We start from the raw sequence: 72089 nt of genomic DNA, 5'->3' as shown, positions 1-72089 counted from the left end.
CTAATCATCAATTAGTATGCAATCGATAGTATCGATAACATAATATTTCTTGGCTTCCAATTGCCTATTGCCATTGTGGCGATCACACAACTCGCGTCTCTGGCATATTTTATAAATTGCGATGACTTTTGCTATTTGGCACGCATATTAATATATGGTATATTGCCCAAGTGCCGCGCAACGCCCGTTAGCATCGTGTGCATGAGGAGGATCACGAGCGCTGGGAACGACAACGAATGGCGGCAACAATAATAATAATAAAATGATTAATCGATGCTACATGACTGCATATACAAAGCAGGTGGGTGGTGGGCGGGGCGGGATGTGGGGTATGTGAGCACGTTGGCAAGGGAGGAAGTGAGCAAGTGAGCTGGCGGGGGTGGCAGTAATTCCCTATGCTGTGTCGTCATTCAGCGTCATTACCAGCCACTCCACTTCATTCCATACCTATTCTTACAACTCCCATCTCCATCATCATCATCATCAGCATCATCATTGTGAACATTCAACATCGTCATTATCATCGGGCACGCGGCTGCCGTGCAAATGTTTATTGTGGGAATTCGTTTGCTGCTACAGCGACGTGTCGCCTCCACAGCTCCTCTTCAGCCCCCCCCTCCCCCTCCTCTTCCTCTCATTGCTCATCTCCCCATCTCTGGCATCCCCCCACAGCTTCAATTCTGCTTGACGGCAAATTAAATTTATGAATTCTTTCGCTGGTGCGTGACCAGAGATTTACTATAATCAGGCATCGGGAATCAGCGAACACGCTCAGGAGACTAATTAGTCGAGTGTATCCAGTGCCAGCTAGTGCCACGCCCCCACCTTCCTGGCATTCCACTCACACTGTTCGCCCGCCTCTTCTATTCGTGCAATTACAAATACAAATTATAATTATAATTTCTCGTGGCGCATTGATTTCTTTGCCATGTTCATTGATTGCCATGAATTATACAACATGGGGTCAACTAAATTGACGGAATCTATTCTAGTTGGGGTATGCACGACTGACAGATGCCCTCTACGCCAGCACAGAGTACATTCAGTGTCTATGGAGACTCCTTGTACTGAGGGAGCAACTGTTCACATAGTTGGAGTTGGAAATGGAGTCAATCGATTTTTATCGATATGTCAAAGATATCGATACTTCAATTTATTATGAAGATATGTACACATATGTAAGTAACACTCTATATGGCTTATATTTGTATACATATGCCAACATATATCTACTTATCGAATTCGATATTTATCGATATGAAATAAATAATTGAAATGATACAGCTCCACTTGGCTTTTGACCATTAATTAATTGGACTCATTTATATATACCTTTATATATGTATACAAATGAAATTTGATCGATATCAAAAAAATTAGAGTGGATATCGATAACTGCATTAGCTGTCATCGCCTGTTTATCGCCACAATACTGTCATAAATCGCACCCATATATGTCTATATAAATAGAGAAAGATATTCATATGGCTACTTATATATGATTATCAACATCGATATTTATCGATATGAACTAAATGATTAAAATGATTTTAGACAAACAGCTCCACTTGGATTTTCTTATATATTATTTACATGTACTTTATTTTGGATATTTATGGAAATCGAATTTGATCGATATCAAGTTAGTTGGGAAAACTATCGATAACAGCATTTATCTATATGAAGTGAATGGTTTTGGATGAATTGCGTTAGGTATAAATTATAATATATTTGGCATAACATAAAGCTAGCTTATAGCTACTCAAATGACTTGCGTACCTTCTCTTTATATAGGGTATTCAGATGTAATAGCTAGCCATTTGCCACCGCTGGCCGCCAGGTGGCGCCGGCCATCGTCAGCAACGTCTGCGTTGACAGCATTTTCAATATTTATTGAAATCGCATGCATTATTTAAAGCGATTTACCCCTCCATTTTTGACCGCAATAACCGAAAAACGTTTGTTGACTGCTGCCACGCCCACAATTCGGTACGAATTTTGTGTGTGTGTGGGCGGCGTCGCTGGGCAATGCGCGCTTAAATAAATAAATTGAACAATTATGCGTGGTTGCGGTTCTTTTTGGCTTTGATGGAGTCCGCACTCAGTCCCCAGACATAATCCTATTACCATTCACTGTAACTCCGTTTGCGGTCGCATTGTTTGTTCTGCTTCTGCCAGCCATGTATGGATACCCTGTAATCTTGCAGCTGCTCACAGCTGTGACGTCAGCTGTACTCGACTGATTATGCGATTTGTTTCACATTTCTTTCTTTCAGTGTACGCACGCTACAGGGTATCTATCAGTCGAGCTCGCTTAAAAGCTGTTTTACTTGCTTTGAATATTTTCTTTACTATAATCAAATTCCTTTACATACATTTGTGATTTTCTGTTAATTGCCATAGCTTTATTACAGGGTATCTGCCAGTCGAGCTTAGTCAAAATGTATTTCATTTGTTCCAAGCTATTAGAAAATGCGTCTTTTCTATACATAAATGATTGTCTGTAATTTTCTAAAGCCTGTTACAGGGTATCTGCCAGTCGAGCCTAATCAATAAGTGTTAATAGGCCTTAAATTTTGGCTTTCTTATTAATAAATTGGATAGTTTTATATATATGCATATGATTGTCATGATTTCTCAAAAATTAAGTAATAATACAGGGTATCTGTATGTCGAGCATAATCAAAAAGTATTTTAACTATATTACATTTTAAAATTATTATTAAAAAATGTATATTTTTTATAAAAAATTCTTCCGAGCTGTTGACCATATTTGATTACAGGGTGTCTATTAGTCGTTCAGTTGCTCAAAATTGTGTATTTTCTGTTTAAATACCTCGAGCAGCTGCAAAAAATTATACAATTGATTGGAAATTCGCAGGTGTACTCGCTAGATGGGCGCAGCTTAACGCGAGGGCGTGGCGTTAGGCAAATGAGGAAGAAGATGAAGCAGATGCAGCGCCAGCAGCAGCAGCAGCAGCAGCAGCTTGTTGTTGCCATAGCTGCGGTTATCTTTGTGCCTCTGCGTCGGGCACTTGTCAATTGCACTTGGATAGCGATTGCGATTGCGGCGTACAAAATGCCGCCGCAAGATGCTGCAGAGACAAAAGGCAGAAAGAGAGGGCGATTAGAAGGGGTCTGTGTGAGTGAGAGAGAGGTGGAGAGCGGGAGAGGGGGGAGTAGGGGAGTGACTAGCTAGCTGGCTGAGTAGCTGGCCTTTAATAATGCAACCGCTCTCAAATATGGCCAAGTCTTCAATGTGCGTTGAGTGCGGCAGCTGCCCCGCAGAATGATTATTATTAGCAAAGGGAGTGGGGGCGGTTGTGGGTGTGGCTATGCGGCTGCGTAGGGGTCTAGTTGTGGTTGGGCGTGGCACCTTCGGGGCCAGTCGCTGTTATTATTATGTGCCAACATGGTCGTCAACGTGATGGCACAGCAAGGCGACGATATCAGCATATGTTACAGCAAGCGGGTGTGCGGGTGTGCGAGTGTGTGTGTGTGAGTGTGTGTGTGTGGCTGGCATCTAGCTGCCGTGCATTGTTCGATTAATGACTTAACGACGTGCGCTGAATAATTTTGATTTAGTGTCATCTCATTTGGTCATCTCATTTGCTCTCGCTCTCGCTCACTCATTCCCTCTCTCACTCTCACTCTGTCTCCGTGTGTGTGTGGACGTTCCAGCTAATTGTATTCATTTACTAAACACACGCACACACACACACATACACTATAAAACTAGAAGCATGTGCTCCAACTTAAGCTTTTAATTAATATGCGCATTAAAGCATTTAATATATAGACTTGGATATAACTATACAAATATATATATAAAAATCTGTAGATAAAATATAAGTCATTTAGGTTTAAGTAAAATTAAAATTAATAATTGAAGTCGAAGCGAAGAGCCAAACTTTTTTTTGCTAAAATTTAATTGAAAAATTTAACAAAAAAAAAAAAAATAAGGAAAAAAATTTATTTTTATAAAAAAAATTTAAAAAAACTAAAAAAATGTTTAAAAAAATTAAAAAATATAAATAAAATATATATTTACTTATGCATACACCTAATAATACATAATACATATTTTTAAATAAATAAATAAATAATACATAAATTTAAATAATTTTATTGCTTGCAAACGTAGAGCAGCTAAAAGAGAGCTCTACTGCGCTGGTAGAGCGACCAAACTCTATCAAATATTCAATATGCCGCGGCACAGCTGCTTCTTCTAAGAAGCTCTGCTAGTGCACTCAGACACAGCAGCCAGCTGTGCCTGTCTCTGCTCTGTAACCTTTCTCTCTCTCTCGCTCTCTCTCTCTATCTCTGCTTGCTTCATTTACATTACTATATCAGTAAATATTATCAAATTAATTGCTAATTAACTAATTGAACTAAAGTCGTAAATTCCAGCAGCGTCAATAGTAATACCCTTGATGAGCTCTGCATCATTTCCATTAACTCTATTTAAGCTTCAGTGAAGGTAATGAGCAGGATCAGAAATCGTCTTATGGCTGCCCAAGTGGTTTCGGCTCAGTCATGCTGTTGAAGGCTCATAATGACAGTTGAGAAGCTTGAGCAGGATCTTGGGCCTGCAGAGGAGCAGGGGAAAATATAGTATGAAGCAGGCGAAGTGGGCATAGTCGACTGATTTTTATATATCTACCTACTTGTTTGAGATACAGCACTTTATATTTGCACTCAGTAATCAACTGAGATGGAAAACTTTATGGCATTAATTTGAAATTCTTATCTAGCTGATGTATATAGCTTTGACATATAATTATGAGCTGCTCAGGTTACAAGAGCTAGAAACTCTATAATATAAATAATAATATATAATATATAATAATAATATAAATTTTCTATAGATATATTCTATACATTTTTGTATTGATCTGAGCCACTCTCTACCTTCCTCTGCCTCTTTCCTTTGCCTGTTATCTCTCGGCTAGTTGCTGCTCACATTGGCATTGCAAAGAGCTTATATATATTTGTTTATATGAACGTATTATTTCTTTGTTCAGCATTGTAAACACTTGGTTTCCCTTCACTGGCCCAAAATAGAAAACCTAAGCCAATTAACCAGTTGCATGGGCTGCCACACTTGTCCAGTTAGTTAGCTGAGCAGCGCCGACTTCATCTTGGACTACTCCTGCTGGCGCGGCGCGCCTTCTCCATTTCCGCTTCCTGTCTGCCCAGCTCCTCGCCAGGGGCAGATCATGTTTAATTAGCTCTAATGAATATTTAGCCGTCACGGCCCTGGCACGTTTTTCCCGTTGCTGGCCAATGCAATTTTCCCACACGCTTTTCTATTAGTTTGCTGGCCAACTGAATTGGCCCTCTCACAGACAGAGGGACGGACGTAGAGCCGGAGAGACCGGCAGACAGGCAGACAGGCAGACAGACATAGCGACAGACGCTCATATGGTCTTTGGCTCGTTATTTGTAATTTGTTGTAAGTTTTTGTTTCAGTTTTTATTGTTGTTAGCCAGTTGCCGGTTAGCAGTAGCCTTGTCCCCATTCCATTCCCCATTCCCCATTTCCTTTGCCATTATCTCCAGCACATTCCTTGTGCTTAGCATACACTGCCCAGTGGAGGGTATTGTTATTTTGCTGACGATTTCAAGAAATGGAGAGAAAGAGGAGAGAGAGAGAAAGAGAGAGAGAGAGAGAAAGAGAGAGAGAGAGAGAGAGAGAGAGAAAGAAAGAGAGAGAGAGAGGTAGTGGTAGAAAGGTAGAAAGGCAGAGATACAGAGAAGGGGACAAAAGAGAGACAGAGAAAATTGAGAGAGTGAGAGAGATAAAGGGAGAATGAGATAAAGAAGATGATAAAGAAAGAATAAGAGAGATGCAGAAACATTATAAAGACAGTATATAGAGTGAGAGAGAGAGAGATGCCAATAGAAAGAAGAAAGTTACAAAGATAAAAGTGAGATAAAGAAAATGAGACACAGATAGAGAACTGAGTCCAAGCTCAGAGAGTGTAGCAGGAAGCAGACAGAGAGAGAGAGATAGAGGGAGAGATATATAGAGAGAGATAGAAAGAGGGAGAGTTAGATAAAGACAGAGGTAATTTGACTTTTACAACACTGAAAGGAATAAATTGTTCTGAGTAAATCCCTTCAATATTTGCGCACTTAACAACACTCAGCAGTAGTACAGTAGTCATTCGCTATGCTGGCTAGTGTGTTCAGTCTTCGCTCAGCTGCTCTGTTCCTTCAGTATTTTTCTATTCGCTGCGGCTGCTGCTGATTTTGGTTCCGTTTTCAGTTTCAGTTTCAGTTTCGGTGCAGGTTTTTGGGCTTTTTCTATTTTTGTTTTTGTTTTTTTTTTTTTTTTTTTTTTTTTTTTTTTTTGGGGCTTTTATCGACATTGAAATGTGGCCCCAAAACAGTTTCAGCTCATAAAAATACAATTTGCTGCTGCTTATTTTTTACGATGCACATGAGGGCGATGCCTGTTGGCCCTAGCTAAGGCTACACACGCTCTCCCCCTCTCCCCCTCTCTGCCTCTCTCTCTCTCTGTCTCTCTGTGTGTGTGGCCAAAACTATTTTCGAGCTTGAAATGACGCGCACACATGCTCCTAGCTGCGTCCAATGTCCAGCGTCCAATGGCAATTGGGTTGCCACCAAGTTATGTGTCTGCCTCTGCCCTACTCTGTCTCCCTCTCTCTGTCTCACTGACCACGTTGCACGTTTTGCTGGGAGGTGGGCGTGTCATTGGCAGCTGCTGCCTGCTTCAGTTGCAGGCATTTAAACGTTTAAGGGATTTGTTTATGCTGCTGCCCCATTTTGGGTCAAACGGTTCGAGCAGCAACCCCAACCCTTAACCAACCTCCCACCAAACCCATCCCTTGCTCCTCTTGGAGCTGCAAATTGGCAAGTTGCTTAAACATAAAAACAATGTGGCCAACTGAACGGCCCATGTATTCATAATCCTGCCTAATAATCCACAACAACTATCCTCACGCCCCCTCCCCCCCCTCGCCCACTCCTGTCTGAAATTCCAATCCACAAAATAAAATGAAATGAAATAAAATAGGCAAAAATGTTTTTAGCTAAATAGATAAAATGAGCACACAGCTGCAGACACACATTGCGTCTGCCTCTATATATGTGTGTGTGTGTGTGTGTGCGTGTGTGTGTGTGTCACTGTTTCGATTTTCTTAAATAAAATCAAACTATGTGGAAGAATTTATAGAACGAATAAATGCTTTTCATACAAACCTCTATGGGACTTCATTTAGTGTCTCAACTTCAGTTGGAATTCTTCGAAAATATCTTTAAGGTGTTTGATTCAAAAGGAACAAGCAGTAAAATTTGAGACTTCATTACTGAATGGCATTCGACTGTAATTTGAGCATCAATCGGGGGTCAATCAATCAGTTAGAAACGTTGTCAGTTCTTAGTCAATCATTTAGTAAATCTGTCAGTCAATCAGCCAATCAATCAATCAATCAGTCAGTCAATCAGTCAGTTTATCAGTCTGTCAGTCAGGTAGTCAGTCAATCAGCCAATCAGTCAGTCAATCAGTGCTGGAATTACCCAATCAATCAGTCAGTCAATCAGTCAGTCTGTCAATCAGTCAGTTTATCAGTCTGTCAGTCAGGTAGGTAGTCAATCAGCCAATCAGTCAGTCAATCGGTCATTGAATTACCCAATCAATCAGTCAGTCAATCAGTCAGCTTATCAGTCTGTCAGTCAGGTAGTCAATCACTCAGCCAATCAGTCAGTCAAACACTGAGTGAATCAGTGAGTCAATTAATGAGTCAATCAGTCAGTCAATCAGTAAATCAGCCAATCACCCAATCATGATTGGGCAGTCAATCAGTCTGTCAGTCAGTCAGTAAATCAGGCAATCAATCAGTTGGTCAATCAAACAATCCCAAGCAATCAGACAATTGGTCAGTCAATCAGTTTCCCAGTCAGTCAATCAGTCTGTCAATCACTCAATTTGACTGACAATTAATCAATCATCCAGTTAATTAAGACTTATTAATCTAGTTAAAATCGCTAATGAAATGTTTAACCTTTTGAATTCCGAGTAGTTCCGGCTCGCTTTTTCAGATTTTGGAGATATCAATGAAGCCAGCAGCACTTGGCTATATTTATTTAAAAATTGTTATAAAAATGAAGCAAGCTTAAAGTTAATAATCAGCTAAAATGCCAAAGCTCCACAGACTCACATGTCATATGCGGAATTGGAACTAGTTGCAATGGTTCGCAGTGTTGTAAAGCGCTTAAAGACAACTCATATCAGAAGGTTTTAGATGTGCACGAATGAATGTGAATGAATGTTTGTGTGTGCGTGGGTGTGTGTGCATGTACTCATGCATATGCATATTTGCAACAGTGGGCGAGTCAGCCGCCCCCAAAAAAACTAGAGAGTGAGAGATGGGGAGGGGGAGTGAGTGGGGCGTGGATAAAGCCGAAGCCATTGCACTTATTGTATAATTATGCAATTTAATGAATACTAAAAAGCTGCAAAATACAGAGAAGGAAAATTAAGAGGGGCACGTGGGGGGCGTGGGCGGGTGCCAGTGCGCCAAAGAAACTGCAAAGAAAAGCGTGTGTATAAAATTAAGAAAATAAAGCGAATGAGGAGGAAAACAAGAGTACAAAAAAAGTAAAATAACATGTAATGTGTTTTCTGTCTGTGTCTGTGTGTGTGTGTGTGTTCGTGCAGCCGCCATGTTGATTATTACAGTTATTATTGTGGACCGCCAGTTGCAGTTAGCAACAGTTACAGTTGCAGTTGCAGCTGCAGTCGCCCGGAGACCACAATTTGCGCCTGCAAAAAGTGCTCCTAAAGTAAGGGCGCAGGTCACTGCCAGAGATAACGCTGCGGTATATATTTAAAACAAAACGTTGTTGCCTGCGCTATTCACTGTGGTTGCAAAATGTGAAAGTTTTTTTTTTTTTTTTTTTTTTTTTTTTTTTGGAAAACTATTTGCAGTTCGTGAATGGGTGCTAGAGAGCACTGTCTATGGGCCGTAGAGGTTAAAGTCCATGTAGGTCTATCAATCAAGCTATTATCGAACGTTGCACAGCCTCAATGGTTCTATCGATAGTCTAGCTATCGATAGCTTATCGATACACGAAAAGTTCATAGTTACGTATTATTTATGTTTATGGATAGTCATATATATTGTATTTAATCTATCAATAATGATCGATAGTCAAATAGCACAGATTTCATGTTGATATCGATAAATGTTTTTTTTGTTGTACAGTCGATAACTATAATAGATCGTGCTAAGTAACTATTAAAAGATGGCAACAACATCAATAGTAGTCGATACATTGCATTTTAAGCTCATCGATAAATACTATCGACATAAGCAACATGCTTTGAAAGAAAGCTGCTCGCAGTGCTATTGTCCCACATTATTTTTATAGAATTCTATTGCAGGCATTCTATACAGGCATTTAAGCTTATAAATTATGTTATCGATAACAACTTTAATTTAGCTTATTGATCAGATTAATCATATGATCGGTAAATACGGTCTATCGATATTGTAATAGAATGTATATTTGCATCGATAGATACTTGCGAGCTAAACAATCGATTGTACACATAGTGTTATCGATAGCATGCTCCAGTCTGTACTACCTTGCGTGCAGATTGTCGATATCTTTGAAATCTCCGCTTGGCTTGACGGAATGCAGTGTGTGCGAGCTGTACCTTAACTCTACGAGCTACCTGGCAACTGGCTGCGTTTTTAATTTTCTTGTTATGCTTTACTCTCTCCTTCTCTGTCGCCCTCTCTCTCTCTCTCTCGCTCTCGCTCAGTGTGTCATTTTATGCATGAATTTTTTAATAGCTTAAATATGCGGCAATAAAACTTTAGCACGCTCATCTTATCGCCAACGCTGGCAAGTTGTGCTCAACAACTGCAACCCTCAGACAGCTTCCACCCCGGCCACGCCTCTCGATGTGGGCGGCTGACCCGACGCGTCGCACGTAGCTAATAAAAGCCACACCACGACTCTACGCCAGATGCAGATGAAGATGTGAAGCTTTAGCTATGCCATTCGCCGACAAGGCGTTTCAGCACGTGCCACGCCCATCAGCCCACCTGCCCAGCTGGCTGACTGGGCTGTGTAGGTAGCCAGCATCTTGACTTTTAACTAGCTAACTTGATAAAACTACAAAACTATACAATAAATATGCAAAAAGTGCTGGCAAAAAAAGCAAAAAAATAAGAAGTAGAAGAAGAAAATTAAATAAAAAATAAAAGCCAAAGCACGCTTGAGAGGAAGCAGCACGAGCTGGCGGATGGCGGATGGCGGACGGCGAATGGCGGACGGTTGGGCAGCTGTGCAGCTGTGCAGCTGGGGAACTGGCATTGCTAAAGCTGGGACCTTAGCTGAGCGAGCCCTGCAGCGCATAAGTGTTTGGCTGGCCATTGCATTGCGAATGCCCCACGGGCGGCTGACGACAGGACACGTCAAGGCGTGCCGCTGCCTTCCTCGTCCAGCTGCCGTCGTTGCCTCTGGCTCTGCCACTGCTCAGTCGCGTGCTGCTGCTGCTGCTGCTGCCTTGGATGCTTGTGTGCGCTTTACCTTCGCATGGCAAGGTGTTGCTGCAGTTCCCCAAGCAATTTAAGCCGCACACACACACCCACACACACACGCACACACACGCCTCTTAGTAGCCATTTAGTGCAGCTATAACGTCTGCCCTCTCCCTCGCTATATTATTATGAACTCTATGGAAATAATCAATTTATATATGTATGCAGCCAGCAGTAGATGTTTCTCAATGTCGTCGGGCGGCAGTGACTGCATAATACTCGCTAAAGTTATTAACAAAATCAAATCAGAGTGGATCCAGCCTGATGGCCTGTCCCAGCAGAAGTGATGCTACTGTCGATAGCCATATAGCAGCAGCTGTTGCAGTTATCGATAACATTTGAGTCTTAGCAGACTCCATGGGTTTTGCCATTTTATAAGCCAGCTGAATTGGCTGATGTCTGTCAAGCATAACATTGTTGTAAAGTCATAAGCCTTTTGAATCCTAAGTTCACATTCAGTGGGTGCTCCATGGGAGGTCGGGAAATTGCCATAGCATCCTTGTAGCAGATTTGCTTAATAAGCCCCATAAAAGCTGCTTGCAACATGCAACAAAAACTCCTCGAAAGTTGTGAGCAATTATTTCTTGGCGAATACTCAGTTATTCCGTTTGACTTCATGTATCACACAATAGATTATTGAAAACTCTTAAGCAGCATTTCGTTGCTTCTGTATTTGTTGAGCTGTATTACTCCTGGGTCTGCAAATTAGAGGGAAGACAGTGAGTGCAGTCGCTGCTCAGCTTAGATAGGGCTTACTACTATTGAGACTTGTTTTTTTTTTATGTTCTGAGGCTCTTAGTGCCAAATCCTCTAGATTTTTTATGTCTAAAACTTTTGGAGAGGCTGCGAGAGAGAGAGAGAGAGACAGAGCTCTCTCTGCGTGCGTGTGAATGTGCTTTGGCATAGTTTTGAAGTTTATGTGCTTGTTATTTCATTAGCATAATCAAAAGGTTTGCTATGGAGGCGGGGCAAGTGGCTGTAAGCCAATATGCCCATAAACATACCTACATATATATGTATATATCGCTGTGTATTTAGATGCGACATGTCTTTATTCTATAGTTGGGCTCGTTTCCTTTCTTTACTTTTCAATCAATTCCCATTCGCTTTTAACGTTGTCGCTGCCTTTGTGCCTTTTACTGCCTGTCACGCCCCGGCCCCGCCCACCTTGCCGTCGTCAGGCAAATCTGTGCTGAAAGCCATCAACTGGCAGGCATTGTCAGCGACATAACAAGGACACGCAGCTGTAGCTGTTTACACTTTTTTCTCACTGCCTTCCCAGCCCAGTTCAGCTCAGTCCAGCCTCCCATTTTGAGGAATAAAGAAAAAATCAGCAGCAGCAGCAGCAGCAGCAGCGAAACGAGCATAAGAAAGAAATCAAAATAGAATAAAACTTGTGCGTTTTGCATAAAGTGCGCTTATCCCCTCAGGATATGACTGGCAATGACGCCTCTCAGCTGCACACACACACACATCGGCTCCCCTTTCTAGCTGGCCTCCATCGATGCCACAGTAAAAAGAAGGCAAATAACAAGAAAGAAACTGACGCTGAAGTTTGTTTGAACTGTCTAATTTCGCACAAAACGGCGCAGCTAGCGGCCGCACTCCTCGCCTCATCTCGATAAAGCAGCGTCTTCTATCCCTAGCTCCTTACAGCTAGTGCTCTTAATAGCTGTGCCCCTCTCTCGCTCTCTCTGGCTCACAGCTGTCCCTCATCGGCCCATGACATACATATATCTTCCTCATAGCTCCCACTCTGTTGCACTATGGCTCCCCGATGGCTCCTTCCAGTCGCTTCTATTGCAGTCGCCTGTTTCGCTCTTCAAGTCGGCAATATGTCAAAAGCGCTGCACGGCTTTTCAAGTGCACGTGCCAAAATGAAGCTGGATGTGTGTCAGACGGCATTTCCTGCCACGCCCCCAACTATAGCTGCCCTTGCCATCTGCAGCGCTCACCTGGCTCAGTGCGGTGGGAACGCTTTTTGTGTGCCTGTCGCTCGCTTTGAGTTTGGAACTTTGATTTATGTTAAAGCCCCCCGCCGCTGGCTCCTTCATTAGCATCGTGCTCTCTCTCTCTCTCTCTCTCTCTCGCTCGTGCTGTGCAGCTGCAATCGGAGCTGGCACAAATTGTCTGCATCTGCATAGAACAGCGGATAATTGTGCACTAAAATACGAGCTAGCCATACAAACAAAGCCAAACCACCCACCCACACCCACCCACACACATTGAACTCTAGTATTTCAGGTATTTCGGTTGGCATGGTTAGCTGACCAGCCCGCCAGCATCAACAATAAGTGCAGACAATAGACGCCGCTGCCAATGGTCCGATGTCGAAATATACTCGATAATTAATCAGGAAATTTGATAGATTTACATAATGCACCGCAAGATGGTATCACAATGGCAATTAAGTTTGCCTTTAATGGGCATCATAACAGCTATTTACTTACAATATCATGCATCAAGCCAAAAGCCAAAAGCCAGAAGCCAGATGTAAAGCTAAGCAAAGCCAAGCGCTTAACACGCCCATGGTTTCAGCCTCGCCTGCAACATCGATTGAGTTCTGTTTTACCAGACAAAGGCGGATCAAAAGGCGTTTACACACGTGTTCTATCTGCTGCTATATTAACGTGCGAACAACGGCAAAAAATAAATATTGTCCCGGGCCCGGAGCATGCTCAGTTCATAGATGCCCTGCATGGGCATGATGTTGAGACGAAGGAATTCAATTTCTGGCTTACGTTGAGCTTATATTTTAACTTTTATAGCTTGGGCAGTCTGTGCATCATCAGTCAGTCAGTCACACAGTCAGTCAGTCAGTCAGTCAGTCAGTCAGTCAGTCAGTCAGTCAGTCAGTCAGTCAGTCAGTCAGTCAGTCAGTCAGTCAGTCAGTCAGTCAGTCAGTCAGTCAGTCAGTCAGTCAGTCAGTCAGTCAGTCAGTCAGTCAGTCAGTCAGTCAGTCAGTCAGTCAGTCAGTCAGTCAGTCAGTCAGTCAGTCAGTCAGTCAGTCAGTCAGTCAGTCAGTCAGTCAGTCAGTCAGTCAGTCAGTCAGTCACTCAGTCAGTCAGTCAGTCATTCAACCAATCATCTAGAAGCAATATATCTCCTATCCAGCTCAGTCGCTTATGAGACTTGCTCGCTACATCCCTCATCAATCATTCAATCAGCACCTATAACCATATTATTTATATTGAAAGACACTCTAGACTTCCCATAGATGTGAAAATTGCATTGCATTGAAATCAATCAAATTATTTATAGCTATCAATCATAACCAATCAGTCACTATATAAACTGCATCAATATTCGTTCTATAATAATGTAATTCTGCTGCTAAATGGCATTCATCAATCATCATCAATCAGTCAATCGAGAACTTTTTAAAGTGTAATAATATTCCTTTTACAATCTGTACATGCATTTGAAAGGGCTTAATGTAATGAAGAATCAACTTTTTGACATTCATCAATCATCATCAATCACAAAATTCACTAACAAAATAACTGCAATCATAATAAACATGTATATTGGCATTATTTTAAACACATCAATCGTCATCGATCAATAAAACTTTTTCTAATAAATCTTCGCAAAAGTATTACACACCCATCAATCAACTTCAATCAATCAATCAATCAATCAATCAATTACTAAGCATCTATTTTATTTTTATATTTATATTTTTTCTGGACTTTTTATGGATATTCTATGCTTGTATCGCATGCTTCTCAATCATCATCAATCAAAGCTCTCATTGCACGCTGGCTGTCCAAACCATACTACCCTGTTGCCTGGTTCTCTGCGTATAGAACCTATAGGCATGCTCTCTTTCATTGCAATTGGTGCTCGGTTCGACGTTGTTTCCGTTGATGATGTATCGACAGCTGAAGCTGCACCAGTTAAAACAACAGCGACATCAGCAACAACAATAAAGGCGAATACAAGTGGGCGTGCCAATGGGCAAGCATTAACCAGCTGTCCGTGGAAACAACGCAGCGAAACAGCCAAAAGCGAGCCATCGATTACTATCTGAATGGTTATTACGAGCAACTGCCAGGTAGAGCTTGACACTCTGATAACTGATAACTGATATGTGTAATAAATATGCAATACGTGTGTGTGTGTGTGGGTGTGTGTGAGTATGTGTGTGTGAGACAGAGTGTGTGTGGATTGAAGACGAAATTTAGGCTTCTATTGTCCTGAACAGATCAAAAGGAGGCAGCAAGACGGAAGCAAAATGGAGAGAGAAAGTGGCAAAGAGAGGGACAAAGAGAGAGAGAGAGAGAGAGAGAGAAAGATAGGGAAAAAGAAACAGAGGAAAAGACAGAGCAAGAGTGGGTGAGATATAGAGAGAGAGCCGTAAAGAGAGGAAGAGACATAAAAAAGGGGAGATAGCGATAAAAGAAGTCGAGAAAAAGTGAGAGAAGGAGAGAGCAAGGAGTGCAGATAGTGAGACGTAGCAAGAGGATTAAATATGGACAGTGAGAATGAGACAAATGCAATGAAATATACAGCTGGAGAGAAAGCGAGAGAAACTAAAAGAGATATAGGAATGAGTGAGAGAGAACATAAGGCAGTGAAAGGAAAGAGATAGATAGATAGAGAGAGTGATAGAGAGAGTGAGTATATTCAATGACAGAGAGAAACATACAGCTTGATAGATAGAGCGCGAGAGAAGGAGGATGAAAGGAGAGAAAGGAGCAGTGAATGAGAGAGAAAGACTAAAAGAAAGCAGAGAGAAAGAGACATAGAGTGAGAGAGGATGTATGAAGGAGAGTCTGTACATATGTATGTATGTATGTAAGCTAGGTACATCTGTATGCTATGTATATATGTATGTTATGTACATATATATGCTATGTACATCTGTATGATAGGTTCATATGTATGCTATGTATATATGTATGCTATGTATATATGTATGTATGTTATGTACATATGTATGCTATGTACATATGTATGCTATGTATATATGTATGTTATGTACATATGTATGCTATGTACATCTGTATGATAGGTACATATGTATGCTATGTACATCTGTATGCTATGTACATATGTATGCTATGTACATCTAGTCTACGTACATAGTGTCTGTGTGCATCGCCTCAGTTTTTTGCTTCGTATGAATACATCAAAGTGTAAGTGCAGCTATTCAAATTGAGTGAAATGCAAATGCTACAAAATATTTGTGATTTGTGCGTAAACATTTCAATGAATGCAAATATTACGTATACGTAATGCGTATACGCAATCTTCGGCTGGCTTGTTTAAAGAGCGAGCAGGCAGCAGTGTTTTGGCTCGGTGCTCGTGGTGCAAAAAGCAAATTCGATTGTCGCACACTTGCCTCCGGCTGACACGCACACGCACACTCATTAAATGGACATAATCAGTGGCCCACACGTCGATGTCTTGTATTTACAAGATGCAAATGCAGGCAATTGGACCCGGGCTGAGCTGTGGGCTGTGTTTGTCAATTCAGTGCCCCAACTGCCCCCGACTGCTGCAAGAAAATGCAATTGAACAATGCGCCAATCATGGTTAACAATTGCGACCGCGAGCCGGCCATGAAAATGAAATGAAAATCAGTTTTTGCTCAGCTCCAACTTTAAATTGAATCAAATCAATTTCGCTTCATTGAATGTTTACCATTCGCAGTTGCCCCTGACTCCACACGCCTCCAGCCGACCACGCCTACCTACTTGCCACTGTCCAGAGCTGCTGCTGCTGCTGTTGTTGTTGTCTCTTCTGTGTTATGTTTTTTTTTTTATGGGCCGCAGTCGCCGTCGCAAGCCAAGTCGTAACCCGCCCAGTCGCCACGCCCGCCTCCGCCTCAACCGCCTCCGCAGCCAATTGAACGAATTGTTTGGTGCGCACAGTCACGTCACATATAATAACCCTCAAACATCCCGCTGGAATTCTTCGCTGGCAATTTCAATTTGCAGATCAAAGACGGCTGCAACAAGTTTTTTGGCATTCTGGGGACTTGGCTTCATATCTAATTGGAATTACAGATTAACTATGCTGCTGCTGCTGCTGCTGCTGCCAAACTGCAATATTTAAGCCTCTCAAATATTTAGGACTTTTCCGTGAGAACATTTCAAAGCAAACCTTTTTGAGTTTCTTTTTATTATGAATTATGAGCTCAAAAAGTTGCAAAGATCGATCATCATTTGCGCTGGCTGCTGTCAGACAAACTTTAGAAGTCCACGAGCTTTGGTGTTGTACTAAGTTTATAGCAGACATGGCATATAGCATATGTTAAAGATATCATAGATTTTAGACTAGATTCTATGCAGTTGATATAGTTGTCCACACTCCAAAGATATTTAATTTGCAAGATCAGCCAACACTTGCTCGCTCTATGACGTTTGAAAGTTTCATAAAGTTTCTTTTTGGAATCGAGTTAAAATTTTCAATCCTCAAGCTCCATGCTTATTGAAGAGTTCTGGAAAGTGTGAAACACGCCAAGATCATTCACAATTCGAGTAATTCAAACTTCTTAGGCAGCCGAACCTTAGAGTTAAATTTTGCCCACATTTTAGATATAGTTTCAGCATATATAAAAATTGATAACTGAAGTTTTTGAATGTGAACTGAATTGTGGCAGGCCAAATGAATTAGATACAGCAATATTTGGCAGAGATTTGAACTTTGTAAATTTAAGAGAAATTTTAATTTGGAAATTGAGTTAAAATTTGAGCTTTCATAGAAAATCGAGGAAATAGTATTAAAAATATATATAATATATAAACATCAGTTAAGCACATTATACGACTCCCAGTTGCAGCGTTCGCTTGACCCATTTTTTGAGCAGATTTTCGAAATTGATTTATGCTGATCAAAATGAATTGAATATATGTGGAGGCAGCTCTGCTATGCTCGCTTTTTTTAGCTGGCACAAATTTTTGATTCGTGACAATTATGAGAGTTGCGTCAGTCAAAAGCGACTCGGAACAGCCCGTGATCCGCTCAACTTTTTGCCACACCTTCTACACACACACACACACATACAGTCACGCGCCCTATACTCCTGCTGCTGCGCTCTCTGACAGATATTCAACTGCTGCTGCCGCTGCTGTGAAAAGTTTTTATTGAGCAACTAACTGTGAAATTAAATTGTGAATTAAAAGCTGCCACCATGGCCAACAGCGATTACGAGCAGTGCTAGCCAAAGTGTGGAAGGCAAGGGATGAGAGGGTTGCATGTGGGTGTGTGCGTGTGTGGGTGTGTGTGCCCCTCTATGCACTGGGGACATGTCGTTAATGCCGCGCTGCATTCGTGTCGCTGGGAACGCGACATTGGCATTGCGACGGCGGGAATTGCCAATGCCAAATGGCCATGGACCGTTCGTTTCTTTAATGTTACACAGTGCGACGCAGCTATATATATAAATATATATATTATATATGTATATATAGCCTGAATAGCCCACTCTCCAGCCAAGGTAACTGGCGCAGTTGCTAGTTATGGCTGAGACACACAACCGCAACGCAGCTTCTTTGGCTATTTGCAGTAAATTGAAAAAGTATTAAATCAATAAATAAAAGTTACACACACACACACACACACACACAGCTCTAAAGCTGGGGCAATGTGTAACTTTTGCACCCTGTAGTCATTGCTTAAGTGGGGCATATTGGGGGCAAAAGCAGCCGCTACCGTCTATCAGCTTAAGTATAACCTTTTAGTTAGCTTCATTTGTATCTAAGCTTATGGCTTATAGCAGGCCACAAAGGTATAGAAAGCGAACCGATAACAGAGCTAATCGATAAATATCGATGAACTAGTGTATATACAAATAACATCCACCATTATTTTTATGTGTGTACATGTAAAACGATAACAAAATCGATTAATATCGATTGACAATTGTGAATTTCGAAGCTGTTCAGCCGACATAGAAACACTTTTAGTGTAGCGTGACTCTCTATATAGGGTATCTCTTAGTTTCCTATTCCTATTGGAATATCATATCTTATTGGAATGTCATATACCCTATAAATTTCCATCCACATGGGTAATGAAGCAGAAAAGTTAAAGAAAAGGAAGCACAAACGAAATATATTAAGAGCTATATTCTCTCTCTCTGTTCTCTACAGGGTATTTTTTAGTCATTCATTGTGTCTTAAGTTTTCCGCGTCAGTTCAACTGCTTATTTACTGTACAGAGGACATTTAATGATCCAATCTCTTGCACAGTTCGTAGCCAAGCACGACTTCTACTCTGCACAGGGTATCTACAAGTCGTTCTTTTCTTACATGCTCTGGCTCTTTACTGTGTTTTCTTTTTGGTCTTTTGACCCATGTGCGTGGGCGTCTGTTATAGCCTGCGCTTACGCTGCACATTTACACATAGCCCACAGCCACCCTTCTCCCCCCTTCATCACCTCTCGCCGTGCAACCCATTGGAAGTTGTAGCTGCTGCCATTTGGGGGTTACATGCGGCGCGTGTTAATTACTCGGAACATTTTAAACGGCGGCCACCAGCAGCGAAATTTGTTGTATTGATTTAAAAACTGCAGTCAGCTGCCATTGCCATTGCCACGCCTCCCCTGGGGGCTGGCCGACTCCATTGTACAGGTGCCAGTGGGCAATCAATGCAGCAGCAGCAACAGCGAAGGCTTCAGCTTAAGGTAGAAAAAAATTGCAAACGCAGACAACATCAAAATCAGAACAACAAACGAACGCGACAACAACAAAAGCAACAAGTAAGTAAGCTTCAGTGGGGAGTGCACGACTAGCTGATATGCTGTAATTAGCTGAGAGCGGAACAATGCGCTATATACTGGCTCAGGCATATTCATCGATTAGTTTGTATATGCTTAGCTAGACGAAATGCTAACATTTTGCTGTAATCGATATTTATCGATATTTGTTTAAAAAGTAAATATTTTAAATTTATTACTGAATATGTTTACTTATTAAAAGACGTATATTGATACATGAATAATATGCAAGATTTGAAACCTTTTGGTAAAAATCGATATTTATCGATAATTTTACAATATGAAAGTCTGTTGAGAATTTATAGTTAGAGCTTCCCTAGAGCTAAGAAGTGAGGGAAAATCAATAACTATTGAGAATATATAAAGATCAAATATCGACATTTGTCTAAAATCTATATTAATCGATATAGATATTTATATATACATATATGCTAGATATTGATTGATCTCAGATATTTGAGCAATTGGATTGTTTTCATTTTGTAATTGACTTAATATATAATTGTAGTAAGCGCTAGCTGAAGATCGATACTTATCGATGTTACAGAAGGAGAGCAGATGTTGGTTTGGCAGGCTAGCTGTAAGACCAAAACGAAAGTTTGCGTTATGTGCACTGTGCTATGTAGAAGAAGATAAGATGCATGTCATAGACTTACCCAATGCAGCAGTATTTCATATAGCTGGGAGTTGGATTAGAGTGGGAGGCAGGCATAAGTACTTTCGAGTTGCAATTATTCAAGTATTCCACATCAAATTTGTAATCAATTTTAGATATTTTATGTGGCTCTCAATTTAGCCAGCTTTAACTGATCATCAGTCAGTCAGTCAGTCAGTTAGTGAATCAATCAATCAATCAGCAGATCATTCTTAATAGATAAAGGCTAACAGACTAGAGACCAGCTAGACTTGATGTCGACCCCGGTGAAAAAGAGTTTTATGACCATGTAGCAGCCGGGCAAATGTGGCGTTGGGTCAACTGTGGCCGCTGTGGTTGAGCTGCGGTTACTGGTGGGTCAGCGACAAATTGAATGGCTCGTAAATACGAGAGCCCCGGACAGATTGTGGCGTGCAACAGATATTTTTGTGCCATGTCAGGGATAAGCGAGTGCCCACAGCTAACTCTAATCAGACCCGACTCCAGCTGCTCTATATTAAAAGCGAATGCAAATTTTGTCGGCTCGGAGGCAATTTAATTAGCAGCAAATTCAACAATTTTCCACACACACACACACACACAACCCGCTCGTTATTGTCACGAAAAAAAAAAAGTTGAGAAGAACTTTGGGTCGCCCTCTCGCCTTGCCCTTTGGCCTCTCCCGCTTGCTGTATCTCTGTGGACCTGTGTCAAAGGAACGTCCAACGGTTTTTATTAGAATCGTAAATAGTCTTTACGAGTTGTACGTGCCCAAAATTTGCAATAGGCCAAACAAGTCCGCCTGCCTGCTCGCCAGCTCGCCTCTTCGTCATCTACTTTATTTTATACAACAACAAATTATCGACCACGCCCACTCTCCATCCATTGGCTTTCATATTCATAATCATTATCATAATCATTATCAAAGCAATGTTTATGCTTTTGGCTATTCAAGAGCTATTCGAAAAAAAAACCCTTCAAAACGCACTCAACCGACACTTTAAGGCCATTTCGAGCACTTCGAGTACTTATGAGCGGAGCAAATGAGTCATTCGTATATATTTGAATGAGGAATGAATCAATTCAGTTCTTTGTTGAAGTTGCCTGATTGATTCATAAAAGGAGTCACTTGAATGCTCGTTCGATTCAATAAATGATACAAACATTTGACTACTTTTTTATGATTGACTGTTGCAAACAATGAGTTGTTTTTGATTGATTCTTAAAATGAGTCACTTGAGTACTTGAGTGATACAAAGAATTTTATCTATCTAATGACTCTTAAGTTGTTTACTGTGTACAAGTTAAGTGATTCATTAAATGAGTCATGCGACTATTTTTGAATTGTTGACGTTTGATTCATAAAATGAGTCACTTGATTACTTGATAGATTGCAAAAATGAATCATGCAATACATTTAAATTCTGAGCAGTGCTTGGCTGATTCATGTATTGAGAATTAATATTCATTGATTCATAAAATGATTCATTTGACTACTTAATTGATTCAAAAACGACTATGATTCATTTATTCAAATAACTTTTTCTAGTTTCCTGATTTCATAACTAAGTTGTTCTGATTCATTCATAAAATGAGTCATTCGATTACTTGAATTGTTAACTGATTCACAGTAGTATCTGAAGCAGTATATCTGAAGCAAATGAATCATTTGAGCAGTTTGTAGTAGCTTACTGATACACTGTATATATTTGTGTTGATTGATTCATAGCTTGATCCTTTTGGAATATTTATAACATTTGATTGAAAGTACGATTCAATCGAGTCATCAGCCCTTCAAGTACTCTCTAGTATTTGTTTAATTTATGCAATGAATCATTTAGTGAGTTAAGTAGAAATTTCTCAACTACATTTCAGTTGAACTCCAGGGAATCACAATGTTGTCGCAATTGTCTTGAGACGCTTTCCCAGACAGTTAACTTTGATTCATTACGAAAGTAAATCAGATGAACTTGCTGCTTGACGAGTCACTTAGAGGCAGCGCTTGATGTGGCTCCCAGTCACATAGTGACAGACACACACTCACACACACACACACACAGATATATACAAGAGTGTAAATATTTATTGCATTAAATAACGAAAACAAACAGCGTTTTGACATTTTAATTGAATAAAATCGTTTTGTGGTCTTTTAAGGATTATTTCATGGCCAACAGATGCGTGGCAAACACACACACACACACACACACACACAAGTGCTTAAATGTATGCATGCAGGAGCGTGTGTGTGGCTCGTCCAGCTGTTGTCCAAATGCATTCATGGAATGAATTGAATAGCGTTTGTGTTTGCCCAGCTAGGTGAAAACAGGCGCAGACACAAGCCGGCTGCCCATTTGCTCAAATTTTCGGCCAGACAGGTGAGCAGTGACGGCCAGTGCGCCGTGAGGTGTGGCCACAGACATACCTATATATATAGCTGTATGTCTGTATATGTGTATATATATATATTGTCTGAATGGCAGCTATAAGCATGCATCACATTATGTATAACGGCGCTGAGCTATGTATAGAAAACAAGTTTGAGCCGCGGTTGCACGGCTCGCAGATGCCCTGTAATCTGAGCAGACATAGAGTTACGTGCATCAGGTAAGCTGTACAAAGATTTGGGCACTTTTCGCAAATCGAGAAATTAATGACAAATAGTTTTGCCAACGTGCTTTCTATGCGATTCTCATAAGCAATTGTAGTGTTGTCTCAACTGTGAGGTATATGATATATATATATCCGTTAGAAGGTGTTTATATAGAGTATATATGTTATGTATATAGGGTATATATATATATAAAGCTTATATATAAAAAGATTTGATACAAGGCATTCGCACAGAGCAGCTATGGGGCACTTGTAGTGTCTGAAAATATGGCTTATATGGAGCATTTGCAGGGTATAGCTGCAGGGTATTTAACTTAATATCTCTTGCCGAAAAACAAAGCTCATGGAACTTTCATACAAAGTCGTATACCCTATATATACATATATGTATGTGATTAGGCAATTCTGACTTCCATTGAAGTTACGAGCTTCAAATATTGAGCTCTTGTGCTGGCTCTCCAGAGCGGGTATATTAGCAGCGTAGCCATTTCGATATATGAGGTTAGATGTCTTTAGATGAAAAGTTTAGACTGCAAAGTTGATAAATGTATGATTTGGTTCGGCTTGAGCGCTTTGACTTTTTTTTTACTTTGTCTGTTGGCATTTGCTGGGGCAGTGGCATGGCCTGTTCGCAGCACACGCCCTGATTACAGGGTATAACGGCCATATTTACCTGGGAATGCGAATGTGAATGTGGATGTGATTGTGAATGCATGCCTGGGCGACCAAACTAAACACAGCTCGAGAGCTGCCAGCGAACGGAGCAGCTCGAATGGGCTGAGTTGAGCTGCCACGCCCACTGTTTGCACTGGCCTACATATGGCGTGGGACAGCCGAGAAGAGCGGAGAGCAAAGGGAAACCGCTGCAATTGTGGTGCAGAGTGTGGTGCGCCTTTGTCCTTTGTCCTGCGTCCTTTTGTCAGCTGATTTGCATTTAATTGCAGCGATTTGCCTGCTTTTTATATCTATATATAAAACATATTTATATATACATATATTATTTCCAGTGGGCGTGCCCTCAAAGTAGCCTTTTGTGCTTGATAGATAAGTATATACATATATGCTTATGTTTATATATATATATACATGTATGTGTGTAGTCTGTCGATATGTATGTGTGGCCTTTAGTGCTCGCTATTGAATGTCCTTGTTGGCGTTGTTGTTGTCGCTTAAGCTGCTTTAAATTTATTGGTGTGCACAGTTTAAGCGATTTCGTTTTGTATTTTTCCGCCCGGTCACGCCCTGCCGCCCGAGCGCCCCTTTTCAGCCACTCCCTCGCTCGACTGCCACTGCTACAAAAAGCGAGCAATGTATAAAACTTGCCAATTATGCTATTGTATGCAATGAACTGAACTACTTCAATTCCAGCAACAACAACAGCGACTTTCTCTCTCTCTTGCTCAGCTGCTCTCTCTCTCTCTCTCTGTCTCTCTGTCTCTCTCCCTCCCTCTTTCTATCGTCCATTTAGCTGTCTGCGCGCTTTAAAGCCGTTTTTGCCATTCATCGTGCCGTCCGCAGCGCTAAATGTGGCATTAAATTTGCAGCAATAGAAACAGCAACAGCAAAAGTGAAGCTGCAACACACAATACACACACACACACACTCACACACACACATACTGGAACACCCAGACATTTATAACTGCAACTGGACACTAAAAATATGGTCACAACATGAACTCGCTGCGCAAAACATAGATAAAGTAGAAGTAAAAGAGATGGAGAGAAAGTAAAGCAGCAAAAAGAGAATGAGGAATGCATGGAGCTGTGGAGAGAGCGAGAGAGAGACGTGTATAATAGCCCTTAATGCCGTAACTATGGGCGAGAGAGAGATAACCAGAGAAGGAAGAGCGAGAGAGAGAGAGAAGAAAGGGAAAGGAGAGAGAGAGAGATAGAGAGAGAGAGAGAGAGAAGAGAGAGAGAGAAGAGAGGGAAAGGGAAAGGAGAGAGAAGAGAGAGAGATGAAAGAGAGATGAGAGAGAGATGAGAGAGAGATGAGAGAGATAGAGAGGGAGATGAGAGAGATAGAGAGGGAGAGAGAGGGAGAGATGAAGAGAGAGATAGAAGAGAGAGAGAGAGAGAGAGAGAGAGAGGAGATAGATGCGAGAAAGAGAGAGAGAATAGTGGGAAAGGGAGCGTAGAGAGAGGAAGAGAAGAGAGTGAGAGTAAGAGGTAATAGAGGAAGAGTGGAGACACATAGAGTGTAGTGATAGAGAGTGATGGAGATATGTTTTTATATATACAGAAACTCAAAAGTAATAGCAATAGAGAAAGAACGAGAGAGAGAAAGAGAGAGAGGAGGATTGGGAGCGAAAGCGAAAGAATCAATGCCATTCTCATACAGGTATAAATATATATAGAGAGATAGATAGAGTGAAAGAGATAGGGCAAGGGAGAGCGGAGAGCGGAGAGCGGAGAGCGAGCTTCAGTGTATACTGATAGTTTGTTCACATAAGCAATATAACCACGCGACTGCTGGCTTCATATTAATATTAAATCATCAAGCAAAGTTATGACAAATAAATTGCATACCCTGTAATCGCTGCTAGTGGGTAGGCTGGCATGGCATAGCTGCTTGCCTCCGACTGCCACATATACTTGCATCCCAAACAATATACCCGCTCTGCCCTATGCTGCTTTCAGTGGGTGCTGAAGCAATATCCAATATGTGCACTTAGCCAGCAGTCGAGCATGCTCTAAGCTAACTTGTCTGCTGGGTATTATTGCAGCTGCTGCTGCAGTTGTTGCTGCTGCTGCTGCAGTTGTTGCTGCTGCTGTAGTTGATAGTTGCTGCGGCTGCTTGCGCACTTACCGCTACTTTCGACTAATTTTTAATGTCGCTCATATTTTTCACGAAATGGGCGAAGAATTCCATTGCTGTTGCTGTTGCTGTTGTTGCTGCTGTCGTCTTGTTGGTGCTTTTCATGTTGCTGTTGCCAGTTATATACAAGTTCTGCTGTTGCTGCTTTCTTTGTTGATATTGTTGTTGCTGATGCTACTGTTGCTTGTTGGTACTCTTGCTGCTGCTAGTGTTGCTGTTGCTATTGCCATTGCTGTTGCTGCTTTGGTTTCTGGTGTTGCTGATTCTCTAGGAATTGCTGGTGCTCCAGGTCTTGATACTGTTGCTGTTGCTGCTGCTAGTGTTGCTGTTGCTATTGCCATTGCTGATGCTGCTTTGGTTTCTGGTGTTGCTGATTCTCTAGGAATTGTTGGTGCTCCAGGTCTTGCTACTGTTGCTGTTGCTGTTGCTATTGCTGCTATTGCTGCTGTTGCTGTTACTATTGCTGTTGCTACTTCGGCTTCAATTATTGCTGATTCTCTAGGAATTGCTGGTGCTCCAGGTCTTGCTGCTGCTGCTGCTGCTGCTGCTAGTGTTGCTGCTGTTGCTGTTGCTGCTGCAGCTGCTAGTGCTCTTACTACTGTTGTTGCAGTTGTTATTGCTGTTGCTGCTGCTCTTGCTTCGGCTACTGTTGTTGCTGCCGCTGCTGTTGTTGCAACAGCTGTCATTTCTATTATTGCTGCTGTTACTAGCTTTGCTGTTGTTGCTGTTGCTTGAGCTGCTGCTGCTCTTGCTGCCGCTACTGTCGCTGCTGTTGCTGCAGGTGTTAAAGTAATTGCTTCTGGTCTCAGCTTTCCGCTTGCTCTGACTTACTACTAGATTTCTGACGCCCACCAATTTAGGGGCGTGGCACTCTTGTCAATTGTTGCCGATTGCTTGCCCTGTTGCTGGATGTGTGTGTCGACTTTTATGGCTAAGTGTGTTGTGTGCTGCGAAGTGCTTTGGTTGCTAGTTGCCTGCAGCCTGCAGCCTGCTGCCTGCCGCCACTGCAAATGTGTAGCAAGTGTAGAGTGGGCGTGGCAGCGTCAGTGTCAGGGAGTAGGGTCAAGGGGGCAGGAGCCAGATTAGGTAGTTGCTGCTGCTATGGCGACTTATGCATACAGAGATACTTACATGTATTTCAGACACCCCCACCACCGCCCCCCCCACTTCATCCTCTCTCCTTCTGACTCTCTCTCCCTCCCACTGTGTGCTTTGCTTTCATTTTTGTGTCTTTATTTTGTTGCTGTGTTGCTGCGGTTGACTCGCGATATTTATTATTGTTGCTGAAATTGCTCTGTGTAAGTGTGTGTGTGTGTAAGTGTGTGTGTGTGTATGTCCTCAACGTTAACTGCAGCCAGTGCGCCTTAGCCTTCGGCTCCTGCTGCTGCTGCTGCTGCTGCTGCTGCTGCTGACGCATTTAAAGCTTTTGCGTCATATAAATAAAAAACAAAATGAGAAAAAAGCGCAACATCAAGCAAAAAAAGAATATATAAGAATATATATGTATATATATATATATATATATACTAGTATATATATACATAAAGCAACTAGCAAAGCGGAACAAGCAGCAGCAACAAAAAGCAAAGCAAAAGAGTCTGTTTACAACATGAAAAAGTTTAAATACGCTTACAGCAAGGCTTAGTAAAAGATTGTAGTGAAAAGAGATAGAAAGATGTATATAGAGAGACAGAGAAAGAGTATGAGAAATACTCATATTTCTTCAAATATTTGAAATAATAATAAATATTATATCAGGCAAAAGTGCGTAGCGTAAACAAAAATTGCTTAAAACTTTTAAAGAAATTGCTAAGTTTTCCATACAAAAGTTAAGCCTTAATCGATTCCATATATATATATATATATATATATATATATATATATATATATAAAGTATAAGCTTTTGATAGACTCAATTTTGCTTAAGATAGTTATAAATAAAAAAACTTATTCAACAATATATCTCATAAGAGCTAAGCGACATATCAAGCCGCATAGACTTGACTCTGTCTAGAAGAAGAAAATATCATTCTAGCTAAATGATATGACAACGACCTTAAGTAGCAGAGAAAGATTAGCTTTCATAAAGGAAATTCTAAGTGGGAATCTGACTGCCTTTGGAAGTGTTACTTTGAAGTAAAAAATGTTTTAGGAAGTGGCACAATAGTAAAAAATAAAACTTGATAGCTCCATAGATGCAGCTTAAGCTAAGTAAATTTCCGAGAGATCGTAGTGAAAATGTTGACTAAGACTTCATAAACAAGAAAAATATTTTTCACATAAAAATTCAACTTAAGCTTATATCACGATCGATAGATAGCGATAAGCTTACGTTTTTCCAAAGTTCCAAGTTTTAACTGCATAAACATAATCTTATATAGTAACTCACTAAGCTTAGATTGCTATGCTCCAAAGTTCTCCTTGATAGACAGTTGAGATACGATCGATATCTACTCGAGAGAACAATCTATAAAACTTACCTTTTTTTATATGTCTTTGTGGACTTTACTTTGCCACATAAATCTGTAATATGTTAGCAGAGTCGACCCAGTTGCGCTCTTCATTACAGGGTATATAGAGTATAGATTTTGATAATTTTACTTACGCTCTGTGGACTTCATTTGCTTACACTAATATAATACATAGTGATGTATCTAATATGTTTGACATGCCAACCGGTATACCCCAATTACAGGGTATGCATTGCAGAGCTTTAGCACTCAGACGAACGCTCTATGGACTGCACAGTAAAGCCCTCAATATACAAGTAAATATATGTTATATACCCTTTGGGGGCCAGCGGCTCAGCCGCAGCTGCTCTTCGTTCAGCAGCAAATCGATATACCCCATGCCAGGGTAGACAATGGCCTGACAGGATATCGAAGATGAGGCAATGCCGGCGACAATGCCAGCGGACTGCGACGCCGGAGTGCCCAACTTCTGTTTCTACTTCCACAATGGCTGCTCGGCTTTGAGGCCAGACGTCTGATGATGCGAGCAATGCTTGATTTATTGAGCCACGGCGCGGCACAGCTTAGCTCGGCCCGCGGCATCAGCCACGCCCACTTTTCATGAAACACGAAAAAAAAGTAAACTTTGTTGGTTTTCGCTTTTGAATTTATTATGTTTTTTTTGGCTTTTCTCTTGCTTTCTTTTAGCGCATTTGTTTGTCTTGTTATCGATAGTTTTATTTAGGGGCTTTATTATGTATGCAAGTTCTGGTAGCTATGTATCGTTATCGTTATCGTCGTATTTCATATATATATATATGATATAGACTGTATCAGGCTCCAATCAAACAATTATCTATGAAGCCGCTCAATAACCAATCGGAAAATGATTTACGTCTTCTTCTTCCTCTTCGTTTTTGAAAGACTTAAGAGAATTAAATTCTTTACACATAACTAATAACTGTTAATCTATAATTCTTTAAAGTCATATATATAATATGTTTATCAATTCGAGTCGGTACAGAAGTTGAGATACCCTATAAAATTTTCACGAAATTATTTTAAACATTTTCATTTTGGAAAACATATTTCTTGCAGTTATTGAGCGTTGTCATTAGTTATATGATTTAGACACAGAGTTTTCCTGCTTATAACTAGTTATACATATATGGGTATATCTCATATAGGGTATATATGCATGTCGTATTGATTATGCTATTTTACATTCATGTAGTTTGCAACAATTTTAGGTTAGGCTGCGATTAGTGTAAGTTTTCCAGTTTCGATTTCCTTTAATTTTAGCGACAAAAAAAAACGATGAATGCGATTTTTGTTGTTTTTTTTTTTATATATATTTATATATATTTTGATAATATTCTTGTTTTCTAGTTCCTCTTCTGCTGCTTCTCTTGTTGCTCTTATGATATGTACAGTCCGCAATTGAAAGGAGGCTAAAGAGAGTTTGGTTAGGGAGAGTTTATTCTGATTTTGCTTTGGGTTATGTTAGCTCTTAGTTGAATGCAAATTGATTTTTTATCACATTATTTATTTATATTGGTATAATATGCAGTAATTTTGTATTTCAATACTCGTTCACGACCTGCTGGAAATGGAGTTTGGGCCATGTCCGATTGGCTCTCTCTCTCTCTCTCTCTCTGCCTAACTGTCCGTATCTATCTAACTGTATGACTATCTTCCCGAATTCTTTACTTTGTTGCTCTACGCGTTCATCATAATTATGTCCGTCCTTCCATCTGTCTGTCTGTCCGTTCGTCCCATTTTTCGTCTGTTTTTTTGCCTTCCGTCTGTAGCTCTTCCCGTTTATCCTTCTCTTTGTCTGTCCGTTCTTCCTTACATCTCTCAGCTCCCAGATCTTTATATCCGTCTCATCTCTTTATATCCGTCTTTCTGTCCTTCCGTCGATCAGCTTTTCTTCTATGTGTCCGTAGTTTTACTCGCTCATGCATCTGTTCGTCTATCTGGCTGTCCGTCCGTCTATCTGCTCTCTGTGCGTCTGTCTCCACATCTCCCTCTCTCTGGTCTTTATCGATCCGTCCTTCCTCCTGTTGGCTTGCTTGTTCCTCCGTCTTTACGTCTGTTTGTTTTTCTGTTCATCTGCATATGCTTCATCTCCTCTCACCATCAGCCCATTAGCTCGTGTCTCTCCATTTGTCCGATCTTTGACTGAAAATTCTGTTGTTGATCTGAGCTTCCCATTGGTATGCAGCCTGAACGAGTATTGCGCAGTCGAATTGCCCCGACTGCATTTAGCTTTATTCTTTAGTTTTTAGTATATTTTTCATTCCATTAGTATTTTCTATGCAGCTTTATAAAATAAGTACAAATTGGGGGGTTTTGTTTTTAGGTTAGTTTGCATCTGCTTCAGCTACTGCCTCATCGCTTCATTATTTAAGTTTAGATTGGCTATTTGTTGTAGATACAAAGATACAAGATACAAGATACAATTTCATTGGCTTTAATTGACTAGACTCTGTGTGTGTGTGTGTGTGTGTGTGTGTGTGTGTATTTAACTAACATGTGTGTGTGTGTTTGTGTTTATGCATAATTTTCGTCTAGGGTAATTAAGATATTGTTATTTGTTGACTTTTGTTTTGTATGCTTATAAATTTTGCTCTTTATTAATTGCCCAATAAAATTTATATATATTTATTTCTCTTTCTCTCTCTCTTTCTGCTTGCCTCTCTCTATCTGTCTGTCTCGCTTGCACTGTGTTATTTATGAACTACTAGACTAGGACATAAAAAAAAAATTGCTTCTCTTCAAAAAAAAATCCTACATATACATATATATATATATAGATATATATATATATATCTGGATACATATGCTTAAATACATTTTTAATTGTGTTTTTTTTTTTTGTTTTTGTTTTGTCGATTTTCAGTTTTAGTTTGGAATTTATGATTTACACATTAGATTCAAATTCGTTAGATACAATAATTTACGAGTCAATCGCATCGATTGTGTGCAACAAGAGCTCCATTGCCTCCTGCTGCTGCTGCCTTTGCCTCTGCCTCTGTCTCGGCCTCTGCAGGATTAGCCTGGAGTTTGGCATTTGCTGCATAAACATAAAATAAACATGGATAAAATAAACTCTGATATAAAACTGCAGTGTTTTTTGCATTTGACAAATTTTGTGGCCATACGCTATACCCTGTAGCTGTTTGTGGCAGCGGGGTATGCTTTCGTATGTAGGACAAAATGCTGCAATTTTCTCAATTTACTTGCGAGAAGCTGAAGCTCTAGGATGAATAAGACACGTGAGCTGCTCTCAAAGAACGAAGGATAAAGTAAAGGGTATGCGAGGGAGGCTGTAAGCAGCTAAAGATCCGTATGGTTAAGACAAACGAACTAAGCTGAAAGAACTAATGATAAAGCATAGTAAATGGTAGAGGATCAATAGTTAAGGCACATAAATTATAAGCAAAATATCAATATGAACCGAACCAGTTCGTGAACGGAACCACGCATGAAGCGAAGCCAATGCAGCTCAATAATCAGACCTACTCTTTAAGGAACAAAAGAACCAGCTGCCAAATGAACAAAGTGAACAGGTTCACAAATGCTGTGAGGTTTGGTCTTCAGCTGAAGCCTAGTTCGCTTACAGGGTATTAGGGCGTCGAGCACATATTCAGGCATGCCGGCACCATTTGTGTGGCAAGGAGTTTGTTAACAACAATAAAATGCATCGTTGTCATAGCTTGGAATGTTCATCGTGCAGGCAGATTGATGCGCAGACAGGACAGGATGCCGTCTGGATACAGATGCTGCTGCTGGGGCAAAGCGGGAGCGCGCGAGGCTAGAGAAAGGATATTCGAGTGCACTTGAATGCCTATGCGAGCACACTTCACATAGCTGCACACACAGGCACACTGAGAGATAGAAACATATATGAAGCTGTTGCCATGACATACCGCAGCTCCTTCAGCCGGGACCCCAATCCTCGTGCCTCGCTCTGATTTATGTGCAAGTTGAACACTCCATATAGACGTTCTCTCTCTCGCTCTTGCGCTGTCTCTGTCTCTGTCTTTCAGTTCCGGCAATCTGCTTGAATTGTGCGCTGGCTGTTTGCAGACACCAAACACACTCACGATTTGTTTGTACTTATTTTTGATTCGATTTTACGAGTAGCGATCGCTAAAGGACTCTCGAACTTGGACTTCGCTTTGGACTTGAACGCTTTACCCAGCCGGGGGACTAAGGAGCAACAGCACTTCAACAAAGCTACAACTTTAATTTCACTTCGGCATTAAATGTTTCCCGTAGCCCACTTCAATGCGGCAGCTAGTTCGAGGCATACCTGACCTCCTGTAGACCTCTTGCCTTTAGCTTTAATTATTCGGATTTCGGTTTGTTTTGCCGTTCACATTCCAAAGTGGAAATCATCATTCTGCTGCCTCGCCTGGCCTGCAGCTTAGACATCTTCACATCTCACATTGCTAACTGCTGCCTACGACTCTGAAGTGCCCTCTAGCTGTAAGCTTTAACATTTTGACTTCCCAAGGCCCTTTGCCGTTCATTTTCTGCTCAGGACTTGGGCTGAATCCGACTTGAAATGGCAAACTCCTAGAATTCAGTTCGGCCTGTGTCTTTAAGTCATGCCGCTGGCCTTTAGTTTTCACTCGAAGCGAGCTCTTTGACTGCGAGACTTTCTGGCTTTGCTTTAGCTTAAGCCTTTCCTTAAGATTCAGTTCAAGAGTGTTGAGCTTGATGAAGATGAAAGAGGCGCTTTCTTACATAAAGTTAGGGTTTTCCTAGCTCTCTTCTCTATTCTATGACCCAAAACCTGGTCCATGGCCTATGGATCCTACCTAGGGACATCTGCTGTCAACTTTTCCAGAAACCTTTTGCTACTTTTGACTAGCTGCGACTTAAGTCCCACTAGCTCCTTTCCTTCTGAGCTCTGCTGTATTAACTGCAAATCAGATCTTCAATTGGCTCAAAGTAATTCCTTTCTGCTTCTGTTTTTTATAAGTGTTCTTAGCCCTAAGCAGCTTAAAGCTAAAGTACTTTACTCCGACTTCCAATTAGGCCCTAATTGAGTTTGCTTTAGCTATCAGCTAAGTACTCCCAACAGCTGATCAGAGATCAGAGCTTAACTGAGACTGATGCACTGACTAACTGACTAACTGACTAACTGACTGGCTGACTGCGTGACTGATTGACAGGCGAAGCACTTTAGCTGCTGTCAACTTCTTGGCCTTCTGCTTGGCGCTCAGCGCTCAGCACTCAACTCACAGCTCTCAGCTCATTTGCATGTGTCACATCAGCTTTGGTGACATCACAAAACAACACATGCTAACGCACACACACACACACACACACACGCACAGGCACACGCATGTGTGTGTGGCAGGCAGTTGTCTCTGCCTCGTAGCCTTTGGCATAGGCGATTTTTCAATTAGTTGGCTGCTGCTGCCGCTGGCAACAAATTTGCTGGGCTTTGGCCAACAGCTCGCTCTCTCTCTGCCCCTCTCCCTCTCTCTCTCTCTGCTCTATGTCGGCAGCTGTTTTAGCCTTCAGCGCAAATCCTACATAATTAAAATACTTAAAGGCTTTAAGCAGAGCAACAAAGTTTTTCACTTTTAAATTGTTGCAAGCCAAGAGTAAAAAGCCAGCCTAAAGGACGAGCACATGTGTAGAAATGTTTTATGTGCGTGTGTGTGCGTGTGTGTGTGCGTGTTAGTGTGTATGGGTGTGAGTGTGTGCCTGCCACCCTCGCCTCTCCGCCCAGCCCCCTGCCGGGTCAGGGTTAGGGTGCGTGTGTGTGTGCTCTGAAACTCACATCCACACTAAGCTCACTTAAGTATTTTTGCGTGCTGGCTTTTTGCACTTCCAGCCTGAGGCACAGTGGGACAACAAATTGGAAATGTGAAATTTAAACTAGTTTTAAATAGATTTTTTACAGACTTTTAGCAGAAATCGATTAGTGTTATTGATGTATGGTTAACATTAATTGCTCTTGCCGATAAATGTTTGCGTGAAATAATGCTTATCGATAAATGCTTAATATCGATAGTCGTTATCGATAGAAACATGCATATGTAGTAGTGACTACAGTGGTTAAAATATGCTAGCCAGTGATTTCCATTCTCGATAAATTGACATATCGATTACTGTTATCGATATATAGTTATCATAACATGATATACAATGAATGTAGCGTTTGTCAGCATGGTCAATACATGTATTATTATACACATATATTGAATTGCTTGCTATCGATATTCTTGCTGCTTGTTATCGATATACATATATAAGTTTGATTTCATTACTAGCTAGCAGATTTATGATAATGGATGCACAAATGCACAAATAAAGTATTGTTAGTTGTTATCGATATGCATATATATATATATATCGATAACTTTCGAGTTAAGGGATATCGATATGCCGTATTTTATGCACAGAAGTAGTGAACACTTTCTATCAATAAGATTTACGAATTGTTGCTCCACTGTGCGACCTGCTGAACTCCTGACAGCCTCCACGCGCTGTCGATGTCAGTTTCAATCTCAGTTTTTAGTTAAGCAAAGAGTGTGTGGGTGCTTTGTTGTGCCAGTGTGTGTGTGTGTGGGCGCATCTTTTAAAATGTTAATGATTCGAGCTTAATTGTGGGCGGCTCGAGTGTGTGAGGAGGGGGCGTTGCTGTGGCAGCAGCTGCCCGCATATAACTCATACGCAATGTTGGCCACAGCTTTCGCTTGTGGCTCGTCGATTTGGCCACGTTAATTGACAGGCGGCCCACATAGATTTTCATAATTTTTGTTATGAGACAAACACATACACACACACACACACACACACACTAAGCATGTATGTGTGAGGTCAGCTAGCCGCATATTTAATTACTTTTGTAGTTTTGGCCCCCTTTGGCACAGCTGTTTGTGGCAAGGGTCGCAAGGGCTCGAACCTATGGCTGCCTCTTTTGACCTCGACCTAACGATTTTGCTTTGTCATTTTGGCCGTTTAATTATGTGCATGGAAATTTATGTGCGACTCCTTGACTTTAAATGAAGTGTAAGCACTTCGAGGCGCCCGAAAATAAAAAGCAAAAATAGCATCGAAACCCGCACCGATTCGCATAGGCACAAATTCACATCTAGAGGACATTTGCCGCCAGCTGTTTGGACCCTCAGCCACGCCCCCGCCGTCCCACTTCTGGCCGTACGCCCACAGTTATTTATGGGCGGCGCGCGCCTGATAATTCGGCGAGGCCCAACCCAGCCCAAAGGCTCGCCAGCCTGATTAAATTTTGTATTAGCTCAATAAATTTGCAATGCCAAATGGCAGACAGAGGACAAAAAAAAAAGAGAGAAAAAAGAAAGTGCGGGGTCTGGGGCCAGAAAAGGCAAATAAATGCGCAACGACACGCAAATGGACAACGCTTAGTCCTTTCGCTTAGTCCTTTTCCTCTTTGTCCGTTGTCATATTTGAGGCAGAGATTGCCGGAGCTAATTGATGGCACTTGTTAATTGCCGAGCGAGCTGCCACGGCGCTGATGACAATGAGCAATGAGCTATGAGCAATGAACAATGAACAATGAGCACCTGAGAACTTGACAGGCGCGACACTGCTCCTACCTTTGCCTAATGAAGCGTCGCTGCGGCAATTGGCGACACTTGAAACGTTTGCTCCTTCGTCCTCTCTGTGTCCCTGTGTCCACTTTGACTTCTCGCCTCTTCAGCTTTCTCTAGTTAACAGCATTTCGTTATTTTCCTCTGGCCTTCTATGACTGCTCTTGTTACTCTTTTCTTTAGTTACTGTTCCTTCAGCTCCATCGACTTCTCGTCTCTGTAGCAGCCAAGAGAAGAGAAGTCGAAGGAGGCATCTCCTTTGGAGAAGAGAAGTCGAAGGAGACATCTAGTTTGAAGAAGAGTAGTCGAAGGAGACATCTAGTTTGGAGAAGAGTAGTCGAAGGAGACATCTCCTTTGGCTTATCTTCTCTTAAAGTCTCCCTTGGCTTCTATACCCTTCATCTGCATCGACTTCTCTTGTCTTCTACTTATCAGTCAAGAGAAGAGAAGTCACAGGAGATATCATTTCACTTACTTTCCCTTAATCTCCTGGGACTTCTCTTCCCTTAACCTCCACTGACTTCTCTTATCTTCCCGCCTGCTTGTCTACGCTTCATCTACTTCGCTTCCTGTCATCTTCTTCGATGTATCTTCTCTTTACCTATACCTATTTTCCCTTTATCTTAATCTACTTCTCATCTTATCTTATCTTCTTCTTCTTGACTGCTTCTCCCTTTATCTCCATCTACTTAAACTTGATCTAATTCTCTTCCTTCATCTTCTATGACTTCTCCTACTTCACCTCAGTCAGCTCCATTGCCTCGTGATGTTTTCGATTTCGATTTAGTTGCGTTGCATTTTTCAATTGACTTTAATTTTTGGTGCTGGGTTTCCTTAGTGTGATTTATTTTCCTTGCACTTTAAATACCTTGTAGTCTGTGCTGCAGAAGAGTATGCTTGACTAGCTCAGCAACTATCTCCATTTAGCATTTTATGGGCTATACAAAAGATTTGCAAAGAATTGCATTTCTTTTAACAGCTTACCCTAGAAAATCTACCAAACAGTTTTACAGGGTATTTTTTAGTCATGCTTGTGCTTTGCAAATCTTTTTAACTTGTCTAATTTAATTACTTTCGTGAGCATTCTCCATTTTTAGCGACTTCTTGTAATGCATTTGCAATGTGTTCGTAATACCCTGGATTAAGAGTGCGCAAAGGGTATATTAGACATATGACAAAACTCTAGAGCTCAATTCGGGAATCAGCTTTTAGAGATTTTCTCATTGTTTTCATGTTTAAGGGTATCTTATGGTCGCGATTAGTCAGCAACAAGATTTTTGCAGGGTATTTACAGTCAAAAAAACAGGGTATCTGCTAGTTAGTCGGTTGCTAAAATCTTTACAGGGTAGCTGCGTGTCCAGCAGACAATTGAATTTGTTGAAGAAACCCATGAAGTGGCATTTCCATGCAACTTGTCAACTTCTCCGCATAATTTACAGGGTATTTTTGAATCATGCTGGGTAATTGTGGCACATATTATCGAAAAATTACATAGAATGGATAAATTATTCATATCTTACAGCAAATGCAGCTGCTGCTGACTTCAAAGGGTATCAACTAGTCGATCATTTCGAGAACGCATTAAATTTGGGTTTTGTCGCGATTTTCTGTGAAACTTTATCGATGCTATAAAAAGGGGCATGACGAACTGATGGACATATGGGAAATGGGGGATGGGACAAGTTTTAATTTGACTTGCTGAGAGAGGAGGAGAAGGAGCAGCTGTGGGGAGGGGGGGGGGGGGGGGGCAGGAGGGGGAGGCTGCAGCAGCAGCTGTGTTACGGTTCGGCTTAGGTTTAGTTCAGCTGAAGCGCTGCTCGTCGTTAATTACGCGACTTTTGCTGCGGTCGACCATTTGCTGATTGCATGACGCACTCGCTGACGTGTCAGCAGCGACGTCAGCAGCGGCACGCACGGCCAAAAGCGCCCGGCTCCATCCATGCATCCATCTGGCTGGCTGGCTGGCTGGCTGGCCGGCCGGCTGGAGTGACCAGCGAGAGCCAACCGAGTCCCCACTGTCCATAGCCGCCCACAACAGTTAGTCACGCCAATTTTATTGCACTGCTGACACGGCCAGAGGGCCTAGAGGCGGTGGGTGGTGCGCGGTGGGTTCCAACTATCACTCGCAACAATGGCGTCGAACAGAGTTTTCGGATTTCAAGCGGAACAATTAAGTTAACGATCTGCGGACATGAGCGGGCGCCAAGTGACAGAAATCGTGTGCCAAATGCTCGGCCATCGGCAACAGCCACGTGCGGGGTCGAAAATGCGCGAACGTGTTTTGTAGCTAACGCATAGACACGCCCATTTAAGCCAGCACCGCCCACAGGTCGAGTGCCGGATTGTTAAAGCTTTAAGTTCGGGTCAACAAAACAGTTCTTCTTTCAATTAGCTGAGCAACCAAATTGATTAAATCAATTGCCAATATGACGTGTGCACAACGTGGAGCTGGGGGCGGCTTGCCTGGGGGGAGGGGTGCTGGGAGTTGGGTCTTGTGTGAAAATGCTCCAACTGTAGCTAGAAAGCAGACAAGCAGCCATAAACCCGTTCGGCAAAGACACAAGTCGCTGCTTCGATGCTCTATGCCCGCCTCAAGCTGTTCAGATATCAAATTGCTATAAGCACTAAGGGATATAGCTGTTCGATCCTGAGAATTTTTCTAGGGGATATAGCTGTTCGATCCTGATAGAGTTACCAGTGCCAAGCTAAACTTAAATTGCTTTTTTTTGGTACTTAATTTCTTAAGAAATTTTCTTCAAAACTTTTTCGTTTGCTTTTTGAAAACCTTTTCTAAATTTTCATTTCAGCAACTTCAAAACTTTCTTTTCAATACTTTATCTGTGTAACTGTTTCTTAGTTTTCTCTTCAAATTTTTGAATATTTCTAGTTTATTTTTTAGCTTTTTATTGAAAGCATATTTCGTTTCAAAGCTCTTTCTGAAAATATTCATTTTCAAAACTTTATTTTCAAAATTTCTTTTGCCAAATTTTTTAAAAAGTACTAAAATTTTGTGCTCAAAACATATTTCATATTTTTTTTTTGCTTCTTTTCTTGAGCTTCTGGCTTTTCCCAAACACTGCTTTGGCTAGACCTTATTTTTTCATTTTTTTTTGAAGCTTTTTGCATTTCTTCTCACAGATTTCTACTGCTCCTTCTTTAATCTATTTCTCAATCAGTTTTCCTTAAGATTTTCTCTTCAGAGCTTCTTCAACTTCATTTATTTTTGTGGCTTTCTCAACACTGTTTTTTGATGATTTTTATTGATTTTTTTTCAGGGCTTTTCTTAGAGACTTTTTCTATGATCTTTCTTCTTCTTTATCTTAGTCTCAACCTTAGTTTCTTTATTGACATTTCCACTTCTTGAGTTCTTTCTCTAAAATCTCCTGCGCGTACATCTCTTCAGCTTCGCTGTGATTGGGCTTGAAAATGATGCCAAGCGCAGGCTGCTATAATTTGGCACACAATATACACTGCTATAACAAGTAGCACACATTTGTAGTACACTCAGCAAAAAGGGTAAGTCTATAGGCGTTGAGGGGCGCAAGGGCGTGGCATGCATTACAAGAAGTCGACTTGAGAGTAAACAAAGTTTTAATTTCCTTCAATGATTTCTCTGAGCATTTGTTTTTCCAAAGCAGCAACAGAAGTGTGTGTGTGTGTGTGTGTGTGTGTGTGTGTGTGTGTGTGTGTGTGTGTGTGTGTGTGCGTGCTGTGTGCTTGTGTGTGTGTGTGCAGCATCATAATCAAGTTAGATAAATCTAAATCCTTTGCGATAAGCGTCTATAGAATGAACCCGCTGCCTTTCAGCCTAGCCAGAACTTCCAGCTCTCTGTATATATATATATGTATGTGTGCGTGTGCGTGTGTGTGTGTGTGTGTGTGGGACAACTTGGAGCAACGAATTAGAGAGCGCTCTCCCTCAATGCCGTTGCGAGTGAATAGAATTTGTAATTTCCGTTTTCGTTTTGTATGCTAACCCATAGACCCGACCCGCCCGCTCCCCACCTTGATGAACCTGGCCCCGCCGCCACCCTTGGCAGTGAAGCCTGCAGCACTTTAAGTGAGATGTGGCATGGCACAATGAAACTGTTGAAGCTGCATCAACAACAACGGCAACAGCAACAATCGAGGCTGCCTTTAAGGCTGGCTGCAGTTCAATTGGAGGAGCCAAAAGCCAAACTGACGAAAAAACCGAAAGAAATAGGAAAAAAAGAAACGTTAACGGATTCGGATTTGGCTAACTGTGCGGAATACTTCTTTTTCCATATATGAGTGAGTCAGGCAGGGAGAGAGCGAGGGCGGCAGAGATAGCGAGATAGAGATATGAAGCGAGCATTGAAAACATTTTCCATTTGCATTTGAAGCGAAACGTAAAAATTGATAGCGAATGTGTTTAGGGCATATAGTGTGTGTAGAGTGTGTGTGTGTGTGTGTGTGTGTGTGTGTGTGTGTGTGCGTGGGTGGGTGGGTGTGCTGATGACAGCGATAAGCAGCTGGCGCCTCAAATGAAGCTGAAACAAAAAATATTTTCCATTAGCAGCGCGATCAAAGGCTAAAGCTAATTGAAAGCAAATGGATTCAATGTAAGCAATCCGCTAAATGATACCCGCTGAAAAGCAGGAGTATCAGGTGCACAGAAGAGTGATTTGGCCAAAACTGAAGGCAACTGACTGCGTGACATTTCAACAGCCAATGAAGCCAACATTAATAGAAATAGGCATTAGCTGGAGGAAAGAGCTGATCAGAAGTTGGCCAGACTTGAGCTGCCGCTTGAAAACTTAGCTGAGACTGGCTTGGCTTGGCCTTGGGATATTGAAGATGGCCATTTCGAACAGTTGGAGGCGTGGTCGAGCCTTTTATTTATTCTTGATCAGCAGCAACAGGCAAGCCCTGTTCTTTGGCCAGTTCGTACTTACGACTTTCTGTGTTTATCTAGGAGTTACGCAGGTCGCTTTAAATAAAAACAGGTTCAAGTTGGCTTCAAATTATCGATAACCCACTACCGATTCTTACTTATTCGATATTTTCATCTTTCTGCGTCTTCAGTGCCTCAGCTGAGTATTGACTTCCAACTGAATTAAAGTTGAATTACAAGTAAAGTCAATAGTTGAAACAGAACGCCCCAAAGCGAATCAAGTTCAAGCTTGCTTTAAATTATCGATAACATTTTGCAAATTGATAGAACACTGCATCGACTGTTACTTATTCAATATCCTCAAATCTTATGTCTTGACTTCCATGTGAATTACAGTTGAATTCCCAGTAAAGTCAATAGTTGAAAGAGGTCGCTCCAAAACAAATCAAGCTCAAGTTAGCTTTAAATGATCGATAACTTTTAGTAGATCGATAGAACACCCCATCAAATGTTACTTATGCGATATCCTCATATCTTCTGTTGAATGGCAAGTAGAGTCAATCAATAATCAAAAGAGTTTGCCTTGTGTTCAGGGCATCTTTTAGTCGGCTCACTTCACGCTTCAAGCTACAAGGTTCAGTTCACTTTAGCAATTAAAGCAGAGTTTTAGGCTTAAAACTACTTGTTTCTTGCTGAATTTTTAAGTTGCAAATTTCGGTTGGGACAAAGGGCTTAGATGAAACAAGCTGAGCTATAAATAATTATTAAAACAAAGAAATAAATTTGTTTTTTCACGCCAGGCCAAAGCAGTTTCTATAGCTTGCTCCTCGACTTCAGTCCTAACGCGACGCTTGGCAGCAGAATCTCTAAATAGGGTCTCTTTGCCGCTTCATAGTGGGTGAGTCTACTTACTTCTTAAGCAGGGAATACATAGTTTAAAGTATGAACGTAGTTTTAGCTCTCTCAGTTTCGCTCACACAGCGAGCTCAGTTGAAGTGCGCGTAGGACCTGTGTGGGAGTGGAGTGGAGAGTGGATCTAGTCGGGTCGTCGGCGTTTCCGGCGTCGACGCCAAGCGATGTGACTGTGACTCAAGAGATGGGCCAGCAGGCGAACATAGCGCCATTCGACGCAGCTGGCGACAGCGATCAGGAGCATGGCATTCAGGCCGAGGGCGAGGGTGGCAGCCGAGCTGCCCAGATTTCCTTTGGTCAGCTGGTCGGCACAGCGACCGATGGCATCGATGTCCAGTTCGCTCATCACACGCCCGTTCACCTCCAGCGGCGAGATGCAATAGTTCTTCTGCAGAAAGTCGCTCAGATTGTGCGCCCCCTCGGCCAGGGGCCCATCGAGCAGAGTGTGTATGTGGCAGCCGCAGGGGAAGTGATTGTTGAGCAGCTGCAGATGGTCAACGCCATCGACAATGATGGCATTCGGATCGGGCGTCTCCAGCACATGGTTGCCATGGAATTTCAGATGCTTAATGGCGGCTGTGTTTGTGAAATTCAACTCCTCAATTGAATCGATTTTGTTGTTGAGTATCTGCAGCGTCTCCACCTGCGTGAGTCCCGTGAAGGCGTCGGCGCAGATGACGCCCAAATCGGATTCCTGCAACGTCAGCAGCAGCACGTTGGACAGGCCGCGAAAGGTGAACGGCGAGATCTCCTTGAGATCCATGTAGGCCAACTTCAGCAGTCCGACAGCGTCCATGCCGAAGAACGCGTCCTGCTCGATGCTCCGTATGCCCGATGGCAATATCAAGTGTCCCACATTCGTTAGGCTGGAGAACGCCGACGTCTCAATCCGGATCAGGGGATTGTTGCTCAACAGGATCAGCTTGATGTTCGAGGTGCCCGCAAAGGCGTTGCCCTCGATCCGCTGTATTTGATTGTGACTGAGCAGAATCGTCGACAGATTTTGGAGTCCGGCAAACGCAAACTGCGCCACCATCTGCAGCGGCGTATACTGTATGGATAGCTCACGTAATCGCGGCAAGCCGCGAAAGGCGAACTGCTTGATACGCGTTATATTGTTGCCATCCAGCGAGAGCTTCTTCAGCGCTCGCAGTCCGGCAAACGAGTCCGGCTTAATGATGGGAAAGTTGTTTTTCGTCAGTGCCAGATTCTCCACTGTCGCTGGCAGTTGGCGCAGTGGAATCTGCTCGAGTCCGCCCGTGTTACACAGCACCTGCACGAGACACAGAGGGAGAGAGAGAGAGAGAGAGAATGAGTGTGAGAGTGAGAAGAGTAAGTGGAATAGAGGTGTTTAGGTAGGGCAGGTGTCAAGATGTTAGTCAATGTTGGTGCGAAAAATTGAATTTGCGGCTTTATTGCTGCCAAATAAAATTAAATCGAATTTTTTTTATGCTCTTTGTTCACTTTGTTATACTCTGTAGAACTTACAAAGGGGTATATGCATTTGTAGAAAGTGTTTGTCGAATATGTCTATGATTGCTTATGGCAAGAGCAACTCAGACTTATTCCAATTTATTTAACTATTTATATCGATTCTTATCGATTAAGTGTGTAGACGATGTTTATCGATTTATACGTAAGCCAAAGTAGTTCGAATTCTATCAGCCAGTATTCATAATAAATATGCAGTTTGAATCGATTTATTATTTCTATATATAGGGTAGCTCTAAAATCGATAAATATCGTTCTCATAAGAATCAGCTTTGTGGTGAACATATCGTTGTTCGTTGAAGCAAATGAGTTAAGCCGTTTATTCACTTTCTCATTTACTACATTACCATACGTTTCCAAAATCGATAATTATCGATTTGATAAAGCCCTTCAGCCTAATATATATAGTCTTGCTCACAATTACTGTAGGCTGTAGCTGGTGAGATTCACCTCGCACTTCACTAATCAATTGAACAAAATCGATAATTATCGATTGCATAGTGACTAGGCTTAGATATATTATATTAATGGATACAGCTGAGTTTGGTATAGTTTTAAGTTATGCTTATCATAATTAAATAAATTATGATTTTTTTAAAAATCGATAAATATCGATTAAATGCAGCCTTTCATTTTGAAGTTTAATAACAATTGAAATGGCTTTATTAAGATCTCTCAGTTACAAGCAACGCAAGCTGGAAACGTAGCCCCCGTGAATCGATCATTATCGATAGATTCTAATTTAGATCCGATATGCTGGCTTACATAGAGAGACTATCAGCCTCACTCCGTCTTTCCATTGGCGCAGTCGTTTACAGGGTATCTACCTAGTCTTCTACACTCTCCTACTGTTTACTGCTTTGTCTTGTCGCCGCATTTCTGTTGCTCGTTTCGTTGTTTTCGCGTTGTTTCTTTTTAATCAACCCCCTCCCCCCCTCGGCATTGTCTTGCGCCACGCGTTTCGCAGCTCGCGCGCGTCTCGTCTCCGCTTTGTGCTTCCATTTTTTATAACTATTATGTGCTGATGCGTGCGTTTGTGGGTAGCACAGGCATGCCCACCCCATCCCGCCCTGCCTCCACCCCCTTCCCTTTAGCAGTGCGCCCCAACCATAGTTATATGGCTACAATGTCCATTCTAGGCATGTCTTCTCCTTCCTACTCCGTCTTTACATTCTGCCTTATCTGTTGTAACTCCACCTCCTGCTCCTGCTCCTACTCCTACTACTCCCGTGCTCCGTCTCCTGCTGCTACTGCTCATCGTCCATCTGTCTGTCGCATCGCTTGTCGCTGTTTCGTTGATGTCATCGCCGCCTCCTGCTCCGGCTCTGACCAGCTCTTTCACAGTTACTTTCTCGCCGCCTCCTCCTTGCCGTTCCTTTCGCATTTGCACAATTTTCATACGCTTCACCTCTTAAATGAACGAATTAAAAGTTTCATTTCTTCAGCTTCTACTTGTTCATCTTCTTCGTCTTTTGTGCGTGTTTTTTCTTCTTCTTTTACTTCGTGTTTAACAATTGTTTATGCGACTGCCGCCAAGCGTTTCATTTCAATACGTTACGCTGCGTTTCATTCCATTGTTCGATAAGCTCTATATTCCAGCTGGCAAACAAACTTGAAGGGTATGAATATTGAAAGCTTACGTATATATATATATATAAATATATATATATATATATATTATTTAATTCAAGGCTATAGCCACGCTATTAACACATATGGAATCGTATCTTATCAGCTTGGGACTCTGCTCAAGATTTTTGTTGCTTCATTCAATCGAATCTAAATCTGTTTTGTTATCGAACCAGAGCCAGATTGCCTTGGCAGCTATATTTTCTTAGCAAACTACATCGAGGCATTGCTCTTAAATTGCTAAGCAGCTGAAGCTTGTCAACTTTGCATTAGCCCCGCCTCTCTCACTGCATGCGAATTTAACGCTGCAACGAACATTCACAGCTAAAACGCAATTTTGATCTAACTTTTTACAAATTTGCGCACTATCAGCAGACACAAAATATTTTATGCTCAAATGGCATATCTCACTGAGCACTTCAGCAGCTCAGTGTTATCGATAAGTTAGATAACTGCGCAAATATAGCTATCGAAAATACTATCACTCTTGCTGGGTCACTCTAAGAGCCTTAAAGCTTCCCAGTTGAGAGCGTTTCGGCTCTATGAAATAGATAAGCTAGCACAAGTGACTCTATTTTTATGAAGTGTAAGCCTCGTGCCAGTTATATGTATATGTATATACACCTGTGCATTTTAGTATAAGTTGCCCAGAAAAGTAGGCAACGGCTGAGAGCGATTTTTGACTACAGAAGCAGAAATGATTCTAAGGATTCGTGCTGCTCTCTTACCTCAATTCATTTATTAATAATTTTTTCATTTTCATTTTCATTTTCATTTTCATTTTTGTTTTTGTCTTTTTGTGTTTTTGGGGGCCTCGCTGAGTAAATCATTTCATTGTTCATAATCTGGAATAATGAAATCACTTAAGTTCTCAATTTGGTAAAAATGACGATGCCAGCAGCGTTCGCTCGCCCCATTGGTAATAAGGATGCGCATTAAGCGTGCCTAAGTGGGCCGCCGAAAGGGCGGACCTGTGGCTGGGGGCGTGGCCGTGCCTACTGCCATCACTTTTTTTGTTTTTGTTTTTTTTTTTTTCGTTCTTCTCTTGTTTTCTGTTCACATCCTCCAAACTATTCGCGCAGCTGGCCGCAAAAATTCTCGCGGGAGACAATTGAATACCAAAAGAGTGCAAGAGCAAAGTGTTGACTGACTGCCAATATACCCTGTCCATATATATATATAAGTTAACTTATAACACTTAGTTAGCTTATAACACTTAATATAAGGTATTATTCAACACTTATTATCGGGTGCTAGACATGTTAAGGAACAGCCCTGGCAAGAGCAACTCTACTTACGCCGGTGAGGCTATGATTTGTAAAAATATAGATCAGTCTCGTGTTTTAACTCGTACTGATAGGACATGCTAAAAATTGGTGTCATATAAGTAAAACTAAAAATAGTGAATATAATAAGAAAAACCAATAAAATTAACTGTTTCGATTATTCAAAAAAAGAACAATTAAAAGCAGGGTTAAAAAGCGTTCTTCCAGTAAACCGCTTAAATAAATATTCACTCCGTCATTTGCTCGTTAAATGGCTTATTTCATTGTCTGAGCCCGAGGCCAGCAATAAGAGGCACAGTCGCCTCTCAACCTAACTTTCAGTCACCACAGGACTGGAAATCATATAATTGGCGCCCAACGTGGGGCCGGACAGAACACTTATCGCATTAGTGCCAGAAAGAAGCTATACGCACCCATACCAGGTCTCTCCGAGCAGCAACAGCAGCCAGTGCCAGCTGTTGATCCCTTCCAAGCACCGCCATATCCCACACAGCCATCGGCAGCGGCGGCAGCAGCAGCATTCGAGCAGCCTGCACCACCAGCCGTTCAAGAGGAACGCAAGAGCGGTGGTCTCTTCTCACTCACTAGTCTAGTGCCCACTGGCGTGTTACAGAATATTTCGGGTCTAGTGCAATCGGCCACAGGCAGAACCAACGAACCTGCGCCACCCCCACCAGCCAGCTACAATCCAGCTGATTCTGGTGGCTACTTTGACATAAGCACATCCGGCGCTGCCGTACCGCAGCCGCCTGCAAACTTTTTTACGCCTGCAGCTCCGCCTGCTGCTGCTGATTATTTTTCGCCCACTGTAGCACCACCCACTGTAGGTGGTTACATCAATCCTTCCGTAGTTGCTGCAGCTCCGTCTGTTGGTAACTTCTTTACGCCAGCACCAGCTGTTTCTGGGCAATCAACCGGTGTTCAGCCAACGCCAGCCGCGGTACCACCGACATTTACTCAGCCTGGGGCAACTGCTCCGCCAGCGACATACGCTCAGACTCCGACAGTCACCCAAGTAGCCACTGTCCCTCAGCCACTGACAGCTGCTCAAGCACCTGGTTTAATCGAGAGTACTCCAACGTTTGCACCGCCATCAGTGGCTGCAGCAACTCCCCCACCAGCGGCAGTAGCAGCACCACCACCAGCGGCAGGACCTGCACACTCCTCGTACCGCCTGCAGAAGGGTACCAGACTCTACAAGAGTCCACTGACAGCTCAGGAAACTGCAGTGCCCGCAACAGGCTTTGGCCAGCAAACAGCTTTAACAGCCACGCCCTTTGCACCCTTCGCAGCACCTGCTGCTATTTTTAATCCTTTTGGAGCACAGCCTACAGAAGTTGCCCTATTTACAGCGCCAGCTCCGTCAGCTGCACCAGCGCCAAGCCAGGAAGTTCCTCTGTTGCGGCTGCACCACCCCCAACTGGGCCAGCAACATCGCTGTTTACACCACAGGCATCGACGGGCCTCTTTCAGACTCACGAAGCAACTACATCGCTTTTTGCACCAGCACTAGCCGATACACTTCAGGAGGTTCCTCTCTTTTCCAGTCCGACTAACGCAACACAAGGACTTACACCAGATACAAGCAACAACCTTTTTAAGTCACCGACTCAGAGGGAAGAGCTAAAGAGCTCTTCAAATCAAAATCAGGAGGTTACACTATTTGCACCACCGTCAACTGCACCTGTTTCGGAAGTTCCATTATTCCCAACATCACAGAGTTTGCCCATATTTTCACAAGGACCAGCAACAGCTCTATTCGCACCACAGTTGGATGCTAAGCCAGAACCACAGCAGGCAAATCTACAAGCGGAATCGTTGAGGAAATCCCCTTGTTCACGGCACCACCACCAACAGTAGAAGCAACAACTAACGAGTTCTTCGCGGCGGCAGAGCCAAGCGACTCTTCATCCATACTAGAACCAAGTCAAGAAATCCCCAAAACACCGCCAACTGCATTAATTCAAGAAGTTTCACAGCGGCGTCACGTCAACTGCAGCGGCCGGCATTGTCGGCAGTTGCCGCACGGCAACAGCAGCTACTGCTGAACGGCTCGCTGAAGAGCAAGACGAAGACATTTCCTGCGTATCGAGCATCGGTGCGCAGCGAGAGCGACGACAAGGAGTACAGGGCGCCTAGCAAAAAGTCGGCCGGTGTCGCAGTCGCTGGCAGCCAAGATCAGCGGCAAGAACTGTAACAATCTGCTGCACAACGCCGGCAATAAGCTAAGCGTGAGCAGCAACTCCTTCGGCCTATACGCAGCATCTGGCATCATCGCCCAAGAGCCCTGTCTCCAGCAACGGCCATCTGAACAAATACTGCCTGACGGACTTGACGCGCCGCAAGGCCGAATTCAATCGCCAGCTGAGCGCGCCGACAGACTACACACATCACTCGTCCAGTAACGGCTCATAGCATCGCTGGAGTGGTGGGACACAGTCATCACGGCCATCACGGGCACGTGCACGGCCAGTCATCGACGGCGCCAGCCACACTCAAGTCGCTGCGGCTGCACAACTTTGGTGTGCATCATCCGATGCCAAGGCTCACGTCCACGTCGGGCACCAACAGCTTCAACAGACGCCACATACGTAGGCGCAAGAGCAAGCTTAGTAAGCGCCTGCTGAACGGCGATAGCGAAGAATCAGTACGCTGCTCATACTGCTCCGTATTGAATGTGAATGAGAACGACTTGCGGATTTCATTCGAGAACACCTGCACCGACTCGCTGGTCACCGCTGCTAATATGCGACCAAGGAACCGAAATGGTGCACTTTGATGATGTGCCGTTGTACGGCACTCCGAAAGAGGAGCCATATGCTGTGCTTTAATCTGCATTGGCCTCACTCTTTGGTGGATCATCGACGCAAAGAAGTCCGCGAAGCACTTGCGAGGAGTCGTCGCTGGAATTGGGTCGGTCGAGGACGACCTTACACTTGAGGGGGGGGTAGTTAACTTATAACACTTAGTTAGCTTATAACACTTAATATAAGGTATTATTCAACACTTATTATCGGGTGCTAGACATGTTAAGGAACAGCCCTGGCAAGAGCAACTCTACTTACGCCGGTGAGGCTATGATTTGTAAAAATATAGATCAGTCTCGTGTTTTAACTCGTACTGATAGGACATGCTAAAAATTGGTGTCATATAAGTAAAACTAAAAATAGTGAATATAATAAGAAAAACCAATAAAATTAACTGTTTCGATTATTCAAAAAAAGAACAATTAAAAGCAGGGTTAAAAAGCGTTCTTCCAGTAAACCGCTTAAATAAATATTCACTCCGTCATTTGCTCGTTAAATGGCTTATTTCATTGTCTGAGCCCGAGGCCAGCAATAAGAGGCACAGTCGCCTCTCAACCTAACTTTCAGTCACCACAGGACTGGAAAACATATAATTTATATATATATATATATATATATATGTGTATGTTTGTATGTGAATTGGCTTGGCTTGCTTTGCTTTCTAACACTCTTTAGCTACTCTTTAGTTTTATCTCATCTGCCCTCTATCGCTGTCTCTGTCGCTCATCTACCCTCTCTGCTGTTAGCTGCAGGGTATAGCAAGTGGTAGCAAAGCGCACAGTAGCAAATGTAACAAGTGGAATATGCCAGGCCCACTGCAAATCTGCCCCTGCTCCTGCCCCTGCTCGTGCCCCTGCTCCTGCCCCTGCTCCTGCTTCTGCCCTACTCTCGGCTAGCCTCCATGTCTGCCCATTGTGCAGTTTGTGAATTGTGAAACAAAGGGAAATGAACATTTTTGCCCAACATTTTCGATTTAATTCTTCTCTCTCTTTCACTCTCTGACTCTCTCTCTCTCTCTCCATCTATCTGTGTGTGTGGCCAAGAGGCTGACCAGGCCGAGGATCCCCCAGACGAACTCTCTATAGGCCACCAACTGATGATGATGATGATGATGATGATGCTAACAGCTACAAAAGTGTGAGAGAGAGAAAGGGAGAAAGAGCAAGAGGGAGAGAGGTAGATGGTTAGACATTGTTAAGCTTACTTGAGTCTGGGACAAGCAGATGCACTCGGCTGGGCATGATTTGGATGTTTCGGTTTGTTGCGAGTTCCACAGGCAGACAACAGTGAGCGCAATTATGAGCAGCAGCCAGGAATTGCACATTTCACGTTTCTTCTTCTTGTTGCTGACACGACAGTTTGGCGGCGTAATTGAGCTCGATTCACTATCTCTCTTGCTCGCACACGCACACACACAGAGCGGGAGCGAGAGAGCGAAGGAGAGGGAACGGACGGAGAGGAGTGTGATTCAACTGCTGCTGTTGCTTTGGCTGCTCCCTCAGCTGCCAGTTGGCCTTTTGCCTTTGCCTCGTTGCGTTTTGGCCTGCTGCTGCTGCTGCTGCTGCTTCCTCTTCCTCTGCTGCTGCTTGTGCTTCCTCTTGCTTTGCTGCTGCTTACTTATTTATGTTTTTTATATTGCGTTATTTCATTTGAACTTTCTTTTTATATATTCTTAAGCTTAATCATATTTATTTATGCTGCTGCTGCTGCTTCCACGTGCTGCAAAAAGAAACAACAAGAAAGAGAGAGAGTGAGTGAGAGAGATAGCATCAGATAACGAAATGACAATTGTGCGAGTTTCATTTGCACTTTTCCAATGCGACACTTAAAACTTATGACTTACTATAAATACAGATAGAGCTATATGTATATACATAAAACTAAGCAAGCCTACACTTTAGGCATGAGTGGAGGCAGGGAGCGTGAGTGAGCATGCAAAATTGATGCGCAGATTAGTGATGCTGCAGACAGCACAAGGAGTGTGAAGGAGTGTGAAGGAGTGTGAAAGAGTGGCAGGGGTCAAAGTTAGATCGACAGTTGGCATGAACCTGGCACCCGGCAGCTGGCACCTGGCTGCGGCTCAAAGCCAGTGCTCAAGCTCAGTGTTTAGCTCTTAAGCCTGCCCACTGCCCCGAAAACTCAGCAAGTTGAGCGAAAAGGCAAAGCAAGGCATAGCAATGGCCGCATTGCCGCTGTCGTTGATGTTGGCTTTGGCTTTGGCTTCGACTTTGAGACTGGGCACTTGGTTCTGGCTGGCTAGCTCGCTGGTTGGCTGGCAGGCTGTCAGCTCCTGCTGCCATGTCCAAAATAGCTGCTTGTTAATCTTCAATAATAAATAAGTAATGCAAGGTGAACGTCAGCTTGCAGCTGCCTGCAACAACAGCAGCGGCAACAACAACAACTACAGCAACAACGAGGAACACAAAGCCAATGCAATATAATAACTAAAATTGCTCTAAAGAGAATTTGCGATAAGGCGTCGCTGCTGCTGCTGGCAAGCGGGCAGGTGGTCTTGTTTGAAATGTTTAAATGCACAAATCAAATATGCAAGCAGCCAAAATGACAAACAGGCAAACAGTCAAACAAGCACCTGGTGTCCAGCTGAGCTGAGCTGCGTACGGGCTTTTAATTGAACATGCTGCGTAACTTGGTCTAAGCAAAACGCCACACACAATGCCGAATGTGGACAAAGAGGCGGCAGTTCGTATAAGGGCAGAATGTTTGGGGTCAGCCAGACACAATAAATATGCACAGGCATAAATCCGTGACATTATTATTGGAGAGCCAGCAAATATGGCTGCAGGCGCAACGCGTAAGTGTGAGTGAGAGATAACGAATTGCATTGGCTTATGCCAGCGATTTTAAAGTACAAATGCAGCAAAATACAGCTGCGGAAGCGAGACTAACACTGTGCAGCGAGTCGATCCGCTGGCACTTTAAGCGTCCGCCATATTGCTCAAGAAAAGTGTGTGAGTATGAGGGAGTAAGCAAGCTAACGTTTTCATCTGCTGCTGCTGCAGGTAAAGCTTTATATACAAATGTGCAAGTGAGAAGAGTGAGACTATAAGTTGTGTTGACAACTGATCTAAGCCCAGGCAGCGAAAAAGAGACACAGATATCCGAATAGACGCAGACTACATTTTGTAGAGTGTAGAGCCAAAGGGAAAATATATTGAAATGTGTATTTTGAATGTTTATATTAACGGTAATTATGCTTGAATGAATGCAGTGCGAGCCCGAACTGATACCACTTAAAGCATTAACAAGGAGAGAGCGAGAGTCAAGCTTTAAAGCGTACGCGCTTATTTTGGTATGTGGTATGTACGCTGGCGGCCATCTTTGTCACACAGCGTGACATTTTGGCAGCGCTGGGAAAAACCTTTGCAGGACCTGAAGCTATGAGCACACGAAAATCTGTGTGTTAAGGATGCGATGCGAAACGAAGCGACGCGACGCGACGGTCGCGACGGTGGCGACGCTCGACGCCTGTCGTACCTCACACAATCGCATTACGTCCTGATCTAAAGGGATAAAAGCAAAATAACAAAGCTCAAATAATGCACAGACAATTGTGTAAGCAGCTGGCGTAGAAGAAGAAGAACAGCACCAGCAGAAGCAGTAGCAGTAGCAACAGCAGCAGCGATGGCAAAAGGAATCACAAATGTGGCAACTAAAGAAGGCACCAGGAAACAGCTTAGTGGAACGGCAGCAGTAGCAGCCATAGCCAACTCAGTCTAGTTGCTTACTGCATGCGATATGTGGCATAGCATCCAGCTGCCATGGCAGACACTGCAATTGCCAAGGAAAGAAAGAGAGAGAGAAGAGAGATGGATATAGAGGGAGGCAGCAGAAGACAGAATGCGCAGCTAATCAATCAATTTTATTCAACATTTTATTGAATTAACACAGTTGTAGTTGTACAGCGGCTTACGACGCAGACGTTGTCTATGTCCAGTGCAGCATTCCCTCGCCCAGCCCTTGGCTAACCATCAGTTATGCTGGCCGTGTCATCGTTTAAGCCAACATTATAGCCAATTAGTAAATAGATTTATTGGCAAAGACATTGCTCAGCATTCCACAAAACACAATGCAATATTGTTATGGCCTTCTATCAATCACAAATTGTGGATTGATATTCCAATTTCGGTTATATAACCAACAATTATGCGGCGTTCGTGTGCGTGTGCGTTAGAGCGAGAGGATTAGATAATTGAGTGCAACAAAGCGATGTTAATTGTTTTACTTTTCACACAGTTATTCATATACAAATAAACAAAACTAATTTGCTGTATTGCTATCTCGCTCTACCGTGTGAGTGCCACATACACACACTTATTTGTACATTTTTGCACACTTTACTGTACTGCTATCGCGCTCTGACATGTAAGTAAGTACAGACACACAATTATTTGTAGATTTATGCACACTTGTGTAAGTGGAGAGTTGATCAGAGTCAAATGTTTGCTTGTTGCTATTCCACTCGAATGCATTAAGGCTCCATTCGTAAAGCGAGGGTTTGCTTTGATTGGTTGACAGACTGACTGATTGATGATCAACAACCGAGTGAGGAATATTTTCGAAAGCCAGCAAATTCCATTTTCCACAATAATTTTCCTTTCTGTTGTAATTAAATACTGACACACATTTCGTAAAATTTCTGCTGTACAATTTATGCTTCTCTTAGGGTTTTTCTTTTTTTTTTTTTTTGCTTCCTAGTACGAAATGCTTTGTGTAACTCTACCTCAGACGAATTAATGGCAAAAACTCAGAAATGCATCTCAGTTGAGACTGAGAGTTTGGGAGAACAGCAGAACAAGAATTTAAAGGCTTTGAATCAATATTCGAGCAAAAAGTGATTTTAAATTGAGAGAAAAATGCATTTGCCAAAGCCAAAGCCAGAGCCCGAGCCCGAGCCCGAGCTAGAGCCTGAGCCGTGTAAAGTGCTTAAACTTGGACTGCATTCAATTTGGACACAAATAGCAAATGCCAGCAATCAGAGAGAATAACTTGGAAGCTGTTGCGCAAACTTAACCCATATGACAATTGACGGGGGGAAGCAGCCTTCAATTGAAACTTGGCAACTTTCTGTGTGACTGAGCTGCGTTGCGGCCGATGATAATCGGGCATGGAAGCGATATCTATAAGATATGTGAGCTCATAAGTTAATGTCCGTTTCACGAGCTAAATAAATATCGTTAAATAGATAAGCAAAGAAGCCAGCAAATAGAATTATTTTTGCCACGCAGCACACAGAGAAGACGACCGCAGAGCGAGTGCCAGAGCCGGAGCCGGAGCCGTAGCCGGAGCCATAGCCAGAGCTCAGAGTCAGGATGTTGGCCAAAACGACAAACGACAAACGACCCACGGCGGACAAAGGACACGGGACAGGGGCACGGGATACACTCGGACGATTGGACGATTGGACTTGGGACATTTGGACGTTTGTGTCGTTTGTCGTTAGTCGCCGGGGCCACATTCAATTGCTGCCAACTGGCGAGCGAGCTAAGGGCTCCAGCACATATGAGCTGGCAGACAGCACCTGCAGCAGCAGCGGCAGCGGCAGCGGCGACAGCAGCAGCAATAGCAACAGCAGCTGGCAGAGGCAAGTGCTTGACCACTGCCGTTCGCTTGCCATGAAGATAATTTAGAAAGCCGCACAAAGCACAAAGCACACACAGACACAGACACAGAGAACGGGAGAGGCAGAGTTGGGCCATCAGTCAATGCAGAGAAGGCTGTGTGCCGCTTAAATTAGAGAGGGCGAGAGGGAGAGGGTGGGAGAGAACATTAAGTAAGTAAGTTTTGTGGTTGCAATTGAAAAACGAGCTAAAGCTCTCTTAAAGCGGGCAACAGCGGCCAGCAATGTGGCCGACACTTCATTAACGTGGCCTGACCCGTTGGCCCGTTGGCCCGTTGGCGCGTTGGCTCTTGGCCATTTTAATGATCAGCAGCTGCAGCTGCCGCTGCAGTTGATCACAGTTGAAGCTGTTCAACGACCAGCTATGCATTTAATTGCTCTTTGTGGGCGAGCAAAGGACCAGCAGTTCACAATATTTTGGCTGCTTGCCAACTAGCAGTATTGCGAATGTCTGTCTGTGCATTTGTGTGTGGCTATGTGTATGTGTGGCCCGCTTATCTTTTCAGTTAAATGCCTATGCCTAGGTCGCTAATCAAATTATGAAAGCCTTGTTAACAACAAGAACAACAACGAGAACAATTGTGAGCAATGACGATGTGCATTGGGATAAGAATGCAAGTCGGAATTCACCTGGTCAGTGGCCTATGGCATGCATTGATAACCAACGGGCCAGCACAGGTGCTGTGTAGCCCGAAATATGCAAATCAAAGATGGCCGTCTGCATTTGAAGTATATTAAAGTAATCATTTCACTCACTTAATCTAATTAGATCGTCAGCAGTGTGAGTGAGATGGCATGCTATGCAGGCCAACTCTACAAACAGCTGATTTACCTAGTCTACTCAGCTGAGCCTCTTTAAAGATGGCGTTCCCATGCATACAACTACTTTTCGCTCACTCAATCTTAAGTGACAGATCGACTTTCGACTCGTCTCTTTCTATTTCTCTGAGCAACCAAATTATGAAAGTCCTGTTAACAAGAGCAACCAATAGCAAACAACAAGAACTTTAAGCAATGTCAACGTGCATTCGGGACAGGAGCTGGGTCAAATTTCATCTGGTCAGTCGGCCATGCGATGCGTTGTTAATCAAAAAGGCAAGTCAAGTCAAATATGTCAGCTGGAGCTAGAAGCCTTCAATTACCTGAACGCCTGTAAATATGCTAGTCTCGTGAGCTTTTGCTTGTAATACTCGTATCTTGGCAAAAGTTTGCACCCGTCTGTGCTCTATCAAAGTTAATATGATGCGCAACTTAGCACAAAGTCAAAATCTTTAAGAGTAGTGTGTGTGCGTGTGCAGCAGCAGCAGCCTGTTGACGGTTCCATAAAACCGAATACATAAAACATGTGTTAAACTTTGGCCTACAGATTTACACTTGGCCCCAGACAGCGGCAATACAAGCGCTCTGTCCATCGTCAAGGCTTAGACGTTGCCTATCACTCTCTTCCCCCTTCCCATCCATCCATCTGCTCGTCTGTCTGTACGTCCAGCTGTCCGACTCGCTGTCTGGCCTTGGCTTGCCAAATTTGTGGCTGTCAACGTCAACGTAACGCCAGCCACTACGCCACAGCCAAGCATCATCTCCAGCACCAGCACCAGCACCAGCACCAGCTCCATCTCTATCTCCATCTTTAACGACAACGACATCATCGTTGTTCTTGTACTCGTTTCTCCTTGTTGTCGTTGCCTCATCATCAGCAATTCCCAAGTGCGTGCAGTCGCCTTTAAGCTGCCTTTGTCTAGCTTTGGCCTCACAGCACTTTTACACTGGAAGAAAGTTTGTGATGCTATTCGCATAGTACAATTTTAATCAATTCCCATTCTCCAATATGAATTCAATTCATATTAAAAATCCTTTTGAATTATTAACAAATTATTAAGCTATCTAATTCTTAATTTGAAGTCATTTATTTCTTGCAGTGCAACTGATGGGGTTATATGTAGCTTAATAGAAGCTGCTGCGTGTCGCATGTCAAGCATGAGAGAGAATAAAGAAGAGAAGCCAAAGCAAGCAGAAAGGGGCGGGCCCTGAGTTAAAGCTGTGTGAAGAGGGTATAACGGCACATAAAGCACGACAGCTTCTTGCCATTGCTTTGCTTTGCATATGTTGCGTGTGAAAAGAACTGCGGGTGAGTGGAAGAGTGGGTGAGAGGGGGATAGCGAGAGTGCGTGTGTGCGGTGTTTCATTGGCTTTTCGGTGTGGGGAAGTGGGACAGGGACAGGAACAGAGGCATTGGTTATTGTGTTTATGGCTTTTTATAAGCCATGTCCCAAATCTGTCCGGCCTGAATTATTGGCCAAAGTTCAAAGGGCTTTGCCATGTTTGTTGCTTATTTGGCGATTTTCCCCAGATGAACGAAGGGCGTGGAGCATGCATGCGTATGTGTAATATATACATCTATATGCGAAGAAAAAGAAATGAAGGGCAAAGGCATAATTCAATCATCCGTTCAATTGCTTGCCAATGATCAATCAATCGAGCATATCATTAATTAATTCTACCATTTAGCCAGACGCCAAGCACTTAACAAGGCGCTTACACACAGACACACACTCATACACAACATCCCTAAATGAGCAGCAAAAAGAAGCCAAAAACTCGAGAAATCAACAGTCAGAGCCACAAGGCAGTCCAACCACACAGATACAAATAGGAGATAAGCCCAAAAAAACACTTTCATAAGCAGACACACACACACACATACTCACACATAGCAGTAAGAATGCGGTAGGCGGTTGGGCAGAGGGGGCGTGGCAACAGCTACTGCTGCTTGGCAGCAAAATTTATTTGGCCAACTTTCATGTCGACGCCGCGTTTTCGGCTCGACTCGTAGGTCGTGTGTATTTGTAATTAACTGTTATTTAATACGATTTGCCTTGATTTTGTGGCAACAAGCTAAGCACACACACACCCATAGGTATGGGGCCAGGACAGCCGCTTGATACGGGCGGGGAACGGGTGGGTTTTTTTTGGCTGCGGCATCAGTTCTATATAGAGCCGAGCGGTCGAGTGGCTCAGAGATTGTTAGACCTAAAAACCAAAAGCCAAACAGCACTTAAGTGTGTGTAAGTGTGTGTGTGTGTGAGAGTGTGTGTGTGTCCCATGTTGTTGCAACAATGCGCCAAGCGGGTATGCATGACTTGCTAGTCACAGTCATATGTAAGCTATAAGCTGACATACTTCAATCAATTTGATTGATTAATTTGAAAAATTAATCTAAACTGATGGTTGATTGATTGATTGATTGATTGACTGATCGACTGATTAACAGAGCATTTGACTATGTGATTGAAGGCTAAACTGATTTACAGACTGATTGATTGCTGGCTGATGACTGATTGATTGATTGATTGATTGACTAGTTGAATAAAATACTAACTGATTGATTGCTTAGCAGATTAAGTTGCGTTATGATTGATTGATTGATTGCTACTGCCTGGCTGATTGATTGATTGACAGACCAAGTTTATGTCTGATTGATACGCCAACTAACAATTAGCTTGTTGATTGACTGACTGATTGACTGATTGATGACTAGCTTACTCCAATGTGTGCTTAGTCTTGTCCACACTGCATTCGCTTGCTCAAGTCTTTTACAGGGTATTGCCGCTTCGATCACACACACGCCACACACTTGGACTTGAGTTGTTTGTTCTGCTAAGTAGTTGCTGCTCTCTTGTTCTGGCTGATATTGATAAATGTTGTTGTTGGCCAAAGGAACAGGGGGCGGAGTGAGCCGTGGGAGGGCAGCTTGTTTGCTGCTTAATGATGATACTTCTCGCTGTCAGCTTGGCGTCTAGTTGAGTCGCTCCGTTGGTGATTTGTCATTGATAAGGGTGACGACAACAGGTGGGGAACTTCGCACGAGGACTTATATTAGCTGATTGGAGATAAGCAGGATAACACCTGGATAACATCGAGAGCATGTTGCCAAAAGTTCACCCAGCCAGCCAGCCAGCCAGCCGAAAACTTAGTTTGCCAACAAATTGCGATTTGTGGCAAATTCAAAAGTTTCTCGCCAAAAACGTAGAAATAAACCTCCAGACATACATATGTTATGAGTGCATGTATGTGGGCATGTATCAGGCGACATTTATGCATCTTGCAAATGTGTTGCGTATGGAAATCGAATAAACCATTTCTGTGCGCAATTTCAAACGAAGCTCAACAGCGACGAAAAGTATGCTGCAATCCTATAATGTATATATATATATATATATATTTATGTATACATATGATTGGGTATATATGTGCATATATATATGTTTAGATTTGAACTACTTAAGACGGGTAGCTCAGGCAACAGCTGCTAAGAATTTGTTTCCTTGCTCGAAATTGTCTCTCTCTTTCACTCTCCTTCTCTTTCTCTTCCATTTCACTATATATTTTTCTACTGTCTCTCTGTCTATATCTTTATGCCCCATAAATATATATCTCTCTTTTCCTTTCCAGCTCTCTCTCTCTCTCTCTCTTGCTCCCTATCTCAATCTCTCTACTTCTCTCTCTATCTCGATCTATGGCTCTCTCTCTCCCTCTCTTGTCGTTCTGTTTCTTTTTCTTTTTTTTCTCACTGTCTCTCTCTGCCTTTCTCTCCTCTTATTTTTCTCAAATTATCTTTCTCTCTCGCTCTCTCTCTCTGTGTCTTTCACTTTCTCTCTGCTTCTCCCTCTCTCTCAAATATAAATGCTTATATATTCATATCGACTGCATAGAGGAATCAGCTTGGATCTGAGCTAACTGTAAATTAAATTCGTTTCGCGAGTGCAAAATACAAAATTTCAATACGAAAAAAAAGCGAAGACATTGAGCGCGGGCGGCGACAATGACGTTGGCAAAAAAGAAAACAAAGAGAATAATATGATGTTGTAAAAGAGGAAGCTAAAGAAGAAGTAGTGGCAGTAGAAGAAGAAGCAGCAGCAACAACTCTCGTAAGAAGAGCAGCAACAGCAGCAAAGAGGCTATAAAAACATGTGTAACTAGACGGCTTACAAGGATCACGCACTCAGTGACACTTAATGCGCCCCGCCACGCCCCCCGCCCACTGACAATGATACGCGACACACGCACGCACACACAGCAACAGCAACAGCAACAGCAACAGAGACAGCGACAAATAGAGAGAGGCAGAGAGGGAGGGAGAGAGAGAGCGAGAGACAGACAAACGCAATTAGCTTTTAGCCATCATAACATTATGAACGCTGAACTGACAGACGACTGCGACGTCGGCAGCGACTGCGACTGCGACTGCGACTGAACGACTGCTAACTGCTAATGATGAAGAGGCGAACAGCCGCGTCGCAGCAGTTGAAATCTGCAATAGAGACGTAGATGTTGGATGAATGAGGCGAGAGACGCCGTAAGCCGAGGCAGACACGGGCTGGCGGCGCTTGCGGTTGGGCGTAGGACGAGTGGGCGGGGTAACTGGGACAGCACATTATATGTTGATGTGCAGAAAGCAGAGCTCACGGCGCTGCCAACAATGCCGTTAACTTGTGTCGAGATTAAAATAAGGACACTCGCCGAGCAGCAAGCAAAAAGGGCAGCCAGAGACGCAGAGGGGCTGAGAGGCGGCGGCCATGGACGAGCAGGCTACGTGCCACACGGGCTGTTGTTGTTGCAAGTTGTGTGACTCGCATGAGTTGCAAGCTGTGGAAGCTTTGTTTATGATGTCAATTGCGAGCCGTAGTGATGGGCGGAAGGGGGGGCGTGGCACGAGCTAACTTTGAATAGGGCAGCAGCGAGGGGCACGTGGTCGGGGCTCGCCTGGGCAGCTGCCTAAAAATGACTGCGTAAATGATGATATGAGATTTGGGGAACACATTTTCTGCGGTGTCATTTGGCTACAGCGGAAACGGATATATGAGCAGGAAAAAGGGGGCGGCGGGTGGCGGGCGGCGGGCGGCGTTCGGCTGCTTGTCAACTGTCAAGCGGCGGAAACGGAAGGAAATTATTTAACACATACCCACACAGACTAGGCAAGAGACAGAGCTGGGTTAAGGCAGGCAACAGGCATTAGATGAGCAGCAACTCCAGCTCACTCGCTCTCTGTGTGTGTGTGTGTGTGTGTGTGTGTGTGTTGGGGCACTGCAAGTGGGAGATTATGTGGCACGATAATCATATTACGATTATGTCGCGTAAAATTTGCGCCACTCGCAGCGGCAGTTTAAGTGAAGTGAACTCCGCAACTTGAAGCACAACTGGCAGACGAAATGAGAAGGCATGTGGGGGCGGCTAGTGGGCGGGGCAAGGACAGACAGTAAAACATCAAATAATATAGCCAGAGCAGATAGAGCAAAGGGTTGCGACGTGCCCAACATTGACTTTTGCCCAGCTAAACAAATTCATTAAAATGATATTTTTACATTTCTACGTGGCACGAAAGGACAAAGGGAAGCAACGTGTGGAGCGAGGGAGACTGACAGCGCTAAAGAGTGAGAGAGAGACAGAGGTAATGTGGGTAGTTAGGAACTGGCGGAAATGGCTTCATAATAATACTCATATATTTATTAGCGAGTTCTTGTTGCAGCAAATGGCAGCCCAAGCGCCGGACCACAGCTAAAAACTCAAATTAAATTCTTCTCTGTGTGTGTGGAGAGTGGCAGAGGGAGAGAGAGAGAGAGAGAGAGAGAGAGGTGAGTTATGTAGTTGTGCTCAAACAGAAAGATAGTTGATTAGAGAGATAAATATTTGCACATGGGCATGAAATGCTATGAAGTGGGCTGGGTTCTATGTGACGGCGGGAAGGGATCGAAGCCAGTTTGTGTGTCTCTCTTGCTCACACTCTCACACTCTCTCTCTCTCTCTCTCTGTCACTCTCTTCATCTCTTTCTCATTTAATTTGTCTCTACATTTCTCTCTTTCTCTCTCTCTTCAGATCCTTTTCTTTCTCGCACTTGATCTCTCTCTCACTCTCTCACTTTCCTTTTCATTCTCATGCTCTCTCTCGCTCTTTCTGAATATCTCTCTCTAATTTAATCTCTCTCTCTCTATCTGACTCTGATACATTTTTTTCTCTATCGTGCTCTCTATCTCGCTCTTTTTTTTCTCAATTTCTCTCTCTCTCTTTCTTTCTCTTTCTTTGCTTCTCGCTTACTCAAACTTCTTCAATTTGCATCTCTTCCTTCATCTCTCTCCCTTCTTATCTCTCTCTTTCTCTCTGAGAGAGAGAGAGAGAGCGGTAGATAGAGAGATGCTCTCTATCTCTAGCTCTCTCTGTCGCTCTCTCTCTCTCTCTCTATCTCTCTCTCTCTCTCTCTCTCTCTCTCTCTCCCTCTCTCTCTCTCTCTCTGCCCCGCTCTCTCTCCTGCTCACACCATCCCAGTCTCTACCTCCATCTCTCTCTACCACTTTCTCTCACTCTTGATTCTACAGATCTTTAGGGCCTATTGACTTATCTTTCTCACTGTCTCACTGCAGCTGCCTTGCCATTGCTAGCTAATCGCAGCTTAGTCAAAAGTATGCCAGCGCTACACTGAGAGAAACAAGCCGTAATAAGCTCGCTTTGCTGTCGTTAGAGGCGGCAAGGGGCTGCTCTCGCTGTGTCATTAGCATGAGCACATGAGAGCTTAGCGCTTGAGGCGCCACTTGATGGCAATGCCACATGCTCCGCCTGCGCATTCACAATGCCATTTGACAGCGCCAATTTCGCTCAGTGCACAAAGTGTTTAATTGTTTAAATGTTATTTCATTGAATGGCGAATGCTGTGTCATACACAGCAAGACAAGGAGACAGCGAGCGAGTGGAAGGGGAGGGGGAGGGGGGTGGGGGTGGTAGGGGGAGGAATGGAGCCGAGCTGAGGCAAACGCTTAGCGTTAATGTTCTTCATTTATTGTCATTGTTGTTAATGTTTTCTGTGTGTGTGTGCGTGAGAAAAAAAGCATTTGCATGCCAAGCGCGCGAGAAAGGGGTAAAGACAGAGAGAGGGAGAGAGGAGAGCGGGGAAGAGAGTTGGCTATAAGTGGAAATGGGGTCTGGTTACGTGGTTAGCGCAGAGATTTTGCTTGAATGATTTTTATTGCTCGTTTGTAGTAAATTTGGTGTGTAATTAGAGAGACAGAGAGAGGACGAGGGAGAGGGAAGAAGAGACGAGAATGAGGGAGCGAGAGAGAGAGCGTGCAGAGCAAAGTAAAATAGGGTTTATTACAACAACGTGTGTGTGTGTGTGTGCGTGTGTGGGTGACAATGGCAAAGCCCAACTGCAACCGACAAAAAGAGTAAAGAAGTAGCAGAAGCTGTTAGCTGGGAGCAAAAGCGGAAGGATTGCGACAGCATAAAGAATGCCAAAATGCCAAATGCTAAACGGGCCGAAAATGAAATTCTGTTGCAACAAACAAAAAGAGGGAGAGAGAAAGACAGAGGGGGGGGGGGGGGGCAGCTACAACATGGCCTCGGGGTCAAAAGTCGACCAGATGAGAATGATAAGTAGTGGACGCAGTGCTCCATGATAAGCGGTAGCTGCAGTCGAATGCTTGATGCGGCAAGCTCCTGCGCATACCCTGTAGAATGCCAAGCGGCGGCGCTGACTCAAAGGAAACTTGATTAATAAAGAGATGCATTTAGAGGCAGTGCTTAGTCATCGTTGCTGCCTGTGGATACCCTGTATTGCTGTGTGTTAGCACGGCTACTGGCTGTAGGGGCAGTCGATGGCATTTACAGGGTATTTCATGCTAGGCTAGCCTCAGCATAAGCATTTTACAGGGTATATGTGAGTCAAAAAGCGTAAGCAACTGTTGCGTGTGCTTTGCTAGGGCAGCTGATAGTCGAGCACGTTCTATGCATTGAGCATTTTTTTCATTTCTAACTCAACAAATTATTACAGGGTATACAGTTGTGAAAATGCTTAAGCATATATACTAAAGGGCTGCTGTTGCATAGTTACAGGATAGTTACAGGGTATATCATGGCCAATAAATATAGAAGACACAATTAATAGCGGCCAGCTTTATTACAGGGTATAGAAAAGTCGTAAAGGTGCGGCATAAAAGCAGTTTCTGAGAACGCACTGCGAGTATAGTATGGTCTACATATAAAGCAGGCTCTCGCTGCTTTTGCAGGGTATTTAACAGTCTGGCAAACGTGTTCCCGAGCTGGAGTAAAACTTGTTTTATTTGTTGCATTTCGCAGAGCTAAAGAAATTTACTCGTTACACCGAGCGTAGCTCTGCCTGCTGGGTGTGCGAGTGTGCGAGTGTGTGTGCCCGAAAAGGGGAGGGGGCGTGGCTGTAGTTACTTTTGTTGCCGTGCTGTGGTCGTTTGGTCGTGCTAGCTGCCAATTGGCATGTTTTGGCCAACGTCTGGTGACGCCTCTTAAAGGCGCAATGCGAATAAAGCGAATGCGACTGCGACTGCGACTGCGACTCCGACTGCAGTTGCTATAAAATTTAATTCGCCTAGGGAAATGGGGAAAATGTGAAGCGTGAAACGTGACGTACATAGGATGCATAGAGAAACATTTCGAATTTCGTAGGGCCCGAGACTCGATCGAACAAACACACTTCTCAAATCGAAAGATGGCACTGGACAAGGCCAAGCCGATGTCGTTGCCGACTATGAAAAGTGAGGAGGAGGAGGAGTTGGAGGACGAGGAGGAGGCGGAGGCGGAGGCGGAGCTGGTGCCGGCGGAGGAGGAGCTGGCGCGAACCAACAGCAGCGAACAGAGCAGCGACAGCGATGGCAGCGAAAGTGCGTAAGATCTGATCATCGATCAAATCCGAACTCTGAATCTCTCGCTCACTCTCTGCCTTAGTCTTTAGCGATTCGGATGCTTACCGCAACTTGCCCAGCTTCGAGCAGCTGGAACAGGTCGAGGAGCAGCTGGAGGAGGAGGAAGAGGAGCAAGAGCAACAGCAGCAGCATATGGAGTTTCAGTATAGCCCACTCAATGGCGACTCGGACATGGACAGCGAGCTGGAGAACTCGAGCAATGAGTCTGTGGCGCTGCTCGCGCACGAAATGCTCTGCTGTGAGACAGACAGCGACAAGGACGAAGCTGAGGCTGAGCACGATGCACGAGAGGAGCAGGCGGAGCAATATGAGCAGGAGGAGGAGGAAGAGCAGGACGAGGAGGAGGAGGAGGAAGACGAAGACATCAGCAGCTATACAGAGGCGCAGCACAACTATGCGCTGCTCATGTGCAGCGAGGATGACGACGATCTTGAGCTAGAGCAACAGCAGCAGCAGCAGCAGCAACAGCAACAGCAGCTGCAGCTCGATCCCAAGCACACGCTCAAGGAAAGTGGAAATGAGTCCCTGCTGCTGCTCGCCGACCAGCAGGATCTGTCGCAACTAGCAATCGAATCGAAGCTTGAATGCAAAGCTGACAAATGAATTAAATGAAAATAAAACCTAGACTTTTCTTTGCTTTTCCTTTATACATAGCAAGGACAACGGGCAGAGCTTTTCATTTAAGCCCATTGAGCACGCATCTGAACTCAAATTCAAATTCAAATTCAAATTTCGAGCACAAGTCCAGAGCTCGTAGCTCAGCCAAATATTCTTCTTTTGTGAGACTTAAATTGAATCGAAAATTAATTTGCAAAGCTGAAGACTATATTTTCATTAGCTTTGCGCAATAATTTTCTCTGCCCATGCCACCTGCTCTGGTGTCACCACGTCTCGCCGAACTGTCCGTCCGTCCTTGCTTTCGTCCTACATTTTATCCTTTCTTCCGTTTCCCCTTTTGGTCAACCGTTCCATAGTTTGGTCCGTCCGTCCATCCATACATCTGCCCGTCTGTCCGACGGTTTCGTAGTCCGTCCGTTCCATAATATTTCTTTCCATCTGTCCATCCGTCCTTCTTTCAGTTTCATAGCTCGTTTTCCTCTCCATCTGCCCGTCTATTCTACTGCTCGTCGTCCGCCGTTTGCAGTCCGCTTGACCTTCCGTCTATCTCACTTTCCCTTCTCCATATGTTCATCCAACTGTTCGGTTGTTCCTCCGCACGTCCTGCAGTCCGACCATCTCTTCGACCGTCTGTCCATTCGTACGTCCATCCGTCTGCCTGTCTCCCTCTTTGTTTTTTATCTGTTCGTCCGTCCATCCGCATGAACGCAAGTCATTTTTCCACTTTTAACTCTCGAGACTTCAAGCTCGAAACTTTTAATAGCGATCACCAAACTTTGGCAGCTGAATCAGCTTCTACCTTTGCTCAACTTCATGTAAAAATATAATACAAGTTACACTTCTTATTTATTAAGATCACTTAAGACGCGTAAAAAAAATGGAATCAAGTTTCACTAGAATTGCAGGAAGTGTGGAAAGTCGAATGTGATTTGAAAGCGCTGCAAAGTCAAACACTAAAATTCCGAAGAAAATCAAATTTATATATTCAGAAAAAGATTCAAATCGAAGCCATTTTCCAGAGCTCAGCATGGGCTAACGTTGCTTTTGCAAATATTTAATGGGGCGTATACGTAATATCTACTGGCTAATGCAGCAAGTTGACTGTGAGGTCTAAAAACAATTTCAATACTTAGCAAATGTACTATAAAGGACAAAATATATTTCAGTCAGACTATTTAGTGGACAAATTGCATATTGTGAATATTACGTATACGTAATATTTGCTATTTGCTAACATAAATGTTGTCTGGAAGCTCAAAATGGCTATATTTCGCAAATTTGAGCTAAATGCAATGCAATTCACGTGAATGATGTGTCAGACATGACTTAAAGAAAGTTTCTGCGAGAGTGTCGACTGACGTATACGTAATATTTTGTGTATGCTCTGCTATAAGTGTCAAAGTTCTATTAGATTTGTCCACAGATGGCGTTCGCCAGGTTCTTTGATCACGCTAAGCCAGTGCTCACAGCTCGAGCATCTTAGAAGTGAAAACTGTTGAAGCTGTCTCCCGCGACAGCCACTTTGAGAACTCAGGCAGGCAGGCAAAGTGCGAGCAGAAGTTGAATTGATATTTTGAATATTACGTATACGCAAATACTTCACATGCTCTGACAGTAACAGCGATGCAGTTTGCAATAGATGTGAGCGAAATATAGCTCAAGGAATATATTACGTATACGCAAATAATATTAGCTAAGTAATAAATATTTCCCACAACGTTTTCAGCGCAGTTTAGAATGCGAGTTCAGTATTTGTCTGACGTGTACATATTATTTTCATAAATGCACAGAGAATTTTCCCATATAATATAATTGAAATAAGGCACACACGTTATAGATGTATATATGCTCAGCATAATATATGGAATATTTCAGAAATTCCATCTCAATAGAAGCGTAAAATGTGATCAAAATATTTCGAATAAAATGCATAACAATTAGATTTAACTTAGTTACTGCGGCTAAGTGCACACGTGACGTATGCGCAATATTTTGAATATAAACTTTAATAACAAAATAGCTAGCAAATATGGAAAATGTAGAGCAAAAATTTATGTTTGATAAATAAATTTCATATTTTACGAGAAAATGGCTTAAAGATCCCAGCAAATAGCTAAATCAAGGCCGAAACTGAATTGGTCCGGTTACATATTGGCAGTAAATCAAAGTTAACAAACAGTAAATCAGAGCCAGTACATTAGGCCCAGCAAAACTATGCAGCAATAAAGGCCAATCAAAAGTCTCGACTCGCAACTGGGGCGTATACGCAATATTTGTATTTCGATTGAAGAGTTACCAAAATTCCTGTTGCTCCAAATGTGTCAACAAAATATATGAAAATCATTTTTGAATTTAACTGGGAAGCACACGCAGAGGCAGAGCGTGAGGGGGAGATGCAGGTGGAGGCGGACTGGCTGGCTGCAGAGGACTCGCCGCTGGACTTGAAGTAGTCGCTGCATTGAGTCGAGTCGCGTCGAGTGGAGCTTCTATCTGATATTTTCGTTTTTTCTAGTTTCTTTCTTGAAGTGGGGCAACTTCGATGTGGCCCTCGAGGGAGCAGTGTTGCATGCCACTTGCTAGCCACTTGGGTGATGTTGTTAAGCGGCATTGCGCGGCACTTACCTGTGCGCCACATGCATCGGCCTGGCTCCAGCTGCAACTGGTTGTTGCAGCACGACTTCCGCACTGTCCAGCAAACACTTTCTTTCGCTTTTCGCGTTTCGCTTTTCGCTTTTCGCTTTTCTTTTTCTCGCTTTCTGTTTACACTTGCATTAACATTTTCATTTTCATTCGCATATATGTATTTATATATCAGAAACTTTTAATTAGTTGCAATTAGTTGCTCGCTGCTGCTGCTGCTGCTGCTAATTGCTGTGAAAAGCAAAAACAAAAACGGGAAAAAAATTCTTGTGTTTAATAATTTGATGTTTATTTGATTGCACTTCGTTGTTGTCATCGTTGGTGTTGTCGTTCTCGTCGCTGTTGTAGTTGTGCTTGTTGTAGTTTGTGCTTTAGCCACCGCAGCAAAAGCGCACCGCAAAACTAGCTAAACGTTGAGCCCGACGGCAACCGCAGAAAAAAAAACCAGCCATGCCGCACTGCAGCAGCAACTGTTGCCGCCGCAACCAGCAGTGGCAGCAGCAGCAGCAGCCGCCACAAAGTGCCCAATCAGCTGGCAAAAAAACAGTCAAACAAACAAGCACACACACGTGCCACGTGGCACAACAAACAATGAAAAAAAATATTTAAACAAGTCTAAGCAGGTGTTAAGCACAACAGCAACAGTCGACAGCAGCAATTGTTGCAGTCACAGCAGCAACTATTGCAGCCAGCTCAGTCAATATTGCTGACACCGGAGCAACTGTTGTTGTTGACTCAGCTTACAATTGTCATATATGTTGCTGCTGCTGCAATCACAACAGTTGCAATATATATTGTTGCTGCTGTTGCAGTTGCAATTGCAATTGCTGCCGCTGCTGTTTCGCCTGGCCACGCACGTGTTTCGTTTTTAGAGAGTTTTCTTTTTGGCATCCGCATCCGGTGCCCGGTTCTGTTGTCAACAAGCTACCACACGCAACTAATTCAAAAAATCCAAGCGAACGGATTACGCTACGATGTTGCTGGCACTTGCACACACACAGTCGTCGCAGCAGCAGCAGCAGCAGCCGAAGTCGCTGCAGTCGTCGCAGCCGAACTGCCGAGCAGCGTCTGCGCTCGGCTCGCCTTCGTTTCGCTGTCGCTGCGTTCGTCGTGTCACGCTTCGCGTTTCGCGCTGCCTTTCGTTGGCGCTCGGCTATGGCTCGGCTCTGTGTCGGCCGCTCGGCTGCGATTCAGTCGTTGCTCGGCTGCGGCAGCGACAGCACGTGCCAGCGGCTGAGCGGCGCTATGCGCACACATGTGTTTGTATGAGAGAGACTGCTGTCTGTGTGTGTGTGTGTGTGAGCATTAATGTGTTCTGCGTATTATTTAAAAAGCAGCTTAACCTGCTTTTGTGACCTTTTCCCTTGGCCGACACACAGATTTGTCCATTTCGCATATCGATGCCAATTCTCTAGTGTCTGTAGGTGTGTGTGTGTGAACTGATAAATGAGTTTTTATTTTGATTTTATTCACTGGCCTCAGCATATGCAACATTTATTTAGTTGACTTCTTTCATTTCATTTCATGTTTTCTGTAGCCACACACACACACACACTTAACTTTTCATGTGTGTTTGTATTATTACTTTTATATGCTTTTTGTAGAACAATTTCTTGAAGCTGAACAACTATTAATTACAGCTACTTCAACTGAACCTTCACCTTTCTCCCTCACTCACTCAGTCACTCTTTCCCTCTCTTCCTCGCCTCTTTTTATTGCTCGTTAGCAATCAAACCAATAAACCAGTCTAAGCCAGCTTAACTTATCTCTCGCTGCTTGCTTTAAGCCTCGCTTTTAGCTCTGTCAGTTTTTTGCTACTTTGCTGAAACAGATCAAAGCGAACATTTTCACGGCATTCGTTGTAATGCAAGCAAAAAATGATTGCCGAGGGCAGCACGTCAAGTTGCTCTAACTAATAGCTAAGCATGGAAAATATGTTTAATATGCAATGTTAAGAGGCAAACAGCAATTGGGAAAGTCACAACGTAAACTCCTGATTCCATGATAATGGCAACTTTTCCATATTCGGAGCTCGATTAGCTCTGCAATTGAAATTGCTTAGGAATAAAATAAGATAAGTTAAGATATTTATATATGTATATACAAATCTTCATAAGCAGAAGATTAACATTTAAAAGAAATAACTCTCAAGAATGCACGTCAGGCATGTGACGCGGAGCAGGAAGCAGAACAAGGAGTGGAACAGGAGGTGGAGCAGGAAGTAAAGTGGATCACGAGATCTTATGATGGCTGCAATGCCATCCCACCTGTGCAGGTGTCGTAATGGCATTGGTAGTCCCATGGTCTGATGGAACTTGAGAGTTGCAGCTTGTCACATCCAAGATGAATGCAAATCTGCATCTTTCAGTGCAATGCTTTCATTCATACTGAAAGTGGCTTAGCGACTGACAGGATTCGCTAACCCATCTAATCATCTTCTCTTAGCAGCAAAACGAACCTCGAGAGCACAGCAATGCAAGGGTAAACAATGAATGAGAGATCTGCCCCTGCCAAAGGCTGGAACTGCGCTTAGATATATCTCTCAACAAGGACTTTAAGCTAATAAAAAGAGTTCAGTTTCTAAATTCATCGTTTCCCACAGAACTCTCAACATGAACATTTAAATAATGACTTCATATGACCTAAACTTTGACTCACATAGTCTGCTCAGCTTTGCCCACAACAAGCTTTGACACAACTCACGGTCTTTTGAAACAACTCCAAAAGCTGCTTGCATCTTGAATGCTATTGACCTACTCAAAACTGATTGCTGAGGCACAGATTGATGGCCGATCAAAGGGCACATCTCGCTCCACACGGCAGTGGCTCGATGCTATCGATAATATTAGCCACTGCCGATGTAGGGTTATCGGAATTGGTGTCACTCTTGCTGGGTCAGCCAATGTCACAAATTAAGCTCTCACAAGCGCATCATATATCAACTGTAAATAGCTGCCCCAGTGGGCTGGGTTAATTGTGGCACTTAACCTGGCCAGTGAGAACGTAAAGCGTAGCAGAGGGCGGAGCTTAGCTGTTGCTTCAGTTGCTTGAAGTGCTTTCAATTGAGCATTTAACTTCGAGTCGCTTCGGCTATATCTAAAAAGAGAGGAAAAAGAAGACCATTTACTGGAGTTGGTTCAAGCACCTGTTAGCCCTTATCCTTGTATCACATACAAACGCCCACTAGCACACGCCCACGCACACGCAGACACACACCTTTTTGCATAAGATCATTTGATGGCATTTGGCTTTGGCGCGGGCTCCGGCTCTAGCTTCGCCTGACACATTCACGAGCTGTTGCTTGGCCCCATAATTCGCTCAACATCCGATATGACCGCAAAACTGGCAAATTGGTCAAGTCGGTTGCTTTAGCCAAAAGGAAACCAGAAAGCCCCAATCGGCTTCACACACGCACACGCACACGCCCACGCCCACGCTCAACTGCAGCTGCTGCTCGAAGCAGCAATTGAAGTCGATTTTCGAGTGCGACTCACTCTGTTCGATGTGTCGATATGCTGATGCAAATGGCAGGAAATGCGTGATAACGACCACACACACACACACACACACATGCACAAAATATTGCAAATTTGAATGGACACACACACTGAGAGTGAGTGAGAGAGGGAGGGCAAGGGAGCGGGAGAGAGAAACAGTCAACTGGCAGCAGTGGCTTCAACTAGAGCAGAGGTCTAAACTTTGCCTGCTTCACTCTTTCTGCCGTTTCACACGCTTGGCTGATGGGCTCCGTTGACTCGGCTCGAGCTCTCTGCTCGCTGATGTTGTGAAAGTGTCGACAACAGTTTGGGCCTGGCCAAAACACATGCCAGCCATGGCAGCATGACCAGCATCAGCAGCAGCAGCTGCCGCATGCCGCATGCCGCATGCCGCATGCCGTTTCCTCGTTTCGAATGTGAATGTGAAGGAGCAAGCATAAAGAACCGCAAAATCATGAAATTGAAATGCAATAATGAAGGCTTCATGGTCGATCGCTCAAATATACACATACCCATACACGCGCGCACACACACACACAGAGACAGCGAGCCAGACAGTTAGAAGCAACAGAATCAGCGAATGTGCAATCGACACGGCACAGTGGAGCAAATTCTATCATTTCCTCAACAAATTACAAATTGCCTCAATGTTAAGCAAGGCAGACTGTTATGTTAACATCTGCTAGCCTTAACAGCAGTGTATATCCTAGCATAACTGCCAGGTATATATATCTTACAGTTAACTTTTTAGCAGCTCCTGTTAGTTTAAGCAGCTATGTTAATGCATAACTACTGCTTAGCTAACAGACTGTTCACATGTTAACTTACATTTCAATTAATGTTAACTTAACATTTGATACCTATGTAAGCCTAACATAATAGTCTGTAACATTCAATTATAAACAATGAATTATATAACTGTACATAAGTAATCTACGACTGCTAATACTAACAGTTGTTAACTATGTTAACATACATAACAGAAGTATTAAGATGACTGTACATAACAGTTGCTGCCCTTGTTAATCCTTACTCTTTTTTCAACTGTTAACACAACTGCTAACATAAACAATAAATAAAATACCATTAAAAGAATTACCAACTTCGAAATCTCTTTAAAATCGCAGCATTTTGCCTACAGTTCAAAAGCTTTGCTGCAATTGAGCCAGTGAGCGAATGTGTGTGTGTGTGCGTGTGTGTGTATGACGACACCACAAAGTTGCCATATTTAAAGCATAAAAGCAACATTTCCGTTTGTCGCATGCCAGCGCAGGGCACAGCGAGAGTGAGAGGGACAGCGAGAGAGAGTGAGAAGGGGGCCAAGCATTGGCAAAGGGCAGTGGAGGGAAAGGGATGGCAAGGGAAGCTAGCCAAAAAACTAGAGAAACTAAGGCAGAGGCCGAGGCCTATACCAAACGTAGAGGCAGTGTGTGTGTATGTGAATGTGTGTGTGTGTGCGTGCGCGTTGCAGTCATGTACAGCATGCAACAAACGTGAGAAACTAAAATGAGTGCAATTTGTATGCCACATCGAAGGCCAAGGGATGGAGGGGAGGCGCCTAAAATGGAGGC

At 43.1% G+C, this 72089-nt stretch overlaps 2 protein-coding genes across 2 annotated transcripts; one reads left to right on the top strand and one right to left on the bottom strand.

Annotated features, from left to right (window-relative positions):
* Positions 1 to 41280: 41280 nt before the first annotated feature.
* On the bottom strand, positions 41281 to 49858 carry LOC111593434 (chondroadherin). Its single transcript, XM_023306181.2, has 2 exons — positions 49607 to 49858; positions 41281 to 42462 (listed from the first exon to the last, which is right to left on the bottom strand). Exons 1-2 carry the CDS (start codon positions 49724 to 49726, stop codon positions 41314 to 41316), a joined length of 1269 nt encoding a protein of 422 aa, XP_023161949.1. The 5' UTR covers positions 49727 to 49858; the 3' UTR covers positions 41281 to 41313.
* A 13640-nt stretch (positions 49859 to 63498) lies between these two features.
* Positions 63499 to 64378, top strand: LOC111593484 (involucrin). The gene is made up of 2 exons (XM_023306245.2): positions 63499 to 63721; positions 63786 to 64378. The coding sequence occupies exons 1-2, from the start codon at positions 63550 to 63552 to the stop codon at positions 64364 to 64366; spliced, it is 753 nt and encodes a 250-aa protein (XP_023162013.1). The 5' UTR covers positions 63499 to 63549; the 3' UTR covers positions 64367 to 64378.
* Positions 64379 to 72089: the final 7711 nt, after the last annotated feature.

This window comes from Drosophila hydei, unplaced genomic scaffold, assembly GCF_003285905.1.
Source record: "Drosophila hydei strain 15085-1641.00,03,60 unplaced genomic scaffold, DhydRS2 tig00000237-arrow-arrow-pilon, whole genome shotgun sequence".
NCBI classification, from domain to species: domain Eukaryota; kingdom Metazoa; phylum Arthropoda; class Insecta; order Diptera; family Drosophilidae; genus Drosophila; species Drosophila hydei.
This window is presented reverse-complemented; position numbering and strand designations above follow the sequence as displayed.

Excerpts from the sequence above, each read along its gene's own strand:
- LOC111593434 (XM_023306181.2), bottom strand. The coding sequence starts at position 49,726 with ATGTGCAATTCCTGGCTGCTGCTCATAATTGCGCTCACTGTTGTCTGC. Across the intron at positions 42,463-49,606 it reads TCTGCTTGTCCCAGACTCAA|GTGCTGTGTAACACGGGCGG; the intron begins GTAAGCTTAACA and ends TGTCTCGTGCAG.
- LOC111593484 (XM_023306245.2), top strand. The coding sequence starts at position 63,550 with ATGGCACTGGACAAGGCCAAGCCGATGTCGTTGCCGACTATGAAAAGT. Across the intron at positions 63,722-63,785 it reads CGACAGCGATGGCAGCGAAA|TCTTTAGCGATTCGGATGCT; the intron begins GTGCGTAAGATC and ends TCTCTGCCTTAG.